Source organism: Paramormyrops kingsleyae, chromosome 24 (genome assembly GCF_048594095.1).
Source record: "Paramormyrops kingsleyae isolate MSU_618 chromosome 24, PKINGS_0.4, whole genome shotgun sequence".
NCBI lineage: Eukaryota > Metazoa > Chordata > Actinopteri > Osteoglossiformes > Mormyridae > Paramormyrops > Paramormyrops kingsleyae.
This window is the reverse complement of record NC_132820.1, coordinates 27,518,330-27,586,015: the sequence shown is the minus strand read 5'-3', so window position 1 is coordinate 27,586,015 and position 67,686 is coordinate 27,518,330. Positions and strand designations below refer to the sequence as shown.

The 67,686-nt window shown below is 48.7% G+C and overlaps 3 protein-coding genes and 2 long non-coding RNA genes across 5 annotated transcripts; 2 read left to right on the top strand and 3 right to left on the bottom strand.

The window, feature by feature from the left end:
* Positions 1 to 35,603: 35,603 nt before the first annotated feature.
* LOC140582336 (uncharacterized) lies at positions 35,604 to 36,883 on the top strand. Its single transcript, XR_011985268.1, has 3 exons — positions 35,604 to 35,739; positions 36,115 to 36,186; positions 36,320 to 36,883. It is a non-coding gene; the product is annotated as an uncharacterized lncRNA (long non-coding RNA).
* Positions 36,884 to 38,365: 1,482 nt separating this feature from the next.
* LOC140582419 (nicotinamide/nicotinic acid mononucleotide adenylyltransferase 1-like) lies at positions 38,366 to 40,143 on the bottom strand. The gene has a single exon (XM_072706775.1). The coding sequence runs from the start codon at positions 40,141 to 40,143 to the stop codon at positions 39,592 to 39,594; it is 552 nt and encodes a 183-aa protein (XP_072562876.1). The 3' UTR covers positions 38,366 to 39,591.
* A 29-nt stretch (positions 40,144 to 40,172) lies between these two features.
* On the bottom strand, positions 40,173 to 45,912 carry LOC140582418 (uncharacterized). Its single transcript, XM_072706770.1, has 4 exons — positions 44,541 to 45,912; positions 42,072 to 42,180; positions 41,633 to 41,816; positions 40,173 to 41,522 (listed from the first exon to the last, which is right to left on the bottom strand). The coding sequence occupies exons 2-4, from the start codon at positions 42,118 to 42,120 to the stop codon at positions 40,790 to 40,792; spliced, it is 966 nt and encodes a 321-aa protein (XP_072562871.1). The 5' UTR covers positions 42,121 to 42,180; positions 44,541 to 45,912; the 3' UTR covers positions 40,173 to 40,789.
* LOC111842334 (uncharacterized) lies at positions 44,738 to 52,146 on the top strand. The gene is made up of 6 exons (XM_072706469.1): positions 44,738 to 44,759; positions 47,011 to 47,234; positions 48,397 to 48,505; positions 48,761 to 48,944; positions 49,055 to 49,778; positions 50,368 to 52,146. The coding sequence occupies exons 1-6, from the start codon at positions 44,738 to 44,740 to the stop codon at positions 50,983 to 50,985; spliced, it is 1,881 nt and encodes a 626-aa protein (XP_072562570.1). The 3' UTR covers positions 50,986 to 52,146.
* Positions 52,147 to 53,690: 1,544 nt separating this feature from the next.
* On the bottom strand, positions 53,691 to 54,970 carry LOC140582427 (uncharacterized). Its single transcript, XR_011985396.1, has 3 exons — positions 54,835 to 54,970; positions 54,388 to 54,459; positions 53,691 to 54,254 (listed from the first exon to the last, which is right to left on the bottom strand). It is a non-coding gene; the product is annotated as an uncharacterized lncRNA (long non-coding RNA).
* Positions 54,971 to 67,686: the final 12,716 nt, after the last annotated feature.

The following is a 67,686-nucleotide window of genomic DNA, read 5'->3' as shown; positions in this document are numbered from 1 at the left end:
TGCTATCTCCTGCTGAAGGTGCCTGTCTGCTTTCTCCTGCTGAAGGTGCCTGTCTGCTTCCTCCTGCTGAAGGTGCCTGTCTGCTTTCTCCTGCTGAAGGCGCCTGTCTGCTTCCTGCTGCTGAAGGTGCCTTTCTGCTTCCTGCTGAAGGTGCCTGTCTGCTTTCTCCTGTTGAAGGTGCCTGTCTGCTTTCTCCTGCTGAAGGTGCCTGTCTGCTTCCTGCAGAAGGTGCCTGTCTGCTTTCTCCTGCTGAAGGCGCCTGTCTGCTTTCTCCTGCTGAAGGTGCCTGTCTGCTTCCTGCAGAAGGTGCCTGTCTGATTTCTCCTGCAGAAGGTGCCTGTCTGATTTCTCCTGCTGAAGGTGCCTGTCTGCTTCCTCCTGCTGAAGGTGCCTGTCTGCTTCCTGCTGAAGGTGCCTGTCTGATTTCTCCTGCTGAAGGTGCCTGTCTGATTTCTCCTGCTGAAGGTGCCTGTCTGCTTTCTCCTGCTGAAGGTGCCAGTCTGCTTCCTCCTGCTGAAGGTGCCTGTCTGCTTCCTGCTGAAGGCGCCTGTCTGCTTTCTCCTGCTGAAGGCGCCTGTCTGCTTCCTGCTGCTGAAGGTGCATGTCTGCTTCCTGCTGAAGGTGCCTGTCTGCTTTCTCCTGCTGAAGGTGCCTGTCTGCTTCCTGCTGAAGGTGCCTGTCTGCTTTCTCCTGCTGAAGGTGCATGTCTGCTTCCTGCTGAAGGTGCCTGACTGCTTTCTCCTGCTGAAGGTGCCTGTCTGCTTCCTGCTGAAGGTGCCTGTCTGCTTTCTCGTGCTGAAGGCGCCTGTCTGCTTTCTCCTGCTGAAGGTGCCTGTCTGCTTCCTGCTGCTGAAGGTGCCTGTCTGCTTCCTGCTGAAGGTGCCTGTCTGCTTCCTGCTGAAGGTGCCTGTCTGCTTTCTCCTGCTGAAGGTGTCTGTCTGCTTTCTCCTGCTGAAGGTGCCTGTCTGCTTCCTGCTGAAGGTGCCTGTCTGCTTTCTCCTGCTGAACGTGTCTGTCTGCTTTCTCCTGCTGAAGGTTTCTGTCTGCTTTCTCCTGCAGAAGGTGCCTGTCTGCTTCCTGCTGAAGGCGCCTGTCTGCTTTCTCCTGCTGAAGGCGCCTGTCTGCTTTCTCCTGCTGAAGGCGCCTGTCTGCTTTCTCCTGCTGAAGGTGCCTGTCTGCTTTCTCCTGCTGAAGGCGCCTGTCTGCTTTCTCCTGCTGAAGGTGCCTGTCTGCTATCTCCTGCTGAAGGCGCCTGTCTGCTTTCTCCTGCTGAAGGTGCCTGTCTGCTTTCTCCTGCTGTAGGCGCCTGTCTCCTTTCTCCTGCTGAAGGCGCCTGTCTGCTTTCTCCTGCTGAAGGCGCCTGTCTGCTTTCTCCTGCTGAAGGTGCCTGTCTGCTTCCTGCAGAAGGTGCCTGTCTGCTTTCTCCTGCTGAAGGCGCCTGTCTGCTTTCTCCTGCTGAAGGCGCCTGTCTGCTTCCTGCTGCTGAAGGTGCCTTTCTGCTTCCTGCTGAAGGTGTCTGTCTGCTATCTCCTGCTGAAGGTGCCTGTCTGCTTTCTCCTGCTGAAGGTGCCTGTCTGCTTCCTCCTGCTGAAGGTGCCTGTCTGCTTTCTCCTGCTGAAGGCGCCTGTCTGCTTCCTGCTGCTGAAGGTGCCTTTCTGCTTCCTGCTGAAGGTGCCTGTCTGCTTTCTCCTGTTGAAGGTGCCTGTCTGCTTTCTCCTGCTGAAGGTGCCTGTCTGCTTCCTGCAGAAGGTGCCTGTCTGCTTTCTCCTGCTGAAGGCGCCTGTCTGCTTTCTCCTGCTGAAGGTGCCTGTCTGCTTCCTGCAGAAGGTGCCTGTCTGATTTCTCCTGCAGAAGGTGCCTGTCTGATTTCTCCTGCTGAAGGTGCCTGTCTGCTTCCTCCTGCTGAAGGTGCCTGTCTGCTTCCTGCTGAAGGTGCCTGTCTGATTTCTCCTGCTGAAGGCGCCTGTCTGCTTCCTGCAGAAGGTGCCTGTCTGATTTCTCCTGCAGAAGGTGCCTGTCTGATTTCTCCTGCTGAAGGTGCCTGTCTGCTTCCTCCTGCTGAAGGTGCCTGTCTGCTTCCTGCTGAAGGTGCCTGTCTGATTTCTCCTGCTGAAGGCGCCTGTCTGCTTCCTGCTGAAGGCGCCTGTCTGCTTTCTCCTGCTGAAGGCGCCTGTCTGCTTTCTCCTGCTGAAGGTGCCTGTCTGCTATCTCCTGCTGAAGGCGCCTGTCTGCTTTCTCCTGCTGAAGGTGCCTGTCTGCTTTCTCCTGCTGTAGGCGCCTGTCTCCTTTCTCCTGCTGAAGGCGCCTGTCTGCTTTCTCCTGCTGAAGGCGCCTGTCTGCTTTCTCCTGCTGAAGGTGCCTGTCTGCTTCCTGCAGAAAGTGCCTGTCTGCTTTCTCCTGCTGAAGGCGCCTGTCTGCTTTCTCCTGCTGAAGGCGCCTGTCTGCTTCCTGCTGCTGAAGGTGCCTTTCTGCTTCCTGCTGAAGGTGTCTGTCTGCTATCTCCTGCTGAAGGTGCCTGTCTGCTTTCTCCTGCTGAAGGTGCCTGTCTGCTTCCTCCTGCTGAAGGCGCCTGTCTGCTTTCTCCTGCTGAAGGCGCCTGTCTGCTTCCTGCTGCTGAAGGTGCCTTTCTGCTTCCTGCTGAAGGTGCCTGTCTGCTTTCTCCTGTTGAAGGTGCCTGTCTGCTTTCTCCTGCTGAAGGTGCCTGTCTGCTTCCTGCAGAAGGTGCCTGTCTGCTTTCTCCTGCTGAAGGCGCCTGTCTGCTTTCTCCTGCTGAAGGTGCCTGTCTGCTTCCTGCAGAAGGTGCCTGTCTGATTTCTCCTGCAGAAGGTGCCTGTCTGATTTCTCCTGCTGAAGGTGCCTGTCTGCTTCCTCCTGCTGAAGGTGCCTGTCTGCTTCCTGCTGAAGGTGCCTGTCTGATTTCTCCTGCTGAAGGTGCCTGTCTGATTTCTCCTGCTGAAGGTGCCTGTCTGCTTTCTCCTGCTGAAGGTGCCAGTCTGCTTCCTCCTGCTGAAGGTGCCTGTCTGCTTCCTGCTGAAGGCGCCTGTCTGCTTTCTCCTGCTGAAGGCGCCTGTCTGCTTCCTGCTGCTGAAGGTGCATGTCTGCTTCCTGCTGAAGGTGCCTGTCTGCTTTCTCCTGCTGAAGGTGCCTGTCTGCTTCCTGCTGAAGGTGCCTGTCTGCTTTCTCCTGCTGAAGGTGCATGTCTGCTTCCTGCTGAAGGTGCCTGACTGCTTTCTCCTGCTGAAGGTGCCTGTCTGCTTCCTGCTGAAGGTGCCTGTCTGCTTTCTCCTGCTGAAGGTGCCTGTCTGCTTTCTCGTGCTGAAGGCGCCTGTCTGCTTTCTCCTGCTGAAGGTGCCTGTCTGCTTCCTGCTGCTGAAGGTGCCTGTCTGCTTCCTGCTGAAGGTGCCTGTCTGCTTTCTCCTGCTGAAGGTGTCTGTCTGCTTTCTCCTGCTGAAGGTGTCTGTCTGCTTTCTCCTGCTGAAGGTGCCTGTCTGCTTCCTGCTGAAGGTGCCTGTCTGCTTTCTCCTGCTGAACGTGTCTGTCTGCTTTCTCCTGCTGAAGGTGTCTGTCTGCTTTCTCCTGCAGAAGGCGCCTGTCTGCTTTCTCCTGCTGAAGGTGCCTGTCTGCTATCTCCTGCTGAAGGCGCCTGTCTGCTTTCTCCTGCTGAAGGTGCCTGTCTGCTTTCTCCTGCTGTAGGCGCCTGTCTCCTTTCTCCTGCTGAAGGCGCCTGTCTGCTTTCTCCTGCTGAAGGCGCCTGTCTGCTTTCTCCTGCTGAAGGTGCCTGTCTGCTTCCTGCAGAAGGTGCCTGTCTGCTTTCTCCTGCTGAAGGCGCCTGTCTGCTTCCTGCTGAAGGCGCCTGTCTGCTTTCTCCTGCTGAAGGCGCCTGTCTGCTTTCTCCTGCTGAAGGCGCCTGTCTGCTTTCTCCTGCTGAAGGTGCCTGTCTGCTATCTCCTGCTGAAGGCGCCTGTCTGCTTTCTCCTGCTGAAGGTGCCTGTCTGCTTTCTCCTGCTGTAGGCGCCTGTCTCCTTTCTCCTGCTGAAGGCGCCTGTCTGCTTTCTCCTGCTGAAGGCGCCTGTCTGCTTTCTCCTGCTGAAGGTGCCTGTCTGCTTCCTGCAGAAGGTGCCTGTCTGCTTTCTCCTGCTGAAGGCGCCTGTCTGCTTTCTCCTGCTGAAGGCGCCTGTCTGCTTCCTGCTGCTGAAGGTGCCTTTCTGCTTCCTGCTGAAGGTGTCTGTCTGCTATCTCCTGCTGAAGGTGCCTGTCTGCTTTCTCCTGCTGAAGGTGCCTGTCTGCTTCCTCCTGCTGAAGGTGCCTGTCTGCTTTCTCCTGCTGAAGGCGCCTGTCTGCTTCCTGCTGCTGAAGGTGCCTTTCTGCTTCCTGCTGAAGGTGCCTGTCTGCTTTCTCCTGTTGAAGGTGCCTGTCTGCTTTCTCCTGCTGAAGGTGCCTGTCTGCTTCCTGCAGAAGGTGCCTGTCTGCTTTCTCCTGCTGAAGGCGCCTGTCTGCTTTCTCCTGCTGAAGGTGCCTGTCTGCTTCCTGCAGAAGGTGCCTGTCTGATTTCTCCTGCAGAAGGTGCCTGTCTGATTTCTCCTGCTGAAGGTGCCTGTCTGCTTCCTCCTGCTGAAGGTGCCTGTCTGCTTCCTGCTGAAGGTGCCTGTCTGATTTCTCCTGCTGAAGGTGCCTGTCTGATTTCTCCTGCTGAAGGTGCCTGTCTGCTTTCTCCTGCTGAAGGTGCCAGTCTGCTTCCTCCTGCTGAAGGTGCCTGTCTGCTTCCTGCTGAAGGCGCCTGTCTGCTTTCTCCTGCTGAAGGCGCCTGTCTGCTTCCTGCTGCTGAAGGTGCATGTCTGCTTCCTGCTGAAGGTGCCTGTCTGCTTTCTCCTGCTGAAGGTGCCTGTCTGCTTCCTGCTGAAGGTGCCTGTCTGCTTTCTCCTGCTGAAGGTGCATGTCTGCTTCCTGCTGAAGGTGCCTGACTGCTTTCTCCTGCTGAAGGTGCCTGTCTGCTTCCTGCTGAAGGTGCCTGTCTGCTTTCTCCTGCTGAAGGTGCCTGTCTGCTTTCTCGTGCTGAAGGCGCCTGTCTGCTTTCTCCTGCTGAAGGTGCCTGTCTGCTTCCTGCTGCTGAAGGTGCCTGTCTGCTTCCTGCTGAAGGTGCCTGTCTGCTTTCTCCTGCTGAAGGTGTCTGTCTGCTTTCTCCTGCTGAAGGTGTCTGTCTGCTTTCTCCTGCTGAAGGTGCCTGTCTGCTTCCTGCTGAAGGTGCCTGTCTGCTTTCTCCTGCTGAACGTGTCTGTCTGCTTTCTCCTGCTGAAGGTGTCTGTCTGCTTTCTCCTGCAGAAGGTGCCTGTCTGCTTCCTGCTGAAGGCGCCTGTCTGCTTTCTCCTGCTGAAGGCGCCTGTCTGCTTTCTCCTGCTGAAGGCGCCTGTCTGCTTTCTCCTGCTGAAGGTGCCTGTCTGCTTTCTCCTGCTGAAGGCGCCTGTCTGCTTCCTGCTGAAGGCGCCTGTCTGCTTTCTCCTGCTGAAGGCGCCTGTCTGCTTTCTCCTGCTGAAGGCGCCTGTCTGCTTTCTCCTGCTGAAGGTGCCTGTCTGCTATCTCCTGCTGAAGGCGCCTGTCTGCTTCCTGCTGCTGAAGGTGCCTGTCTGCCTTCTGCTGAAGGTGCCTGTCTGCTTTCTCCTGCTGAAGGTGCCTGTCTGCCTTCTGCTGCTGAAGGTGCCTGTCTGCTTTCTGCCGCTGAAGGTGCCTGTCTGCTTTCTCCTGCTGAAGGCTCCTGTCTGCTTCCTCCTGCTGAAGGCTCCTGTCTGCTTTCTGCCGCTGAAGGTGCCTGTCTGCTTTCTCCTGCTGAAGGCTCCTGTCTGCTTTCTCCTGTTGAAGGCACCTGTCTGCTTTCTCCTGCTGAAGGTACCTGTCTGCTTCCTCCTGCTGAAGGCTCCTGTCTGCTTTCTGCCGCTGAAGGTGCCTGTCTGCTTTCTCCTGCTGAAGGCTCCTGTCTGCTTTCTGCCGCTGAAGGTGTCTGTCTGCTTTCTCCTGCTGAAGGCTCCTGTCTGCTTTCTCCTGTTGAAGGCGCCTGTCTGCTTTCTCCTGCTGAAGGTGCCTGTCTGCTTTCTCCTGCTGAAGGTGCCTGTCTGCCTTCTGCTGCTGAAGGTGCCTGTCTGCTTCCTGCTGAAGGTGCCTGTCTGCTTTCTCCTGCTGAAGGCGCCTGTCTGCTTCCTGCTGCTGAAGGTGCCTGTCTGCTTCCTGCTGAAGGTGCCTGTCTGCTTCCTGCTGCTGAAGGTGCATGTCTGCTTCCTGCTGACGGTGCCTGTCTGCTTCCTCCTGCTGAAGGTGCCTGTCTGCTTCCTGCTGAAGGTGCCTGTCTGCTTTCTCCTGCTGAAGGTGCCTGTCTGCTTCCTGCTGAAGGTGCCTGTCTGCTTTCTCCTGCTGAAGGCGCCTGTCTGCTTCCTGCTGCTGAAGGTGCATGTCTGCTTCCTGCTGAAGGTGCCTGTCTGCTTTCTCCTGCTGAAGGTGCCTGTCTGCTTCCTGCTGAAGGCGCCTGTCTGCTTTCTCCTGCTGAAGGTGCCTGTCTGCTTTCTCCTGCTGAAGGTGCCTGTCTGCCTTCTGCTGCTGAAGGTGCCTGTCTGCTTCCTGCTGAAGGTGCCTGTCTGCTTTCTCCTGCTGAAGGCGCCTGTCTGCTTCCTGCTGCTGAAGGTGCCTGTCTGCTTCCTGCTGAAGGTGCCTGTCTGCTTCCTGCTGCTGAAGGTGCATGTCTGCTTCCTGCTGAAGGTGCCTGTCTGCTTCCTCCTGCTGAAGGTGCCTGTCTGCTTCCTGCTGAAGGTGCCTGTCTGCTTTCTCCTGCTGAAGGTGCCTGTCTGCTTCCTGCTGAAGGTGCCTGTCTGCTTTCTCCTGCTGAAGGTGCCTGTCTGCTTCCTGCTGAAGGTGCCTGTCTGCTATCTCCTGCTGAAGGCGCCTGTCTGCTATCTCCTGCTGAAGGCGCCTGTCTGCTTTCTCCTGCTGAAGGTGCCTGTCTGCTTCCTGCTGCTGAAGGTGCCTGTCTGCTTTCTCCTGTTGAAGGCGCCTGTCTGCTTTCTCCTGCTGAAGGTGCCTGTCTGCTTCCTGCTGAAGGTGCCTGTCTGCTTTCTCCTGCTGAAGGTGCCTGTCTGCTTTCTCCTGCTGAAGGCGCCTGTCTGCTTTCTCCTGCTGAAGGTGCCTGTCTGCCTTCTGCTGAAGGTGCCTGTCTGCTTTCTCCTGCTGAAGGTGCCTGTCTGCCTTCTGCTGAAGGCGCCTGTCTGCTTTCTCCTGCTGAAGGCGCCTGTCTGCTTTCTCCTGCTGAAGGCTCCTGTCTGCCTCCTCCTGCTGAAGGTGCCTGTCTGCTTTCTGCCGCTGAAGGTGCCTGTCTGCTTTCTCCTGCTGAAGGCTCCTGTCTGCTTCCTCCTGCTGAAGGCTCCTGTCTGCTTTCTGCCGCTGAAGGTGCCTGTCTGCTTTCTCCTGCTGAAGGTACCTGTCTGCTTCCTCCTGCTGAAGGCTCCTGTCTGCTTTCTGCCGCTGAAGGTGCCTGTCTGCTTTCTCCTGCTGAAGGCTCCTGTCTGCTTCCTCCTGCTGAAGGCGCCTGTCTGCTTTCTCCTGCTGAAGGTGCCTGTCTGCTTCCTCCTGCTGAAGGTGCCTGTCTGCTTTCTCCTGTTGAAGGCGCCTGTCTGCTTTCTCCTGCTGAAGGCGCCTGTCTGCTTTCTCCTGTTGAAGGCGCCTGTCTGCTTTCTCCTGCTGAAGGCGCCTGTCTGCTTTCTCCTGTTGAAGGCGCCTGTCTGCTTCCTGCAGAAGGTGCCTGTCTGATTTCTCCTGCTGAAGGTGCCTGTCTGCCTTCTCCTGTTGAAGGTGTCTGTCTGCTATCTCCTGCTGAAGGTGCCTGTCTGCCTTCTCCTGTTGAAGGTGTCTGTCTGCTATCTCCTGCTGAAGGTGCCTGTCTGCCTTCTGCTGCTGAAGGTGCCTGTCTGCTTCCTGCAGAAGGTGCCTGTCTGATTTCTCCTGCTGAAGGTGCCTGTCTGCTTTCTCCTGTTGAAGGTGTCTGTCTGCTATCTCCTGCTGAAGGTGCCTGTCTGCTTTCTCCTGCTGAAGGTGCCTGTCTGCTTCCTGCTGCTGAAGGTGCCTGTCTGCTTTCTGCAGAAGGTGCCTGTCTGATTTCTCCTGCTGAAGGTGGCTGTCTGCTTCCTGCTGCTGAAGGTGCCTGTCTGCTTTCCCCTGCTGAAGGTGCCTGTCTGCTTCCTGCAGAAGGTGCCTGTCTGCTTTCTCCTGCTGAAGGCGCCTGTCTGCTTTCTCCTGCTGAAGGCGCCTGTCTGCTTCCTGCTGCTGAAGGTGCCTTTCTGCTTCCTGCTGAAGGTGTCTGTCTGCTATCTCCTGCTGAAGGTGCCTGTCTGCTTTCTCCTGCTGAAGGTGCCTGTCTGCTTCCTCCTGCTGAAGGTGCCTGTCTGCTTTCTCCTGCTGAAGGCGCCTGTCTGCTTCCTGCTGCTGAAGGTGCCTTTCTGCTTCCTGCTGAAGGTGCCTGTCTGCTTTCTCCTGTTGAAGGTGCCTGTCTGCTTTCTCCTGCTGAAGGTGCCTGTCTGCTTCCTGCAGAAGGTGCCTGTCTGCTTTCTCCTGCTGAAGGCGCCTGTCTGCTTTCTCCTGCTGAAGGTGCCTGTCTGCTTCCTGCAGAAGGTGCCTGTCTGATTTCTCCTGCAGAAGGTGCCTGTCTGATTTCTCCTGCTGAAGGTGCCTGTCTGCTTCCTCCTGCTGAAGGTGCCTGTCTGCTTCCTGCTGAAGGTGCCTGTCTGATTTCTCCTGCTGAAGGTGCCTGTCTGATTTCTCCTGCTGAAGGTGCCTGTCTGCTTTCTCCTGCTGAAGGTGCCAGTCTGCTTCCTCCTGCTGAAGGTGCCTGTCTGCTTCCTGCTGAAGGCGCCTGTCTGCTTTCTCCTGCTGAAGGCGCCTGTCTGCTTCCTGCTGCTGAAGGTGCATGTCTGCTTCCTGCTGAAGGTGCCTGTCTGCTTTCTCCTGCTGAAGGTGCCTGTCTGCTTCCTGCTGAAGGTGCCTGTCTGCTTTCTCCTGCTGAAGGTGCATGTCTGCTTCCTGCTGAAGGTGCCTGACTGCTTTCTCCTGCTGAAGGTGCCTGTCTGCTTCCTGCTGAAGGTGCCTGTCTGCTTTCTCGTGCTGAAGGCGCCTGTCTGCTTTCTCCTGCTGAAGGTGCCTGTCTGCTTCCTGCTGCTGAAGGTGCCTGTCTGCTTCCTGCTGAAGGTGCCTGTCTGCTTCCTGCTGAAGGTGCCTGTCTGCTTTCTCCTGCTGAAGGTGTCTGTCTGCTTTCTCCTGCTGAAGGTGCCTGTCTGCTTCCTGCTGAAGGTGCCTGTCTGCTTTCTCCTGCTGAACGTGTCTGTCTGCTTTCTCCTGCTGAAGGTTTCTGTCTGCTTTCTCCTGCAGAAGGTGCCTGTCTGCTTCCTGCTGAAGGCGCCTGTCTGCTTTCTCCTGCTGAAGGCGCCTGTCTGCTTTCTCCTGCTGAAGGCGCCTGTCTGCTTTCTCCTGCTGAAGGTGCCTGTCTGCTTTCTCCTGCTGAAGGCGCCTGTCTGCTTTCTCCTGCTGAAGGTGCCTGTCTGCTATCTCCTGCTGAAGGCGCCTGTCTGCTTTCTCCTGCTGAAGGTGCCTGTCTGCTTTCTCCTGCTGTAGGCGCCTGTCTCCTTTCTCCTGCTGAAGGCGCCTGTCTGCTTTCTCCTGCTGAAGGCGCCTGTCTGCTTTCTCCTGCTGAAGGTGCCTGTCTGCTTCCTGCAGAAGGTGCCTGTCTGCTTTCTCCTGCTGAAGGCGCCTGTCTGCTTTCTCCTGCTGAAGGCGCCTGTCTGCTTCCTGCTGCTGAAGGTGCCTTTCTGCTTCCTGCTGAAGGTGTCTGTCTGCTATCTCCTGCTGAAGGTGCCTGTCTGCTTTCTCCTGCTGAAGGTGCCTGTCTGCTTCCTCCTGCTGAAGGTGCCTGTCTGCTTTCTCCTGCTGAAGGCGCCTGTCTGCTTCCTGCTGCTGAAGGTGCCTTTCTGCTTCCTGCTGAAGGTGCCTGTCTGCTTTCTCCTGTTGAAGGTGCCTGTCTGCTTTCTCCTGCTGAAGGTGCCTGTCTGCTTCCTGCAGAAGGTGCCTGTCTGCTTTCTCCTGCTGAAGGCGCCTGTCTGCTTTCTCCTGCTGAAGGTGCCTGTCTGCTTCCTGCAGAAGGTGCCTGTCTGATTTCTCCTGCAGAAGGTGCCTGTCTGATTTCTCCTGCTGAAGGTGCCTGTCTGCTTCCTCCTGCTGAAGGTGCCTGTCTGCTTCCTGCTGAAGGTGCCTGTCTGATTTCTCCTGCTGAAGGCGCCTGTCTGCTTCCTGCAGAAGGTGCCTGTCTGATTTCTCCTGCAGAAGGTGCCTGTCTGATTTCTCCTGCTGAAGGTGCCTGTCTGCTTCCTCCTGCTGAAGGTGCCTGTCTGCTTCCTGCTGAAGGTGCCTGTCTGATTTCTCCTGCTGAAGGCGCCTGTCTGCTTCCTGCTGAAGGCGCCTGTCTGCTTTCTCCTGCTGAAGGCGCCTGTCTGCTTTCTCCTGCTGAAGGTGCCTGTCTGCTATCTCCTGCTGAAGGCGCCTGTCTGCTTTCTCCTGCTGAAGGTGCCTGTCTGCTTTCTCCTGCTGTAGGCGCCTGTCTCCTTTCTCCTGCTGAAGGCGCCTGTCTGCTTTCTCCTGCTGAAGGCGCCTGTCTGCTTTCTCCTGCTGAAGGTGCCTGTCTGCTTCCTGCAGAAAGTGCCTGTCTGCTTTCTCCTGCTGAAGGCGCCTGTCTGCTTTCTCCTGCTGAAGGCGCCTGTCTGCTTCCTGCTGCTGAAGGTGCCTTTCTGCTTCCTGCTGAAGGTGTCTGTCTGCTATCTCCTGCTGAAGGTGCCTGTCTGCTTTCTCCTGCTGAAGGTGCCTGTCTGCTTCCTCCTGCTGAAGGCGCCTGTCTGCTTTCTCCTGCTGAAGGCGCCTGTCTGCTTCCTGCTGCTGAAGGTGCCTTTCTGCTTCCTGCTGAAGGTGCCTGTCTGCTTTCTCCTGTTGAAGGTGCCTGTCTGCTTTCTCCTGCTGAAGGTGCCTGTCTGCTTCCTGCAGAAGGTGCCTGTCTGCTTTCTCCTGCTGAAGGCGCCTGTCTGCTTTCTCCTGCTGAAGGTGCCTGTCTGCTTCCTGCAGAAGGTGCCTGTCTGATTTCTCCTGCAGAAGGTGCCTGTCTGATTTCTCCTGCTGAAGGTGCCTGTCTGCTTCCTCCTGCTGAAGGTGCCTGTCTGCTTCCTGCTGAAGGTGCCTGTCTGATTTCTCCTGCTGAAGGTGCCTGTCTGATTTCTCCTGCTGAAGGTGCCTGTCTGCTTTCTCCTGCTGAAGGTGCCAGTCTGCTTCCTCCTGCTGAAGGTGCCTGTCTGCTTCCTGCTGAAGGCGCCTGTCTGCTTTCTCCTGCTGAAGGCGCCTGTCTGCTTCCTGCTGCTGAAGGTGCATGTCTGCTTCCTGCTGAAGGTGCCTGTCTGCTTTCTCCTGCTGAAGGTGCCTGTCTGCTTCCTGCTGAAGGTGCCTGTCTGCTTTCTCCTGCTGAAGGTGCATGTCTGCTTCCTGCTGAAGGTGCCTGACTGCTTTCTCCTGCTGAAGGTGCCTGTCTGCTTCCTGCTGAAGGTGCCTGTCTGCTTTCTCCTGCTGAAGGTGCCTGTCTGCTTTCTCGTGCTGAAGGCGCCTGTCTGCTTTCTCCTGCTGAAGGTGCCTGTCTGCTTCCTGCTGCTGAAGGTGCCTGTCTGCTTCCTGCTGAAGGTGCCTGTCTGCTTTCTCCTGCTGAAGGTGTCTGTCTGCTTTCTCCTGCTGAAGGTGTCTGTCTGCTTTCTCCTGCTGAAGGTGCCTGTCTGCTTCCTGCTGAAGGTGCCTGTCTGCTTTCTCCTGCTGAACGTGTCTGTCTGCTTTCTCCTGCTGAAGGTGTCTGTCTGCTTTCTCCTGCAGAAGGCGCCTGTCTGCTTTCTCCTGCTGAAGGTGCCTGTCTGCTATCTCCTGCTGAAGGCGCCTGTCTGCTTTCTCCTGCTGAAGGTGCCTGTCTGCTTTCTCCTGCTGTAGGCGCCTGTCTCCTTTCTCCTGCTGAAGGCGCCTGTCTGCTTTCTCCTGCTGAAGGCGCCTGTCTGCTTTCTCCTGCTGAAGGTGCCTGTCTGCTTCCTGCAGAAGGTGCCTGTCTGCTTTCTCCTGCTGAAGGCGCCTGTCTGCTTCCTGCTGAAGGCGCCTGTCTGCTTTCTCCTGCTGAAGGCGCCTGTCTGCTTTCTCCTGCTGAAGGCGCCTGTCTGCTTTCTCCTGCTGAAGGTGCCTGTCTGCTATCTCCTGCTGAAGGCGCCTGTCTGCTTTCTCCTGCTGAAGGTGCCTGTCTGCTTTCTCCTGCTGTAGGCGCCTGTCTCCTTTCTCCTGCTGAAGGCGCCTGTCTGCTTTCTCCTGCTGAAGGCGCCTGTCTGCTTTCTCCTGCTGAAGGTGCCTGTCTGCTTCCTGCAGAAGGTGCCTGTCTGCTTTCTCCTGCTGAAGGCGCCTGTCTGCTTTCTCCTGCTGAAGGCGCCTGTCTGCTTCCTGCTGCTGAAGGTGCCTTTCTGCTTCCTGCTGAAGGTGTCTGTCTGCTATCTCCTGCTGAAGGTGCCTGTCTGCTTTCTCCTGCTGAAGGTGCCTGTCTGCTTCCTCCTGCTGAAGGTGCCTGTCTGCTTTCTCCTGCTGAAGGCGCCTGTCTGCTTCCTGCTGCTGAAGGTGCCTTTCTGCTTCCTGCTGAAGGTGCCTGTCTGCTTTCTCCTGTTGAAGGTGCCTGTCTGCTTTCTCCTGCTGAAGGTGCCTGTCTGCTTCCTGCAGAAGGTGCCTGTCTGCTTTCTCCTGCTGAAGGCGCCTGTCTGCTTTCTCCTGCTGAAGGTGCCTGTCTGCTTCCTGCAGAAGGTGCCTGTCTGATTTCTCCTGCAGAAGGTGCCTGTCTGATTTCTCCTGCTGAAGGTGCCTGTCTGCTTCCTCCTGCTGAAGGTGCCTGTCTGCTTCCTGCTGAAGGTGCCTGTCTGATTTCTCCTGCTGAAGGTGCCTGTCTGATTTCTCCTGCTGAAGGTGCCTGTCTGCTTTCTCCTGCTGAAGGTGCCAGTCTGCTTCCTCCTGCTGAAGGTGCCTGTCTGCTTCCTGCTGAAGGCGCCTGTCTGCTTTCTCCTGCTGAAGGCGCCTGTCTGCTTCCTGCTGCTGAAGGTGCATGTCTGCTTCCTGCTGAAGGTGCCTGTCTGCTTTCTCCTGCTGAAGGTGCCTGTCTGCTTCCTGCTGAAGGTGCCTGTCTGCTTTCTCCTGCTGAAGGTGCATGTCTGCTTCCTGCTGAAGGTGCCTGACTGCTTTCTCCTGCTGAAGGTGCCTGTCTGCTTCCTGCTGAAGGTGCCTGTCTGCTTTCTCCTGCTGAAGGTGCCTGTCTGCTTTCTCGTGCTGAAGGCGCCTGTCTGCTTTCTCCTGCTGAAGGTGCCTGTCTGCTTCCTGCTGCTGAAGGTGCCTGTCTGCTTCCTGCTGAAGGTGCCTGTCTGCTTTCTCCTGCTGAAGGTGTCTGTCTGCTTTCTCCTGCTGAAGGTGTCTGTCTGCTTTCTCCTGCTGAAGGTGCCTGTCTGCTTCCTGCTGAAGGTGCCTGTCTGCTTTCTCCTGCTGAACGTGTCTGTCTGCTTTCTCCTGCTGAAGGTGTCTGTCTGCTTTCTCCTGCAGAAGGTGCCTGTCTGCTTCCTGCTGAAGGCGCCTGTCTGCTTTCTCCTGCTGAAGGCGCCTGTCTGCTTTCTCCTGCTGAAGGCGCCTGTCTGCTTTCTCCTGCTGAAGGTGCCTGTCTGCTTTCTCCTGCTGAAGGCGCCTGTCTGCTTCCTGCTGAAGGCGCCTGTCTGCTTTCTCCTGCTGAAGGCGCCTGTCTGCTTTCTCCTGCTGAAGGCGCCTGTCTGCTTTCTCCTGCTGAAGGTGCCTGTCTGCTATCTCCTGCTGAAGGCGCCTGTCTGCTTTCTCCTGCTGAAGGTGCCTGTCTGCTTTCTCCTGCTGTAGGCGCCTGTCTCCTTTCTCCTGCTGAAGGCGCCTGTCTGCTTTCTCCTGCTGAAGGCGCCTGTCTGCTTTCTCCTGCTGAAGGCGCCTGTCTGCTTCCTGCTGCTGAAGGTGCCTGTCTGCCTTCTGCTGAAGGTGCCTGTCTGCTTTCTCCTGCTGAAGGCGCCTGTCTGCTTCCTGCTGCTGAAGGTGCCTGTCTGCCTTCTGCTGAAGGTGCCTGTCTGCTTTCTCCTGCTGAAGGCGCCTGTCTGCTTCCTGCTGCTGACGGTGCCTGTCTGCCTTCTGCTGAAGGTGCCTGTCTGCTTTCTGCCGCTGAAGGTACCTGTCTGCTTCCTCCTGCTGAAGGTACCTGTCTGCTTCCTCCTGCTGAAGGTGCCTGTCTGCTTTCTCCTGCTGAAGGCTCCTGTCTGCTTTCTGCCGCTGAAGGTGCCTGTCTGCTTCCTCCTGCTGAAGGTACCTGTCTGCTTCCTCCTGCTGAAGGTGTCTGTCTGCTTTCTGCCGCTGAAGGTGCCTGTCTGCTTTCTCCTGCTGAAGGCTCCTGTCTGCTTCCTGCTGCTGAAGGTGCCTGTCTGCTTCCTGCTGCTGAAGGTGCCTGTCTGCTTTCTCCTGCTGAAGGCTCCTGTCTGCTTTCTGCCGCTGAAGGTGCCTGTCTGCTTTCTCCTGCTGAAGGCTCCTGTCTGCTTTCTCCTGTTGAAGGCGCCTGTCTGCTTTCTCCTGCTGAAGGTGCCTGTCTGCTTTCTCCTGCTGAAGGTGCCTGTCTGCCTTCTGCTGCTGAAGGCTCCTGTCTGCTTCCTCCTGCTGAAGGCTCCTGTCTGCTTTCTGCCGCTGAAGGTGCCTGTCTGCTTTCTCCTGCTGAAGGCTCCTGTCTGCTTTCTCCTGTTGAAGGCGCCTGTCTGCTTTCTCCTGCTGAAGGCGCCTGTCTGCTTTCTCCTGTTGAAGGCGCCTGTCTGCTTTCTCCTGCTGAAGGCGCCTGTCTGCTTTCTCCTGTTGAAGGCGCCTGTCTGCTATCTCCTGCTGAAGGTGCCTGTCTGCTTTCTGCTGCTGAAGGTACCTGTCTGCTTTCTCCTGCTGAAGGTGCCTGTCTGCTTCCTGCAGAAGGTGCCTGTCTGCTTTCTCCTGCTGAAGGCACCTGTCTGCTTCCTCCTGCTGAAGGTGCCTGTCTGCTTTCTCCTGCTGAAGGTGCCTGTCTGCTTTCTCCTGTTGAAGGCGCCTGTCTGCTTTCTCCTGTTGAAGGTGTCTGTCTGCTATCTCCTGCTGAAGGTGCCTGTCTGCTTTCTCCTGTTGAAGGTGTCTGTCTGCTATCTCCTGCTGAAGGTGCCTGTCTGCTTTCTCCTGCTGAAGGTGCCCGTCTGCTTCCTCCTGCTGAAGGTGCCTGTCTGCTTTCTCCTGCTGAAGGCGCCTGTCTGCTTCCTGCTAAAGGTGCCTGTCTGCTTTCTCCTGCTGAAGGCACCTGTCTGCTTCCTGCTAAAGGCGCCTGTCTGCTTCCTGCTAAAGGCGCCTGTCTGCTTCCTCCTGCTGAAGGTGCCTGTCTGCTTTCTCCTGCTGAAGGCGCCTGTCTGCTTCCTGCTGAAGGTGCCTGTCTGCTATCTCCTGCTGAAGGTGCCTGTCTGCTTTCTCCTGCTGAAGGCGCCTGTCTGCTTCCTGCTAAAGGTGCCTGTCTGCTTTCTCCTGCTGAAGGCACCTGTCTGCTTCCTGCTGCTGAAGGCGCCTGTCTGCTTCCTCCTGCTGAAGGTGCCTGTCTGCTTCCTGCTGCTGAAGGTGCCTGTCTGCCTTCTGCTGCTGAAGGTGCCTGTCTGCTTTCTGCCGCTGAAGGTACCTGTCTGCTTCCTCCTGCTGAAGGTGCCTGTCTGCTTTCTCCTGCTGAAGGCGCCTGTCTGCCTTCTGCCGCTGAAGGTGCCTGTCTGCTTTCTGCCGCTGAAGGTACCTGTCTGCTTCCTCCTGCTGAAGGTACCTGTCTGCTTCCTGCTGCTGAAGGTGCCTGTCTGCTTTCTGCCGCTGAAGGTACCTGTCTGCTTCCTCCTGCTGAAGGTACCTGTCTGCTTCCTCCTGCTGAAGGCGCCTGTCTGCTTTCTCCTGTTGAAGGCGCCTGTCTGCTTTCTCCTGCTGAAGGTGCCTGTCTGCTTTCTGCCGCTGAAGGTACCTGTCTGCTTCCTCCTGCTGAAGGTACCTGTCTGCTTCCTCCTGCTGAAGGCGCCTGTCTGCTTTCTCCTGCTGAAGGCGCCTGTCTGCTTTCTCCTGTTGAAGGCGCCTGTCTGCTTTCTCCTGCTGAAGGCTCCTGTCTGCTTTCTGCCGCTGAAGGTGCCTGTCTGCTTCCTGCTGCTGAAGGTGCCTGTCTGCTTTCTCCTGCTGAAGGCTCCTGTCTGCTTTCTGCCGCTGAAGGTGCCTGTCTGCTTTCTCCTGCTGAAGGCTCCTGTCTGCTTCCTGCTAAAGGTGCCTGTCTGCTTTCTCCTGCTGAAGGCACCTGTCTGCTTCCTGCTAAAGGCGCCTGTCTGCTTCCTGCTAAAGGCGCCTGTCTGCTTCCTCCTGCTGAAGGTGCCTGTCTGCTTTCTCCTGCTGAAGGCGCCTGTCTGCTTCCTGCTAAAGGTGCCTGTCTGCTATCTCCTGCTGAAGGTGCCTGTCTGCTTTCTCCTGCTGAAGGCGCCTGTCTGCTTCCTGCTAAAGGTGCCTGTCTGCTTTCTCCTGCTGAAGGCACCTGTCTGCTTCCTGCTGCTGAAGGCGCCTGTCTGCTTCCTCCTGCTGAAGGTGCCTGTCTGCTTCCTGCTGCTGAAGGCGCCTGTCTGCTTCCTCCTGCTGAAGGTGCCTGTCTGCTTCCTGCTGCTGAAGGTGCCTGTCTGCTTCCTCCTGCTGAAGGTGCCTGTCTGCTTCCTGCCGCTGAAGGCTCCTGTCTGCTTTCTGCCGCTGAAGGTGCCTGTCTGCTTCCTGCTGCTGAAGGTGCCTGTCTGCTTTCTCCTGCTGAAGGTGCCTGTCTGCTTCCTGCTGCTGAAGGTGCCTGTCTGCTTCCTGCAGAAGGTGCCTGTCTGCTTTCTCCTGCTGAAGGCACCTGTCTGCTTCCTCCTGCTGAAGGTGCCTGTCTGCTTTCTCCTGCTGAAGGTGCCTGTCTGCTTTCTCCTGTTGAAGGCGCCTGTCTGCTTTCTCCTGTTGAAGGTGTCTGTCTGCTATCTCCTGCTGAAGGTGCCTGTCTGCTTTCTCCTGTTGAAGGTGTCTGTCTGCTATCTCCTGCTGAAGGTGCCTGTCTGCTTCCTGCAGAAGGTGCCTGTCTGCTTTCTCCTGCTGAAGGCACCTGTCTGCTTCCTCCTGCTGAAGGTGCCTGTCTGCTTTCTCCTGCTGAAGGTGCCTGTCTGCTTTCTCCTGTTGAAGGCGCCTGTCTGCTTTCTCCTGTTGAAGGTGTCTGTCTGCTATCTCCTGCTGAAGGTGCCTGTCTGCTTTCTCCTGTTGAAGGTGTCTGTCTGCTATCTCCTGCTGAAGGTGCCTGTCTGCTTTCTCCTGCTGAAGGTGCCCGTCTGCTTCCTCCTGCTGAAGGTGCCTGTCTGCTTTCTCCTGCTGAAGGCGCCTGTCTGCTTCCTGCTAAAGGTGCCTGTCTGCTTTCTCCTGCTGAAGGCACCTGTCTGCTTCCTGCTAAAGGCGCCTGTCTGCTTCCTCCTGCTGAAGGTGCCTGTCTGCTTTCTCCTGCTGAAGGCGCCTGTCTGCTTCCTGCTAAAGGTGCCTGTCTGCTATCTCCTGCTGAAGGTGCCTGTCTGCTTTCTCCTGCTGAAGGCGCCTGTCTGCTTCCTGCTAAAGGTGCCTGTCTGCTTTCTCCTGCTGAAGGTGCCTGTCTGCTTCCTGCTGCTGAAGGTGCCTGTCTGCTTTCTCCTGCTGAAGGTGCCTGTCTGCTTTCTCCTGCTGAAGGCGCCTGTCTGCTTCCTGCTAAAGGTGCCTGTCTGCTATCTCCTGCTGAAGGTGCCTGTCTGCTTTCTCCTGCTGAAGGCGCCTGTCTGCTTCCTGCTAAAGGTGCCTGTCTGCTTTCTCCTGCTGAAGGCACCTGTCTGCTTCCTGCTGCTGAAGGCGCCTTTCTGCTTCCTCCTGCTGAAGGTGCCTGTCTGCTTCCTGCTGCTGAAGGTGCCTGTCTGCTTTCTCCTGCTGAAGGCGCCTGTCTGCTTCCTCCTGCTGAAGGTGCCTGTCTGCTTTCTCCTGCTGAAGGCTCCTGTCTGCTTTCTCCTGTTGAAGGCGCCTGTCTGCTTTCTCCTGCTGAAGGTGCCTGTCTGCTTTCTCCTGCTGAAGGCTCCTGTCTGCTTTCTGCCGCTGAAGGTGCCTGTCTGCTTCCTGCTGCTGAAGGTGCCTGTCTGCTTTCTCCTGCTGAAGGCTCCTGTCTGCTTTCTGCCGCTGAAGGTGCCTGTCTGCTTTCTCCTGCTGAAGGCTCCTGTCTGCTTTCTCCTGTTGAAGGCGCCTGTCTGCTTTCTCCTGCTGAAGGTGCCTGTCTGCTTTCTCCTGCTGAAGGTGCCTGTCTGCCTTCTGCTGCTGAAGGCTCCTGTCTGCTTCCTCCTGCTGAAGGCTCCTGTCTGCTTTCTGCCGCTGAAGGTGCCTGTCTGCTTTCTCCTGCTGAAGGCTCCTGTCTGCTTTCTCCTGTTGAAGGCGCCTGTCTGCTTTCTCCTGCTGAAGGCGCCTGTCTGCTTTCTCCTGTTGAAGGCGCCTGTCTGCTTTCTCCTGCTGAAGGCGCCTGTCTGCTTTCTCCTGTTGAAGGCGCCTGTCTGCTATCTCCTGCTGTAGGTGCCTGTCTGCTTTCTGCTGCTGAAGGTACCTGTCTGCTTTCTCCTGCTGAAGGTGCCTGTCTGCTTTCTCCTGCTGAAGGTGCCTGTCTGCTTTCTCCTGTTGAAGGCGCCTGTCTGCTTTCTCCTGTTGAAGGTGTCTGTCTGCTATCTCCTGCTGAAGGTGCCTGTCTGCTTTCTCCTGTTGAAGGTGTCTGTCTGCTATCTCCTGCTGAAGGTGCCTGTCTGCTTTCTCCTGCTGAAGGTGCCCGTCTGCTTCCTCCTGCTGAAGGTGCCTGTCTGCTTTCTCCTGCTGAAGGCGCCTGTCTGCTTCCTGCTAAAGGTGCCTGTCTGCTTTCTCCTGCTGAAGGCACCTGTCTGCTTCCTGCTAAAGGCGCCTGTCTGCTTCCTCCTGCTGAAGGTGCCTGTCTGCTTTCTCCTGCTGAAGGCGCCTGTCTGCTTCCTGCTAAAGGTGCCTGTCTGCTATCTCCTGCTGAAGGTGCCTGTCTGCTTTCTCCTGCTGAAGGCGCCTGTCTGCTTCCTGCTAAAGGTGCCTGTCTGCTTTCTCCTGCTGAAGGTGCCTGTCTGCTTCCTGCTGCTGAAGGTGCCTGTCTGCTTTCTCCTGCTGAAGGTGCCTGTCTGCTTTCTCCTGCTGAAGGCGCCTGTCTGCTTCCTGCTAAAGGTGCCTGTCTGCTATCTCCTGCTGAAGGTGCCTGTCTGCTTTCTCCTGCTGAAGGCGCCTGTCTGCTTCCTGCTAAAGGTGCCTGTCTGCTTTCTCCTGCTGAAGGCACCTGTCTGCTTCCTGCTGCTGAAGGCGCCTTTCTGCTTCCTCCTGCTGAAGGTGCCTGTCTGCTTCCTGCTGCTGAAGGTGCCTGTCTGCTTTCTCCTGCTGAAGGCGCCTGTCTGCTTCCTCCTGCTGAAGGTGCCTGTCTGCTTTCTCCTGCTGAAGGCTCCTGTCTGCTTTCTCCTGTTGAAGGCGCCTGTCTGCTTTCTCCTGCTGAAGGTGCCTGTCTGCTTTCTCCTGCTGAAGGCTCCTGTCTGCTTTCTGCCGCTGAAGGTGCCTGTCTGCTTCCTGCTGCTGAAGGTGCCTGTCTGCTTTCTCCTGCTGAAGGCTCCTGTCTGCTTTCTGCCGCTGAAGGTGCCTGTCTGCTTTCTCCTGCTGAAGGCTCCTGTCTGCTTTCTCCTGTTGAAGGCGCCTGTCTGCTTTCTCCTGCTGAAGGTGCCTGTCTGCTTTCTCCTGCTGAAGGTGCCTGTCTGCCTTCTGCTGCTGAAGGCTCCTGTCTGCTTCCTCCTGCTGAAGGCTCCTGTCTGCTTTCTGCCGCTGAAGGTGCCTGTCTGCTTTCTCCTGCTGAAGGCTCCTGTCTGCTTTCTCCTGTTGAAGGCGCCTGTCTGCTTTCTCCTGCTGAAGGCGCCTGTCTGCTTTCTCCTGTTGAAGGCGCCTGTCTGCTTTCTCCTGCTGAAGGCGCCTGTCTGCTTTCTCCTGTTGAAGGCGCCTGTCTGCTATCTCCTGCTGTAGGTGCCTGTCTGCTTTCTGCTGCTGAAGGTACCTGTCTGCTTTCTCCTGCTGAAGGTGCCTGTCTGCTTCCTGCAGAAGGTGCCTGTCTGCTTTCTCCTGCTGAAGGCACCTGTCTGCTTCCTCCTGCTGAAGGTGCCTGTCTGCTTTCTCCTGCTGAAGGTGCCTGTCTGCTTTCTCCTGTTGAAGGCGCCTGTCTGCTTTCTCCTGTTGAAGGTGCCTGTCTGCTATCTCCTGCTGAAGGTGCCTGTCTGCTTTCTCCTGCTGAAGGTGCCTGTCTGCCTTCTGCTGCTGAAGGTGCCTGTCTGCTTCCTGCAGAAGGTGCCTGTCTGCTTACTCCTGTTGAAGGTGTCTGTCTGCTATCTCCTGCTGAAGGTGCCTGTCTGCTTTCTCCTGTTGAAGGTGTCTGTCTGCTATCTCCTGCTGAAGGTGCCTGTCTGCTTTCTCCTGCTGAAGGTGCCTGTCTGCTTCCTCCTGCTGAAGGTGCCTGTCTGCTTTCTCCTGCTGAAGGCGCCTGTCTGCTTCCTGCTAAAGGTGCCTGTCTGCTTTCTCCTGCTGAAGGCACCTGTCTGCTTCCTGCTAAAGGCGCCTGTCTGCTTCCTGCTAAAGGCGCCTGTCTGCTTCCTCCTGCTGAAGGTGCCTGTCTGCTTTCTCCTGCTGAAGGCGCCTGTCTGCTTCCTGCTAAAGGTGCCTGTCTGCTATCTCCTGCTGAAGGTGCCTGTCTGCTTTCTCCTGCTGAAGGCGCCTGTCTGCTTCCTGCTGCTGAAGGCGCCTGTCTGCTTCCTCCTGCTGAAGGTGCCTGTCTGCTTCCTGCTGCTGAAGGTGCCTGTCTGCTTCCTCCTGCTGAAGGTGCCTGTCTGCTTTCTGCCGCTGAAGGTGCCTGTCTGCTTCCTGCTGCTGAAGGTGCCTGTCTGCTTTCTCCTGCTGAAGGCTCCTGTCTGCTTTCTGCCGCTGAAGGTGCCTGTCTGCTTTCTCCTGCTGAAGGCTCCTGTCTGCTTTCTCCTGTTGAAGGCGCCTGTCTGCTTTCTCCTGCTGAAGGTGCCTGTCTGCTTTCTCCTGCTGAAGGTGCCTGTCTGCCTTCTGCTGCTGAAGGCTCCTGTCTGCTTCCTCCTGCTGAAGGCTCCTGTCTGCTTTCTGCCGCTGAAGGTGCCTGTCTGCTTTCTCCTGCTGAAGGCTCCTGTCTGCTTTCTCCTGTTGAAGGCGCCTGTCTGCTTTCTCCTGCTGAAGGCGCCTGTCTGCTTTCTCCTGTTGAAGGCGCCTGTCTGCTTTCTCCTGCTGAAGGCGCCTGTCTGCTTTCTCCTGTTGAAGGCGCCTGTCTGCTATCTCCTGCTGTAGGTGCCTGTCTGCTTTCTGCTGCTGAAGGTACCTGTCTGCTTTCTCCTGCTGAAGGTGCCTGTCTGCTTTCTCCTGCTGAAGGTGCCTGTCTGCTTTCTCCTGTTGAAGGCGCCTGTCTGCTTTCTCCTGTTGAAGGTGTCTGTCTGCTATCTCCTGCTGAAGGTGCCTGTCTGCTTTCTCCTGTTGAAGGTGTCTGTCTGCTATCTCCTGCTGAAGGTGCCTGTCTGCTTTCTCCTGCTGAAGGTGCCCGTCTGCTTCCTCCTGCTGAAGGTGCCTGTCTGCTTTCTCCTGCTGAAGGCGCCTGTCTGCTTCCTGCTAAAGGTGCCTGTCTGCTTTCTCCTGCTGAAGGCACCTGTCTGCTTCCTGCTAAAGGCGCCCGTCTGCTTCCTCCTGCTGAAGGTGCCTGTCTGCTTTCTCCTGCTGAAGGCGCCTGTCTGCTTCCTGCTAAAGGTGCCTGTCTGCTATCTCCTGCTGAAGGTGCCTGTCTGCTTTCTCCTGCTGAAGGCGCCTGTCTGCTTCCTGCTAAAGGTGCCTGTCTGCTTTCTCCTGCTGAAGGTGCCTGTCTGCTTCCTGCTGCTGAAGGTGCCTGTCTGCTTTCTCCTGCTGAAGGTGCCTGTCTGCTTTCTCCTGCTGAAGGCGCCTGTCTGCTTCCTGCTAAAGGTGCCTGTCTGCTATCTCCTGCTGAAGGTGCCTGTCTGCTTTCTCCTGCTGAAGGCGCCTGTCTGCTTCCTGCTAAAGGTGCCTGTCTGCTTTCTCCTGCTGAAGGCACCTGTCTGCTTCCTGCTGCTGAAGGCGCCTTTCTGCTTCCTCCTGCTGAAGGTGCCTGTCTGCTTCCTGCTGCTGAAGGTGCCTGTCTGCTTTCTCCTGCTGAAGGCGCCTGTCTGCTTCCTCCTGCTGAAGGTGCCTGTCTGCTTTCTCCTGCTGAAGGCTCCTGTCTGCTTTCTCCTGTTGAAGGCGCCTGTCTGCTTTCTCCTGCTGAAGGTGCCTGTCTGCTTTCTCCTGCTGAAGGCTCCTGTCTGCTTTCTGCCGCTGAAGGTGCCTGTCTGCTTCCTGCTGCTGAAGGTGCCTGTCTGCTTTCTCCTGCTGAAGGCTCCTGTCTGCTTTCTGCCGCTGAAGGTGCCTGTCTGCTTTCTCCTGCTGAAGGCTCCTGTCTGCTTTCTCCTGTTGAAGGCGCCTGTCTGCTTTCTCCTGCTGAAGGTGCCTGTCTGCTTTCTCCTGCTGAAGGTGCCTGTCTGCCTTCTGCTGCTGAAGGCTCCTGTCTGCTTCCTCCTGCTGAAGGCTCCTGTCTGCTTTCTGCCGCTGAAGGTGCCTGTCTGCTTTCTCCTGCTGAAGGCTCCTGTCTGCTTTCTCCTGTTGAAGGCGCCTGTCTGCTTTCTCCTGCTGAAGGCGCCTGTCTGCTTTCTCCTGTTGAAGGCGCCTGTCTGCTTTCTCCTGCTGAAGGCGCCTGTCTGCTTTCTCCTGTTGAAGGCGCCTGTCTGCTATCTCCTGCTGTAGGTGCCTGTCTGCTTTCTGCTGCTGAAGGTACCTGTCTGCTTTCTCCTGCTGAAGGTGCCTGTCTGCTTCCTGCAGAAGGCGCCTGTCTGCTTTCTCCTGCTGAAGGCACCTGTCTGCTTCCTCCTGCTGAAGGTGCCTGTCTGCTTTCTCCTGCTGAAGGTGCCTGTCTGCTTTCTCCTGTTGAAGGCGCCTGTCTGCTTTCTCCTGTTGAAGGTGCCTGTCTGCTATCTCCTGCTGAAGGTGCCTGTCTGCTTTCTCCTGCTGAAGGTGCCTGTCTGCCTTCTGCTGCTGAAGGTGCCTGTCTGCTTCCTGCAGAAGGTGCCTGTCTGCTTACTCCTGTTGAAGGTGTCTGTCTGCTATCTCCTGCTGAAGGTGCCTGTCTGCTTTCTCCTGTTGAAGGTGTCTGTCTGCTATCTCCTGCTGAAGGTGCCTGTCTGCTTTCTCCTGCTGAAGGTGCCTGTCTGCTTCCTCCTGCTGAAGGTGCCTGTCTGCTTTCTCCTGCTGAAGGCGCCTGTCTGCTTCCTGCTAAAGGTGCCTGTCTGCTTTCTCCTGCTGAAGGCACCTGTCTGCTTCCTGCTAAAGGCGCCTGTCTGCTTCCTGCTAAAGGCGCCTGTCTGCTTCCTCCTGCTGAAGGTGCCTGTCTGCTTTCTCCTGCTGAAGGCGCCTGTCTGCTTCCTGCTAAAGGTGCCTGTCTGCTATCTCCTGCTGAAGGTGCCTGTCTGCTTTCTCCTGCTGAAGGCGCCTGTCTGCTTCCTGCTAAAGGTGCCTGTCTGCTTTCTCCTGCTGAAGGCACCTGTCTGCTTCCTGCTGCTGAAGGCGCCTGTCTGCTTCCTCCTGCTGAAGGTGCCTGTCTGCTTCCTGCTGCTGAAGGTGCCTGTCTGCTTCCTCCTGCTGAAGGTGCCTGTCTGCTTCCTGCTGCTGAAGGCTCCTGTCTACTTTCTGCCGCTGAAGGTGCCTGTCTGCTTCCTGCTGCTGAAGGTGCCTGTCTGCTTTCTCCTGCTGAAGGTGCCTGTCTGCTTCCTGCTGCTGAAGGTGCCTGTCTGCTTTCTGCCGCTGAAGGTGCCTGTCTGCTTTCTCCTGCTGAAGGTGCCTGTCTGCTTTCTGCCGCTGAAGGTGCCTGTCTGCTTCCTCCTGCTGAAGGCGCCTGTCTGCTTTCTCCTGCTGAAGGTGCCTGTGTGCTTTCTGCCGCTGAAGGTGCCTGTCTGCTTCCTCCTGCTGAAGGCGCCTGTCTGCTTTCTCCTGCTGAAGGTGCCTGTCTGCTTTCTGCTGCTGAAGGTGCCTGTCTGCTTTCTCCTGCTGAAGGTGCCTGTCTGCTTTCTGCCGCTGAAGGTGCCTGTCTGCTTTCTCCTGCTGAAGGTGCCTGTCTGCTTCCTGCTGCTGAAGGTGCCTGTCTGCTTTCTCCTGCTGAAGGTGCCTGTCTGCTTTCTGGCGCTGAAGGTGCCTGTCTGCTTTCTCCTGCTGAAGGTGCCTGTCTGCTTCCTGCTGCTGAAGGTGCCTGTCTGCTTTCTGCCGCTGAAGGTGCCTGTCTGCTTTCTCCTGCTGAAGGTGCCTGTCTGCTTCCTGCTGCTGAAGGCTCCTGTCTGCTTTCTGCCGCTGAAGGTGCCTGTCTGCTTCCTGCTGCTGAAGGTACCTGTCTGCTTCCTGCTGCTGAAGGTGCCTGTCTGCTTTCTCCTGCTGAAGGTACCTGTCTGATTTCTGCTGCTGAAGGTGCCTGTCTGCTTTCTCCTGTTGAAGGTACCTGTCTGCTTCCTGCTGCTGAAGGTGCCTGTCTGCTTTCTCCTGCTGAAGGTGCCTGTCTGCTTTCTGCTGCTGAAGGTGCCTGTCTGCTTCCTGCTGAAGGTGCCTGTCTGCTTTCTCCTGCTGAAGGTGCCTGTCTGCTTCCTGCTGCTGAAGGTGTCTGTCTGCTTTCTGCCGCTGAAGGTGCCTGTCTGCTATCTCCTGCTGAAGGTGCCTGTCTGCTTCCTGCTGCTGAAGGCGCCTGTCTGCTTCCTACTGCTGAAGGTGCCTGTCTGCTTTCTCCTGCTGAAGGCACCTGTCTGCTTCCTGCTGCTGAAGGCGCCTGTCTCCTTCCTACTGCTGAAGGTGCCTGTCTGCTTCCTGCTGCTGAAGGCGCCTGTCTGCCTTCTGCTGCTGAAGGCGCCTGTCTGCTTCCTACTGCTGAAGGTGCCTGTCTGCTTCCTGCTGCTGAAGGTGCCTGTCTGCTTCCTGCTGCTGAAGGTGCCTGTCTGCTTCCTCCTGCTGTAGGTGCCTGTCTGCTTCCTCCTGCTGAAGGCGCCTGTCTGCTTCCTCCTGCTGTAGGTGCCTGTCTGCTTTCTCCTGCTGAAGGCGCCTGTCTGCTTCCTCCTGCTGTAGGTGCCTGTCTGCTTCCTCCTGCTGTAGGTGCCTGTCTGCTTTCTCCTGCTGAAGGTGCCTGTCTGCTTTCTCCTGCTGAAGGTGCCTGTCTGCTTTCTCCTGCTGAAGGTGCCTGTCTGCTTCCTGCTGCTGAAGGCGCCTGTCTGCTTTCTCCTGCTGAAGGCGCCTGTCTGCTTTCTCCTGCTGAAGGTGCCTGTCTGCTTTCTCCTGCTGAAGGCGCCTGTCTGCTTCCTGCAGCTGAAGGCGCCTGTCTGCTTTCTCCTGCTGAAGGCTCCTGTCTGCTTTCTGCCGCTGAAGGCGCCTGTCTGCTTTCTCCTGCTGAAGGTGCCTGTCTGCTTTCTCCTGCTGAAGGCGCCTGTCTGCTTTCTCCTGCTGAAGGTGCCTGTCTGCTTCCTGCTGCTGAAGGTGCCTGTCTGCTTTCTCCTGCTGAAGGTGCCTGTCTGCTTTCTCCTGTTGAAGACACCTGTCTGCTTTCTCCTGCTGAAGGCGCCTGTTTGCTTCCTGCTGCTGAAGGTGCCTGTCTGCTTCCTGCTGAAGGTGCCTGTCTGCTTTCTCCTGCTGAAGGTACCTGTCTGCTTTCTCCTGCTGAAGGTGCCTGTCTGCTTTCTCCTGCTGAAGGTACCTGTCTGCTTTCTCCTGCTGAAGGTGCCTGTCTGCTTTCTCCTGCTGAAGGTACCTGTCTGCTTCCTGCTGCTGAAGGTGCCTGTCTGCTTTCTCCTGCTGAAGGTGCCTGTCTGCTTTCTCCTGCTGAAGGTGCCTGTCTGCTTTCTCCTGCTGAAGGTGTCTGTCTGCTATCTCCTGCTGAAGGTGCCTGTCTGCTTCCTGCTGAAGGTGCCTGTCTGCTTTCTCCTGCTGAAGGTGCCTGTCTGCTTTCTCCTGCTGAAGGTGCCTGTCTGCTTTCTCCTGCTGAAGGCGCCTGTCTGCTTCCTGCTGCTGAAGGTGCCTGTCTGCTTCCTGCAGAAGGTGCCTGTCTGCTTTCTCCTGCTGAAGGTGCCTGTCTGCTTTCTCCTGCTGAAGGTGTCTGTCTGCTATCTCCTGCTGAAGGTGCCTGTCTGCTTTCTCCTGCTGAAGGTGCCTGTCTGCTTTCTCCTGCTGAAGGTGCCTGTCTGCTTTCTCCTGCTGAAGGCGCCTGTCTGCTTCCTGCTGCTGAAGGCGCCTGTCTGCTTCCTGCAGAAGGTGCCTGTCTGCTTCCTGCAGAAGGTGCCTGTCTGCTTTCTCCTGCTGAAGGTGCCTGTCTGCTATCTCCTGCTGAAGGCGCCTGTCTGCTTTCTCCTGCTCAAGGTGCATGTCTGCTTCGTGCTGCATCTGCTTGTGCTGCATCTCCTTCACGCACACTTTCAGCATGCCCCAAGTCTTCTGTGGCACCTCGGACATGACCAGTAACCATAACTTTGAGGGCTACATGAAAGGAGAGTCTATATTAGGGCTGGGCGATATGACTGAAAACTGTATCACGATATGAGTGTTTCATATCGGTCGATATCGATAATTATTGACATTTTTTATGACCCATTTAAAATAAAGACCAGGAGAAAAATATATTACATTTAAACATTTTTATTTTAAACATGTCAACAACCATGGAAAATAAAGTGTTTTTAAAATATGTGCAGTGTTTTGTAAACATAAATAAAACTGACGTAGACTGAGATACAGTACATCTGTAATATAAAAAAACAAACCTGATACAGTACAGTAACATTGTTTGAAATATAAAACCTGCAGAAATATGAAAAAGTAACTCTTCAAGTTATTCTTACTCTAATCATACTTGAAGTTGAACTATTCAAGTATATTTTCAGTCCAGGTTTTGTGCTAGGAAAAGACACACATGCAAACACTAACGAGGAAGACGCGATACGTAGGGAGCCGGAACCCGGAAGTGCGCCGTAAACACAGAGAGGAAAGAGAGAAGGGGAAACAAAAGACACGGCAGACTCGAAACGAAACACGGGATACGCGAAAAACCGGACAACATGACACATACAAACCGAAAGGAACAGACCTATAACTTAATATTCAGGAGACGGGGGGCGAGCGGCGTTAGGGAAGGGCGAGGCGACCGTCACAGTGATTCACAAAAAACCGGCAGAACTTCCATAAAGCAGTTGTTTTGCTGTGCTACGACCATTTATGACAGCTGCGTTTCCGGTGTTCCGGGCAATTCAGTTTCCCTATGTTTCCCCTGTCGCGCGCTGATTTGTACACGGTTTCGCTGTTGTTTTCATGTCTTTTTACGAAGCTCTTGAGGTAAACAAGCCACATATTTTAAAACATCACATGTTTTTTGTTTTTACTGATAATAAATGAAAGTATTTAATTCGCTGGATAGAGATATTTCTTGATGAAAACGGTATAGTATTTCTTATAAGACTATATTATGCGTGACGAACTACTGTATTCGCATGTAATACTGTACCTGAGTGATTTTCAGACATCCCACATACATATTTGCCTAAATATTAGGAGAAACATTATTTCCTGACATCCAGGATATTTGGTTCCCCCCTGTTAAAACAGGTATACAGCAACTCTGGGCCTCGGTACTAATAACAATACAGTATTCACATGTAATAATGTACTTGAGTGATTTTCAGACATTTCACATACCTCTTTGATTTAATATTAGGGGAAACATTATTTCCCGATAGACAGGGGAAACATAGGGAAACCGAATTGCCCGGAACACCTGTTCGGATCCAAACTAGCTTCGCAACCTCTGTTTTCTTCCGACGAAGAATAAAAAATATCGAACGTTTTATCGAACACATTTTTTATTGATATCGATCACGTGTCTATCGCGATACATATCGTAATCGTTTTATCGCCCAGCCCTAGTCTATATAACAATTTTCTTTGCCAGTTTAATCCCATCTGTTTAAAATTATGATTTCTGCAGTTTCTTTGTTTTATTATGGGTTGGATGGTAGTCTCAACGTACCCATGATACATTGTTTTTATGGGCAGCAAAATTAAAATGTTTATAAGACTTCCGGTCGATAGGGGGATGTGAAAGGAACAAGGTAGAGGAGCTCCCGCTAACTTTTTCAAAATCCCCACTCCTCAATCTTTCAATCCATAACTAAAGTGTTATATTTTGCTCGGTTTAATTTTTTTCTTCTTTTATTCTCGGTTTTTGTTTTTTAATTGCGCTTAAATGACCTCAAAACGCGTCAAAGCGGGGGAAAAGGAGAACGCGACACCTGGCTTAAATATGGCGGCCATCACCTTGCTTTTAGAGGAGCACAGAGAAACACTAGCGACCGAGTTCAGAACGTCTTTTAGTTCAATGGAAACTGAACTCGACGAAGTTCGGTCTGCAGTGCAAGACCATGGGCAACGGCTCGGGTCTCTCGAGCTTGTCTCGGAGGATCTAAGCCAGCGTGTTAAAGAACTAGAGAATGTTTGCTCCGGCCTCAGCGACAGCAATACTAAACTACTGGCCAAAGTTACCGATTTGGAGAGCCGAAGCAGACGACAAAACTTGCGCATCTTGGGGCTGGCGGAATCTGAAGGTGGCGTCCTACAGAGTTTTTTGCGGGTCTACTGTGCGACGTTTTTGGAAATGGTACGCTACCCACCCCGCCGGAGATTGATAGAGCCCATCGGTCACCTGTAGCAAAGCCGGATCCAGGACGGAGACCACCGCCTGTTATCATCCGCCTCCATCGCTATCAGACAAAGGATACTCTGATCCGAGAAGCCCGACGGAGGGGGAAGCTCGAGTACCATGGTCAGCAGATCCGCATCGTGGAGGACTATTGCCCGGAGGTTTTGGGTCAACGCGTAGAATACAGAGAAGTGATGGCCGAGTTGTATAAACGCGGACTCAAACCTGCCTTGTTGTACCCTGCACAACTCCGCATCACCCTTCTCAACGGTGACAGGAAGTGGCTACGCTCGGTCGCCGAGGCGAGGAAATTTGTGGATGGCCTACCTACTACGTTGGAATCTTCGTGAACGTCTGCTTGGATCGTATTAAACTGAATATTACTGCCTTCTTCGTGTTTGCCTTTATGGTACAGAATTTGGATGTCTATGGCGGACTCGCTCAGATTGCTGTGGTGGCTACCACGTTTATCCGCATGGTAGTTACGTGAGCACTTCACTCTGCCTGAATTTATTTACTTTTTTTTTCTTTCTCTCCCTGTTGTTTTCGGATTGTGCAAAGATGCTTATAGGCAGTCTTGAACCTAATGGTTTGTATTTCTGTTATTTTGGTACATTGTTAATATACTTTGCCAATTTTCAGCAGTATGTAAACTTGGTAATATATTTTGCGTTGGTTTTGTTATGGATATGTTTTTTCAAGAAGTTCATAGTTAACCTTGGAGTGTATTTGAGTACCCAAAATTTATTTGGGAGCTGGAGATTTTTTGAGCGAGACAGGAAGAGTTTCTTTGTGAGGGTACACAATAGGTGTCTTGGTGAACTTGCTGCTAGTTTTTTTGGCAGCCTTCCTGTTGATGGGTAGGGGGGTGGGTAGTGGGTGCGGGGGGGGGGGGGGGGGGGGACATCCTCTAGTGCCAGTCAAATCTCAGGAGATCGTTTTGGTTATGTCAGGACTATTTTGTTATCCATATCTGGAACCTTGTCTTTCAATGTACATGTTAACCTGCTTTTTTAAGATGAAGAATGGGTAGTCATTTAAACTTGGTGAGTTGGAATGTCAAGGGTTTAAACCACCCCGTTAAAAGAAGGAAGGTGTTCTCACACCTCAAACACTATATAACACCAAAGTAATACTGGCCAATGTATATGCCCCCAATGCTGATAATGTAGATTTTTTTGAGCGTGTTTTCTCTCTACTACCGGATCTGAGCTCATACTCTCTCATACTTGGTGGTGATTTTAACTGTTGGCTGGATCCTGTGCTAGATCGATCTTCTGCTAACCCTGTTACAATTAGTAAATCTGCTTCATTTATTCAGTCCTTTTTATCTAATTATGGTGTCTCTGATGTATGGCGTTTTCTCCATCCTAATGATAGAGGGTACTCGTTCTTCTCACAGGTCCACCATACTTATTCTAGGATTGATTATTTCCTAATTGATAGTCAGTTGATCTCACTAGTTCTCTCTTGTGATTACCGGGGCATAGTAATATCTGATCATGCCCCTGTTGTGTTATCCATGACCTTTCCCGATGTCTCCCGATACAAGAGACATCTCAACTCTCCTGACAGATAAGAACTTTTTGAAATTCATGGCAGAGCAAATAATATTCTTTTACCAAACAAATTCTACACCTGGGATCTCCACCCTGGTAATATGGGATACATTAAAAGCCTACCTTAGGGGACAAATTATTTCTTATACCGTTAACCTGAAGAAAAAGGCACATGCAGAGCGGCTTGAGTTGGCCAGTCAAATTAAAGAAATAGATCAGCTTTATGCTAAGTTCAAAAATCCTGAGCTGTATGATAAACGAGTGGAGCTCCAGGCTAAATTTGACCTCCTCTCGACATATTCAATTGAACGCCAGCTTTTGAGGAGTAAGAGTTTGTTTTATATTCATAGTGATAAATCGGGCAAGATGCTAGCCAACCAGCTGAAAGGTGTCCAGGCAAAACGGCATATCACAAAAATTCGATTGGATAATGGTAACATCACTTCTGACTATTCTAAAATTAATGATACTTTCCGGACTTTCTACTCTCAACTCTATACTTCTGAAGCTCCACAAGATAGTACTCTGATGGAGAATTTTTTAAACTCTTTGAATATTCCTATGCTTTCCTCTGACAATAGGATGAGATTAGATGAACCTATTTCACAGGAGGAAATAGAGGCAGCCATTTCTTCTCTGCAGTCTGGTAAATCCCCAGGATCTGACGGTTTTCCTGTTGAATTTTTTAAAGCATTTTCATCGCTGCTATCACCTCAATTATGTTTAGTTTTGACTGATTCCCTTATGTGTGGTAAACTGCCTTCATCTTTTAATGAGGCATGCATCACCCTTGTCCCAAAAAAAGGTAAAGATCCTGTTGAATGTTCGTCATATAGGCCAATTTCCTTGTTAAATGTTGACGTTAAAATTTTAGCCAAAGTTTTAGCCCGTAGGCTGGAAAATATTATACCCTCAATTATATCTGAGGATCAAACCAGCTTTATAAAAAATCGTTATTCCTATTTTAATATGCGTCGTTTATTTGATATATTATATTCCCCTTCCGGTCAGACTCCTGAATGTATCCTCTGTCTAGATGCAGAAAAGGCATTTGATCGTGTGGAATGGGAATATTTATTTGCAACTTTAGAAAAATTCAATTTCGGATCTAAATTTATCTCATGGATAAAGCTATTATATCTGTGCCCGTATGCTTCTGTTCTTACTAATTCACAACAGTCACAACCCTTTAATCTTCAACGGGGAACACGTCAAGGGTGCCCCTTAAGTCCATTGCTTTTTGATCTGGCTATAGAGCCACTTGCTATTGCACTTCGAAGCTGTGGGGATGTTTCAGGTATCTGGAGGAGAGGAGTTGAGCATAAAGTATCCCTGTACGCAGACGACTTGTTGATTTATGTGTCAAACCCGAGAATATCTCTGCCTTCCATGATTTCAATATTTACTCAATTTGGTAGTTTTTCAGGATATAAATTGAACTTGCACAAAAGTGAGTTGTTCCCTGTGGATGGAGCACCAATTTCTGAATATTCTAATTTCCCATTTAAAATGGCACAGGACCAATTTACTTACCTGGGTATAACAGTTACAAGGAAGCACAAATGGCTCTTTAAAGAAAATTTTCTTACGCTATTGAATCATACAAAACAGTCCTTGACACAATGGTCCCCTCTTTCTGTATCTTTAGTGGGGAGAATTAATTCCGTTAAAATGAACGTGCTACCTAAATTTTTGTATCTGTTCCAGTCAATACCTACCTTTATTCCTAAATCTTTTTTTGTTTCTTTAGGTTTCTTTAGGGCAGCGTGTGGCAGCGTGTGGCTCAGTGGGCTAAGCCTGTGTGCCTGTAATCACAAGGTCACCGGTTCAAACCCAGCCTCAGCACATCTGTGGGTCCTTGAGCAAGGCCCTTAACCCCCAGCTCCCTGGGGCGCCCCAACAGGTGGCTGCCCTTCACAGACAACTTACTCTATGAAAAAGAGCAAGTTGAGGGAGGCGTAAAAACAATTTCCCCATGGGGATCAATAAAGTATCAATTATTATTATTATTCAGATATATCCTCTTATATATGGAGAGGAAGGCATCCCCGTTTGAATAAAGCTCATCTCCAGAAATCTAGGCGTTATGCAGGCCTGGCTTTGCCTAATTTCCATTATTACTATTGGGCAGCTACAGTAATATACGCTGTATTGCGTTTTGCTTCTATTCCCAAAACAGATAATTCTCCATCCTGGGTGTCATTGGAATTGAATTCAGCTAAAGAATCTTCTGTTTTGGCACTTCTTGGATCCTCACTTCCTTTAGCCCGAAACAAGTCAATTGATAATCCGGTTGTCTGGCATACTGTGAGAGTATGGGCTCAGATGAGAAAACACTTCAATTTAACTGGTTTTTCTCTTTTGAGTCCAATTTTATCAAATCATCTTTTTCAGCCCTCCTTATCCGACCCTGTATTTTATGATTGGCATAGAAAGGGAATTGTGTGTTTTAATGATTTGTTTTTCAACAATAGCTTCGCATCTTTTACTCAACTTTCTGATAGATTTGATCTCCCAAATACTCATTTTTTTAGATATCTGCAGATTAGACACTTTCTCAAATCTCTAATTCGGACTTTCCCTGAGTCACCAGTTATGAATGCAGCTGATATGTTTCTTACTTTGCAACCAACGCGCAAAGGGTTAATATCCGTTATTTATGACAAACTGGCTGGTATGAAATGTCCCTCTATTAATAGAATCAAAACTGCTTGGGAACAGGATTTTAACGTGTCATTGAGTGAGGACACTTGGGACTCAATATTTAAGTTGGTTAATTCAACATCTTTATGTGCCCGCCATTGTCTTTTACAGTTTAAAGTTGTGCACAGAGTTCAAATGTCCAAAGTCAAACTATCGCGTATTTACCCGAATGTGGATCCCCGCTGTGACAAGTGTGGAAATGAGGATGCTTCGCTTATTCACATGTACTGGTCGTGTCCTAGTCTTGAAGAATACTGGAGGGGGATATTTCAAACCCTGTCCTTAGTCCTCAAACAGCCTATACACCCCGACCCTTTGATCGCGCTCTTTGGCCTCAGTGATGCTGATACATGTCTGACCCCGGTGAAACGCCGGACACTATCCTTTGCTTCCCTTCTAGCCAGACGTGCAGTCTTACTCAGATGGAAAGGTGCTGCTCCACCCACCCATGCTCAATGGATGAGGGACCTTATGTCCTGTTTAAGCCTCGAAAAGATACGCTACTCGATTAGTGATACCAGTAAAGAATGTCAGAAGGTATGGGGGCCCTTCCTGGAGTATTTTTCAAGTCTTCGGTCTCAGACTCCGTCAATTAGTAATACCCAGTAAGGTTCCAGAAACAATATTGTCGTCGTGTTCTTTTTAATTAGTCAATCTGGCAAGAGGATGGGGTTATTATGTGGTAAGGTTTTTGGGTTTAGAGTTGCACACCTTGTTATCATTACTGTTTTTTGAATATGTCTAAATTATCTTTTTTTTCTATAATACTCTACTGCAATGTTATCTGGTTTCTTCATGCAACCCTTTCAGAATTGACTTATTTAGTGAGGTCATATTTAGTGAGGTCAAATTTAGTGAGGTCATATTTAGTCTTTTGAAATAACGTGTGTGCTTTTTGTTTTGTTGCTGGTGTCTTTCTCAGGTTTAAAATCAATAAAAATATCTTTGAGAAAAAAAAAATGTTTATAATTCATTGCTAAATATGGTAAGCAGAACAATCTTTCCACAGAATAAAAAACAATGTATCAACTTGCATACAGTTTTTTAAATTTTTACTTACATAGTATTACATAGCATAGTAATGTAGTAGATTTCCAACCATTAGGAATACTGGGGATGGAGAATATAATGAAAGTATTTCTGAGTGTTTACTTATGAATTGTAACTTTTTTATTACTATAGCTACATGGGTTAGCTATAGTAATATTTCATGGGAGATCTGAAAATGTGTTATTAAACTGTGCCGTTACTCAATAAGAAATGCTTCCAGTTACTTGATATGAAAATAAATGACAAAGGCAAACCTGTCTGGATGTAGGAAAAATGAAGTTACTCATTAGACCATATTACTTTTTTCCGTTGCTCAGGGATCCAGGTTTTGTGCTCCGGGCAGCAGCTGATGCATCTAGCACTTTTAAAATTATTACAGCTCTTCAGCAGAGATTGTTATTCCAAATGACCTGCTCTTCACCCTTTTGTGCAGATGAATGAGTCTTGAGAAAAGGCCTTTAATCACAGGTTCATCACTGTCGTGTTTTCTGCATCTAAGGAGTCGGGGAGGAAGCGTTGCTGAGATCCACAGGCAGCCACACTGTGGGGGATTAATGTGCTTCACCACTTCTGCTCCTTCAGATATCAGGGCAGTGCTGCGTAAGGTAGCCCTCAAAGCTCAAAGTGAAGCACAGGAAGGTGGCGGAGCAGCACGGGGACGTCTATGTGGTGAAGACCCTCAGCCACCTGAGGGACTATTCCTTCTGCTTCAGGCTGAATGAGGTGTTTGAGGAGTTCACCAAGGGACTGGATGAAAGGCATTGCAAGGTATGGGAGAGAGCAGCCAACAGACACGATTTATTTCAGAATTGTTTGTACTGTAATGCTATCCACACCTTCTGATTAACAGCTAAAGCCATGAAAGTGAATGCGAAAGTTCAAACAAGGAGACCTAATGAACGCCAGCGTGTCCAATCACAGCGGTCCAGGTTTTATATAAAGAGTAAATCTAACCCACTTCTTTAACTCCTTTACAGCTATTCGTTCTCCCGCCTCCTCCCCTCCACCTCCTTCGCCTCCTGCCTGGTCGCCTGGCCAGATCTGTCAGCTTCTGAGTCGATGGAACCAACGATCAAGAGACGGGCTTCGCCAAATCACTGTTCACATGCTCATTTAAATTTGTTCAACAAATAAACACTTGTCAACTATCTATTGAGGTCTCCTTGGTTGAAATCACAGGTGCCTTAGATATGCTGTTTGCTGCTTCTTGCCTAAACGGTAACTAATAGCTTTGCTCGGGCTTCATCCGGCACTCATCAATGCAGTCGCCATGATGCAGGCAAAGCACATGATCATTTGCTGACCTGTTCCTGTCCATCCTCGCAGTCAGTGGTAAGATGGGAGAGTAACACGCTGGTTTGCATACAAACGGGTGAGAAGATGAACCGTGGCTGGGCCCACTGGATCCAGGATGATAGACTTCACCTGGTAACAGCAACAGTCTTTGTAATGCCATTAGTAATGCAATAAAGCAATACTGAAAGCAGCATTTCTGCTAATTTAAATGTATCAGATTTAACCAACAAGCACACAATTACTATTGCAGAGATATTTTTTTAAAACATTATTCAGTGGATAGCACTGTCGTTTCACACCTTCAGGAACAGTTTGAATCTTGGCTCCACAACATGTGTGTAGAGTTTCCCCATCACAACCCTGTCCAGAATGAGTGATTGAAAATGGATAGGTGATTTACAAATGTATTCCCCTGTATTACACTGTAGGTTGGCCATGAATGCAGGTGAAGAATATTTGTTTGCTGGGTTTAAGTACTGACTCAGATATATTATGATGTTTTTTCAGTGATGAAGGGAACATTAATGTAGGCATGGCCTTCAGAGCCACATGTGTTGTATTTTTACTAGACAGCAACAGGTATGTATATCATATTTCAAATGAATTGAATATAACTTTTAGTAGTTTTCTCTTATTTTTTTTTCCTGAAACTCAGATTAACACTTCGAACAGCTGTGTCACATATGAATAGATCTGTCTTTTTCCTTTCCAGGAACTGTTCTGTGAAGATCAAGTCTGCAAACAAGTTTTCAGAAAGAATGCTTCATCATGCACTGAAATGTATGAGGCATTTTTTAAAGCACCATAGAAAATAGAAAAAGAAAATAGTCATCATTATATAGAATTTGTTTAAAGAGTATTTTTTCCTGTCCATTCCTCAAATTGTCAGCTAAAAGTCTTGTTTGGTTAATATAAGCATTATTGTGTTTCCAGTCTTTGGATTATTTCAGTACATTCGGCGTCTGACCACCTTGTGTTTCCCATTTGCGTTTCTGCTTTAGTGCTCCTTGGGTGTCTGTTATAGACCGTCTCAGGACGGGCAATAAAGTGCGTGTCTTCTCTGGCAAGCAAGTCTCAGTGTCTCTGCTCCATCGGTGCCTCGATCCGCCCAGCACCGAAATGTGTTTTCATCTCGCCGTCAGTGTGCCTCTTTTGCTCAGAATCAGCATCGCAGTTGAGTGTCACGCATCCACTTTGTTTTATGGTCCAAAAAGACCACCTATTCTACAGTTAATGCTTTAAACAGATTCTTTGAGTAGGGTGAACTATGCAAAAGTGGGACACTTTTCGGCAAATGATTTAGAAAAATGTCTTGAAAACCATTTGTGTGGACATTTAGACAATCTATAATCAATATTTAAGAGTTAAATGGGATAAAACATAAAGGGGCGCTTCCCATTTCTTGATGAGCTTGTTTAGGTAAAGTGGGACAGTGGTGTTTTTATATAGAGGCAACATATTCTTTAATTGCACAAAGCAATATTGACCAAACCATAAATAAAATCATTGTCTTTAAATCCCCTTGAAACATTGCTTGGTATATTTTGCCGACAAAAATTAATATATATTTTTTTGAAGAATGTGCTTTATTTTTTAAAGACTATTTCCAGCTGTCTTTTACTAAAAACCAACATCTTAAACAATATAACCCATTATATGCTTCTAGAGCCTTATCTTTCGAAAGAGTTATTTTGTTTGTCGGTCCACTTGCCGTGCGGTCGCGCTACACATTGAAATTCTGAGAACATCCATCATAAACATCTCACACAAATGAAGACAGTTGGTGAAGACCAAGCCCCATTGTAGCATCATACACTGTTTGTTTTCTTAAGTTGTTGATTTCTTTAAAGTAGCATAGGGCAAAGCTTAAATGTCCCACTTTACCTGATGTCCCACTTTTGCTTAACTCACCCTATTATTATACAGACGTACAGGTAAAATGCATGCAACCTATTTTGAGACTATTTGACTTGGTTTATTAATTACTAGTAGGCTAATTAAGTAGCAATTATAATTAAGTAGTAGTGCACGAAAGCTCACAATTAAGTTGTAATGGAACTACTTCGAAGTTCACCTGTTGTCCATAAAAAAAAAAAAGTCGACTGCGACCTCGTTTGACCCTATTTTAAATGTTTTTGTATGTGAGATTCGTAATATCGTTTTCACCGAGGTGATCTGAGTAAGTTTGTGTGGGTAATTCAGCAACCAGCAATATCCATCAATATGTCCGTTAACATCAGTGGTACCTGGGACATGGTCATTAATGTTAATTTTGATGCCTATATGGTTTCACTCGGTGAGTATGACGAGTTGAACTACTTTTCCCTGAAATGTAATTTTCTGACTTCGGGTTCCAGAATGGAGTCTTCTTGCACATTTAGCTGTCGCCTGGCTGTTTCTGTGTAGCTGCAGTGTTTAATAGACCTAATATTGGATGTCACTAGTAACCAGGTCTTATGGAATATAACCCTAAATGTGTCGCCACTAAGTGGGTCACGTAACAAGGGATCCACACCAGTCCTACTGATTTGTGGCCATTTTTGTGCTTCACAAGAAAAAAAAATGGCAGCCACTCTGTACACACCGGTCCACTCATACACGCAAACATACACACAGTCTGAAAACACATTGTCCGAGGGGGCGAGCAAAAGAGTAATCCAGTAAACAGGCAGGAGATCAAAAACCAGAAATACAATCAAACCAAAGCAAAAGTACAAAAGGGCAAAAGCAAAAATCAGAAAAGCAATAACCAAAACTGTCAAAGTCAAACTGAACTTTATTGTCATCTTTCCGTATACAAGTATACGGAATATATACAGTAGAGATTCTGTGCAAGACAAGAAGAGTGCAAATGAACTGAGAAGCATTTTAAGTAAAGTGCAGTAAACGCTAACAGCTTTCTGGCGCAGAAGCAAAGTGCAAAGTAAGATTGTTTGTGCAAAATGATTTTTTGTGCAAGTACGGTATGAATAAAATATATCTATGTGCAAATACAGTATAAATACAGTACGATACATGTGAAAATACAGTATAACAACGTATAAGTATAATATCAGAGGGCATATATGTAGCAGCAGGGTCAGTTTAAAATGTAAATTTTTTTTAAAAAAAATAGGAAAACAGTGTAGGTCAGGTGGGTTACGAGAGGGTTGAGGTAGATTGGAGGACCCTGGGGGGTAGCATGGTGTTGAGAAGCCTGACAGCCTGAGGATAAAAACTGTCGTGCAGCCTGGCTGTGATGCTGCAGATTCTCCTCCTGGATGGCAGCAGGGTAAACGGTTCATGTGAGGGTGTGAGGAGTCCTGCACAATGCTGCAGGCTTTTCGAACTGTCCTTGTGGTGAATGTGTCTTGTAGTGAGGGCAGTGGCACCCCGATGATATTCTCAGCTCTTCTAACTATCCTCTGCAGGTACTTGCGATCGGAAACGTTGCCGTTTCTGTATCAGACGGTGATGCAGCTGGTTAGAACGCTCTCAATGGTGCTTCTATAGAACGTAGTGAGGATGGGAGGGGAAGGCTCGCTCATTTCAGCCGCCGCAGGAAGTGTTGTCTCTGCTAGGCTTTCTTGGTGAGGGAGGTGCTGTTGGTCGTCCATGCAAGTTCCTCGGTGATGTGCACCCCAAGGAACTTGGTGCTCTCCACAATCTCCACAGCTGAGCCACTGACGTTAAGTGGAGAATGTGCAGGACGTGTCTGTCATACACCATAATCAAACCAATAAGGTAAACCAATAATAATCAAGCAATGAGCAGAGCTCTCGAATTGTCTTCGGCTTTTCAGGTCAAGGAGCCGGAAATGACGGAGGGTGCATTGGTAAGTCCTGGGCGGAGCAAAGGCCAAACGGAGGGCGTGCTGCAGACGAGACCTGTGGGCGGAGCCAAGCTTGCAGCGGCGCGTAACAGGAGATCCCAAACAAATGGGAAGGTAGAAATGGCAAGATGACGAGGCTACAGACGGGCAGAGTGGCAGTGGGGGGGCTGGCCTCAGTCATACTTCCCTGCATGTTTCTGCAGAGGAGCCGACATAACATCTGCGTTCCTCTGCTCATTCTCAGCGGTGTAGAGGCGCCGCTGCCGGATGTAGCTGAGGACCGGTTGAGGCAGCAGGTTCTGCACAGTCTGACCACACTGCAGCATGCGGGGGATGTCTGCGCTCGACTCCTTGACCGTCGACTCGCACACCATGTGGATGTTGTGGAAATGTGGCCAGAGGTCGTCGGAGCCCTGAATAATGGCCTCCAGGTCGGATCCATCGTCGGTGATGCACACCAGTCCAAAGTTTTTGATGATCTCCTCGATGTGCTCGAGCTTCCACAGCCCCGGCACCACAAAGGAGTTCAGCATGTCAGCACCACAGAGAAGCATCAACCGTGGCCCGTCACGAAGACAGGAAGCATCGACAGACATACACATGGATAATTCACTTGGCAGTGGATAACTGAAACTAAATTCCACCAGCTTGTGATCTGAGATTCCAACGAATGAACCAGATGTACCGTCATGGTTCTGGACGGCACGGGAACGGGAACGAGGCATGGTGCACAAAGAAGGGGCGGACGACCCACTTGCGGCTCCAGCAAACAAAACAGGGTTTATTAAACAAAACTGAAAACACTATAAACACAACTAAACCAAAAAGACCACAAGGGGTCAAAAACAAAAAGGGGAATAAACAAGACTAAATAACAAAAACCAAATACACGCAGAACACTGAAAATATCAAAACCATCAACCAACGATAATCATACACATAGACACGACGCGACGAACCAGCGGGGAACAGAACAAAAGGCAGGAACTAATATACTACAAGGGTAACGAGACTAACACAGGACAGGTGAGGCTAATTAACAAAACCAAGGAAACAGGGCACAGGTGAAACCAATAAACTCAAAAGGAACTGAAAACAGGGAAACTAGGAACTGACCAAGGAAACGGAAACTAAACACTGGAATTAAACATGTAAAGACACAATCAGGGGCACAAGGAACATAACCAAAACCAACTACAAAATCAGACATAAGAACTAAAGGAACTCAAATGAAACACTAGGGAGCCAAAATACCAAAATAGGAGGTGGGATTCAAACACACGACAGAAGGATACTCAGAACAGAAGGGTATACAGACAACCACATGCTCAACACATTGAGCCACAAGACCAGACAGGTAACAGGGGAAACTCAAAGACAAAACATGAAGGACGGGATGACCAGCAATGCCTGCTGGTCAAACGGGGAAGGGACACGGAAGGAGCACAGCAGGGGCCGACCCTGACATGTACATACATTCTGTACACCGGTGGAACAAACAAGATCCAAGGTATGACCCTTATCATGCGTTGGAAAATCAATATGCTGCACAAAACTGAAAGAATTCAGTACTGAACACAGCTCACTAGCCGATGGACAGTCAGTATCCACATGAATATTAAAATCACCAAGCAAAATCACAGCGGTAGACATGCCACAAACAAGACTAAGCATCTCATTGAGATCAAGGAAAAAATTAGGGTGAGGCTTCGGAGGTCTGTAGATTAATATGACGTGCAACGGAGCCTTTCCAGCAATTTTACAAGCCAGATATTCAAAGGATGTAATCCCATGAAACTCAACAATTGCGGTTTTAACACAGTCACGGTGTATCACGGCTAGACCACCACCCCTGCCCGTCAGACGGGGTTTACAAAGAAAACTATAACCCAGAGGTGTAAGTCGATTTAGGTGCAAGTTATCTTCTGGTTTCTGCCATGTTTCCACAAGCAGCAACATGTCCAGATTTTTAGCAACAGTCAGGTCGTTGAGGAAAGCAGTCTTATCAGTCAGCGACCTACAGTTCAGGAGCGCACAGTGGAGAGTGTGTAGTCCTTCGTTATGCCAGTCTAGTTCCTGGGAGAGCAGTTCCTGCCGGTGATGCCTGGGAGCAGATGTTAAAGATCAGTTCAGCCAACAGGGGGTGTAATAGTCAAAGGAAAGGACTCATAGTTGAAAGATGGGGCCCTTCTTTCACCCTTAGGGCGAGCTCACCTTAGCACTTTGACTGTCTCCAGCCATTCGGCCTGCCTGCTCTCCCAGCTGTCCACCTCAATCCAGCTGTGGTTCTCTACCGCCAGCTTGGCCATTTCCACCCGATGGCTGGCCTCGATCAGGCCCTTCTCGTTGTAGCCATCGCCCACTGGTGATATGATCCCCTTCACAACTTCATAATGTCCTGGGGAAGCCAAGCACAGCACAGGTGTCCTATGTTGAGTATGGTTCATACTTTTTAACAAAGTAAGTTTCACATTTAAACTCTGTGGAGCTAAAAGTTAACACGCTATGAACCAGCAAAGAGGCTGGGTATGTCATACTTAATGTTCCCAAAAAATTACAACTTTTTATATAAAAAATCAAGTTGGCATAAGCATTTTGTTAGTAGCTTATGACAGGCCAGTGCGCCGTGTATGAAGGCTAGCAGGCGGAGTACCTTTGATCTGCAGGTGCTCACATGCCAGTTCAAACATGCGCAAGTGCATGTTTGTGACTGGGTTGTAGGAGCCACAAGACAGCAGCACCACATTGGTTTTCTTTGGTACCTGCAGAAAATGCATTGGGAAACATTACAAAATTACACTACATGTAGTCACATGCAGTTTTCTGAATGGGCAGAAGGACAGGGTCCAGTGACAGCACCAGTCTGCTAGTGACCTTCCAACTATCAGCCTAAGGTCTTAACCCAGTGAGTGATACACCAAAACAAGCCAGATGCTTCAGCTTCTTACTCCAACTTCTTAGTTTTATAATAATATTTCAGTACTTAATCCAACAATAATCCGTAATACTCCATTGAATATTTCCCTCAACAGAATTCTGAAAGTGATTTCCATAACAGAAATCTGTTTATAGATAAGGATATAATGCACCACACTACTGAGCAACCTTAAATTATGCATTTCAGTTGCGATCCAAATTACAGCACAAGTGACACTTTTTGTGATTTTCAAAGTGGCCCAGAGGAAAAGAAAATTAGAAAAGAGCTCTCAAATATATTTCCTTTATTTCTCCTAGACAAGTATGAAGTCTGTGAGAAACCATAACGAGACTATGGCTTATTTCTCCTGTTTCTCATTTTATTCTAAAAGATGCACAAAATCTCAAATTAGACTCCTTTTAAGTTTCAAATGAGATTTCATCAAGGTCTAAAATAATTCTCATATTTTCTCAGCTTTTGTGTCTCTTTTTGATCTCAGGCAGAGAAAACCAAGAGTGCTCCCTATGAACTTATTCCATTCTCATCCCAACTTCTTTCCTATGTCTCGATCATACTAATTTCTCTGCCTTTAATGCATATATAATAATATCTTAAGTTGATCTCATTATCCTCCACACAATTTGTTTATAATTTTTAATATTCTGTTATAGGCTGAATGAATTCAAAATGACTTTATATGCTGCAAAGCTGGTATTGGTATAGTTATTGGTAATAACTATATTTTCTGTAAGTATCCCATGAGACATAATTCAGTTATGTTTCATGGACCACCTCATAAAACAGAGTTTAAGGCTACATTCACACTGCCAGCCACATTGTTCAATTCCGATTTTTTGCTCAGATCGGATTTGTCTATCTTGACGGTTCACATTCATAAGTACATGTGAACTGTATCATGAACGCATCAGTCCTCCGAAACGTCACGCATGCGCACATTGATACGTTTTTACACGACTTTTTACACGGGTAAAAAGCTGGTCGTAAAATTGGCACGTTGTGCGGCCGTGACCGCTGAGCTAATTCGAGTCTTTTGCCTCTTTAAACTTTGACTTCAGGCTCTTTATTTTTCTTTGGCATTGTAGCCACGTGGCAATTATTTCAAATACTACTATATTACGATAGGTTCCTTCCATTTTAGTTTGAACAGATTCATTTCCCCAAATAGTTTCATTTGCGTGTCCACACAGCCCTGAAAAGATCAGGGGTGAGTTTCCCGAAGCGTTCTTAACGCTACGTCGTTCTTAAGTTCTGTGTTAAAAGATATAACTAACGAACGACGTACTGTAGTGTTAAGAAGGCTTCGGGAAACTCACCCCAGATCTGTGTCACATTAAGGCAAAAAATCCGATTTGAGTTACTTCAGCATGGCAGTGTGAACGTAGCCTTAGACTCATTTGTCAGTGCGATATAATTACTATTTCAACGCAGTGCAATTTCAAAATAAAATCCGTTCTTATATATTTTTTTACCTCCTGGTTGGCTCTCACTTAAAGTTTTCTATATGAAAATGTCTTCCATTTTGCCACCTTGAATCCTCACACAACATAGGCCTGTTACGCAATCATTAACAACAATAATAATTTGTAAGAAGATATGTTTAGTGTTCAAATGGCCTTACTTTTTGAGAGGAGGGGTGGATTGTGTTCGGAGAGGGGAGAGGGGCAGGCACAGTTTTGCAAGAGACGGACAGGGTGAGGAGAAACAGGCGGATTAGCGGCTCTACGAGTATAATTTTAAAGCAACTTTAACTATATCGATATAAATGATATTGTCTCATCATATATCCCGTATGAAAACATATCGACATATCGTAAAAAGTCGATATATTGCCCAGCCTTAGTCTATACAGTATATGTGTTTTAAAAAAAGACTTATCCCACTACCATTGAAATTCAATATTTGTCCCTGAAATCTAGTCGAATTAGATGTGCCATGAAATAAAAATACTGAACTAAAGTACAAGTATCTTAGAATTGTACTTAAGTACAGTACTTGAGTAAATGTACTTAAAATTAGCCTACTTATATGTACATACCATCTTCCCACTGATTCACCAGTCGCAGATACTTTTTCCTACCTCTGAGTACAATCGAATTCAACATACCTACACTTGCGTACTACTACAAAAATTTAATTATTCATTCTTGGGTAAAAGTAATATTTAATGGCTTTATATCCACTTACCGCTTTCTGAAGTTGTACAAACTTGGCGCAAAAAGCTCTGAACTGTGAACCTTCTGGCTGATGTACTGTATAGGCACAATGTCAGAATTAGAAAATGTCATTGGTGAAGAGCGCTATCTATTACACATGGTGCATCGTGATTGGTTAATTTACAAATTAGGCTGACTTAAGCTGTGACCGTTAAGTGAGCGCGAAAGATGCGAGGGACGAAGGAGAGAGGTACTGCCTCGTAAAAGAAAGAAAGATAATTTTTTGTTGAATATAATTTGAGTGAAGTTTTGTATTTATGTTGGTTACAATACTTTTTGAAATCTGGTCGGCATGTGCGGCAAATAGTAATTACTGCAGGCTGTCTTCTGAAAACTGCGGGAAGCCGACGACTTCGGCCGAAATACTCTATTTTAATGGAGGTTGTAGCTTTTCAGTTATAGCTGTAACTTAATCATTAGAATCCGACATATGCAAGATGCGTTGATTTTCGCACCCATTAATCACAGGTTTGTAACTTTGGATAGGTGTACAGTACGTACGCCTAGCTCTCAGTTGGTCGCGAGCCCTGCTGAGATAAATAGGGTCGCTGGCTTATTCGCGTATTAATCCGTTAATGACGTTAAAACTACGGTAGAAATTTTAAGAAGCGTCAAGATTTTATTGTTAAATAGATGAGAAATTAGTTTTTGTCTTGTTTCAAAACTGGAATTACAATTGCGTATTAAGACTAACGAATTAATTTAGCCATCAATGTAGGGCTGCACATATTGAAAAATTACATCGCAGTATTTCATAATGTGATTAGGCCTGCAATTAAATGCTAATTGGAAAAGTAAAATCCTTAATACTGTAGATTTATCAAGGTAATAATTATGAAAATCGAGCCGGCCCAGCAAATATGTTGTTATAGAGCTAAATAGAGTTAGAATCAATAAAACATAATCGCCATTTGAGCTAAAAATGTGACTTTGTCGAGGTAAAATAATAAAGGTTAAGAGAACGTCACTATCTATCTGAATATGCATTTCTAATCTAACATGTTTGTTATATGTAAACGATTTTTGTTAATTAAAAATCTTTTTAAAAAATTCGTAGACGTATTTTGTATAAGTAATAATATTAGGTATGTTACAATCCCCGCGATCGGCGGCGGCCTTTTTCTCCAGCTGCACCTGCTGGGCGCTTGATACGTTGCTCATGGGCTTCCCCCAAAAACTCGGCTGTGGATTGACTGTTTTTGGGTATTCCATGGTGATTCCCTCTTATGGTGTAGAGGAGAAACCCCTTTCCTGGCTCGTTTTCGAATTTGTAATTTATGTTGAGATTTTCGTGCTTTCCCGTCGTTTCAAAAAATTTGGTCCACTTTGACGTGCTACAACTACTCATCGGATGAATGGACACTGATATAATGTCAATGTCTTTTCTGTTATAATATGGTTAAATTCAGTTCCAAAACTGTAGCAAATGGTATCAACCAAAAATTGCTGCAACAACTTATGAGATGTACTTTTAATATTAAATTAAAAAAATTGAAGCTGAATTAACATAAGAACCACTTTAAAATTGAAATACTGTACTGTTATTCACAGATTGGAATGCCTGCCAGGGGAAAAAGATTTGCCCAAAAGAGCATGCTACCCACCAAAGAAGATGAGACTTTATGAACAAAATCCTGGCTCATCCAAAGATGACCAAGATGGTAATTGAATTATTCTTACATTACTGCACAACTCTTTTATACTATTTCTTAAAATCTTTTTATTTTAACTTTTAATTTTGGTGATATGGCAACCAAAATCTTAGATGATACCTAGTATCTAGGGTGGGGGCCACAGTGGACTGAGTGCACTCTACCTGGTAGCATACATGAATTATAAATAAACATAAGAAGCTGTTTCATTTGCAGCATATTAAATCATTGTAACATTATATACTGAAATAACAGACCCAAAGCCAACTAACATGGACATGCCCATATTCATATGATTTGGGCTATGATAAAACACTGTTTCATACAACATTGTCTGACAACAGGCACAGAAATATGCTAATGGGACCAACTATATTGTGAATTTGGCTGCAACAAAACCATAAAAGTAATGATGGAGAGCAGGAGGTTGAATGCTGAGTAATAGGCTCTGGCTGCAGTGAATTGGGTCTGTATCGCACAGGAAAGACGGCAGCTTTCTGTCGATTTTAACTTTTATTGTGAACACTGGTTTTCCTCAGTACTCTGTATACTACCTATCTCCCCATACTCTGAGATGATGCCATCGTTCATCACGTTGTTTCATTTTGAACATTGTGATATGACAGTTCATTAGGCATCACCCTACCCTGTTTTGAGTAGTTTATAAATTAAGATGTAGTAAAATCTCCATTATTCACTCTGTCTTCATTTTAAGGTCTTTTTGTGTTTTTGACATTTGAGGATGGATACACTACAAAAAATTTTAAGGCTTTTTAAGAATTTTTTAAGGTGATATATTACAGAAAGATGATAAACCCATTGCTTGCTTCAGAGATCTGAAGCCAGGAGATGTAGTACTGGCAAGATGGTCTGACAACAAGTTCTACAGTGCCACAGTGGACTATATTGGAACAGCTGACAAGACGGTGGATGCTAAGAAGGGCACAAGGAAGGACATAAAAACAAAAGATGCTGCTGCTGAGAGATTCTACAACCTCCCATCACTGCCTCAGGTAGTTCAATCCACCTCTGCACAGCAATACCCAATTTCTGTGGCGTGCAGTGTCAACCAGCCTCCACCTATTCAGTCACCTCTGCCTTATAAGCTACAGTCCCAGCCTCCACCTGCTCAGTCATCTCCTTCTACCCACCCACAGTATCAGCCTCAACCTACACGGTCATTGCCTGTTACTCAGCCATTGTACCAGCCTCAATGTTCTCAGGCAATACCAATGACCCACACACAATACCAGTGGGTGGGTTCTGTATTTGGTAGGATTTGGAGCGTTTGCATTGTAGTGATGGACACTAAATTTGTGGTAATATGCTATTCATCTGTTAAAAATTAATGTGCCAATGTGCAAAGTGTTGTAAACTTGGCTGTTTTAATAAAGGCCTTAATTGTTTCAGCATTTATAAAAGTGTCCATTACTGTAATATTGATTTTGTGTGTATGTGTGGGTGTGGGGATTTGTTTCTCCGTAGTGGCTCTAGTACTGCTCATTTTCTTTTACTAAGGAGAAAAAATGAGCCATTAATAAGACTGAGTTGAGTTTAGTGAGCCATCTCCCTTAAGTCTCAAGTATGACTCCTGTTGCTAGTTGTCCTGTCTCATCTATTTCTCCTAGTGAATTTTAGGAGAAACATATCAGAAACAAACCACACAAAATGGAAACTAAAATGAGGCTGAAATCAGAATCTCAATTTTGTTTCCTGAGCTGTAGAAGAGCAAGCTTTGAGCAGCAAATTTTTGCTCTGGGGATCACTTTGAAAATCACAAAAAGTGTCACTTGTGCTGTAATTTGGATCGCAACTGAAATGCATAATTTAAGGTTGCTCAGTAGTGTGGTGCATTATATCCTTATCTATAAACAGATTTCTGTTATGGAAATCACTTTCAGAATTCTGTTGAGGGAAATATTCAATGGAGTATTACGGATTATTGTTGGATTAAGTACTGAAATATTATTATAAAACTAAGAAGTTGGAGTAAGAAGCTGAAGCATCTGGCTTGTTTTGGTGTATCACTCACTGGGTTAAGACCTTAGGCTGATAGTTGGAAGGTCACTAGCAGACTGGTGCTGTCACTGGACCCTGTCCTTCTGCCCATTCAGAAAACTGCATGTGACTACATGTAGTGTAATTTTGTAATGTTTCCCAATGCATTTTCTGCAGGTACCAAAGAAAACCAATGTGGTGCTGCTGTCTTGTGGCTCCTACAACCCAGTCACAAACATGCACTTGCGCATGTTTGAACTGACACGTGAGCACCTGCAGATCAAAGGTACTCCGCCTGCTAGCCTTCATACACGGCGCACTGGCCTGTCATAAGCTACTAACAAAATGCTTATGCCAACTTGATTTTTTATATAAAAAGTTGTAATTTTTTGGGAACATTAAGTATGACATACCCAGCCTCTTTGCTGGTTCATAGCGTGTTAACTTTTAGCTCCACAGAGTTTAAATGTGAAACTTACTTTGTTAAAAAGTATGAACCATACTCAACATAGGACACCTGTGCTGTGCTTGGCTTCCCCAGGACATTATGAAGTTGTGAAGGGGATCATATCACCAGTGGGCGATGGCTACAACGAGAAGGGCCTGATCGAGGCCAGCCATCGGGTGGAAATGGCCAAGCTGGCGGTAGAGAACCACAGCTGGATTGAGGTGGACAGCTGGGAGAGCAGGCAGGCCGAATGGCTGGAGACAGTCAAAGTGCTAAGGTGAGCTCGCCCTAAGGGTGAAAGAAGGGCCCCATCTTTCAACTATGAGTCCTTTCCTTTGACTATTACACCCCCTGTTGGCTGAACTGATCTTTAACATCTGCTCCCAGGCATCACCGGCAGGAACTGCTCTCCCAGGAACTAGACTGGCATAACGAAGGACTACACACTCTCCACTGTGCGCTCCTGAACTGTAGGTCGCTGACGGATAAGACTGCTTTCCTCAACGACCTGACTGTTGCTAAAAATCTGGACATGTTGCTGCTTGTGGAAACATGGCAGAAACCAGAAGATAACTTGCACCTAAATCGACTTACACCTCTGGGTTATAGTTTTCTTTGTAAACCCCGTCTGACGGGCAGGGGTGGTGGTCTAGCCGTGATACACCGTGACTGTGTTAAAACCGCAATTGTTGAGTTTCATGGGATTACATCCTTTGAATATCTGGCTTGTAAAATTGCTGGAAAGGCTCCGTTGCACGTCATATTAATCTACAGACCTCCGAAGCCTCACCCTAATTTTTTCCTTGATCTCAATGAGATGCTTAGTCTTGTTTGTGGCATGTCTACCGCTGTGATTTTGCTTGGTGATTTTAATATTCATGTGGATACTGACTGTCCATCGGCTAGTGAGCTGTGTTCAGTACTGAATTCTTTCAGTTTTGTGCAGCATATTGATTTTCCAACGCATGATAAGGGTCATACCTTGGATCTTGTTTGTTCCACCGGTGTACAGAATGTATGTACATGTCAGGGTCGGCCCCTGCTGTGCTCCTTCCGTGTCCCTTCCCCGTTTGACCAGCAGGCATTGCTGGTCATCCCGTCCTTCATGTTTTGTCTTTGAGTTTCCCCTGTTACCTGTCTGGTCTTGTGGCTCAATGTGTTGAGCATGTGGTTGTCTGTATACCCTTCTGTTCTGAGTATCCTTCTGTCGTGTGTTTGAATCCCACCTCCTATTTTGGTATTTTGGCTCCCTAGTGTTTCATTTGAGTTCCTTTAGTTCTTATGTCTGATTTTGTAGTTGGTTTTGGTTATGTTCCTTGTGCCCCTGATTGTGTCTTTACATGTTTAATTCCAGTGTTTAGTTTCCGTTTCCTTGGTCAGTTCCTAGTTTCCCTGTTTTCAGTTCCTTTTGAGTTTATTGGTTTCACCTGTGCCCTGTTTCCTTGGTTTTGTTAATTAGCCTCACCTGTCCTGTGTTAGTCTCGTTACCCTTGTAGTATATTAGTTCCTGCCTTTTGTTCTGTTCCCCGCTGGTTCGTCGCGTCGTGTCTATGTGTATGATTATCGTTGGTTGATGGTTTTGATATTTTCAGTGTTCTGCGTGTATTTGGTTTTTGTTATTTAGTCTTGTTTATTCCCCTTTTTGTTTTTGACCCCTTGTGGTCTTTTTGGTTTAGTTGTGTTTATAGTGTTTTCAGTTTTGTTTAATAAACCCTGTTTTGTTTGCTGGAGCCGCAAGTGGGTCGTCCGCCCCTTCTTTGTGCACCATGCCTCGTTCCCGTTCCCGTGCCGTCCAGAACCATGACGGTACATCTGGTTCATTCGTTGGAATCTCAGATCACAAGCTGGTGGAATTTAGTTTCAGTTATCCACTGCCAAGTGAATTATCCATGTGTATGTCTGTCGATGCTTCCTGTCTTCGTGACGGGCCACGGTTGATGCTTCTCTGTGGTGCTGACATGCTGAACTCCTTTGTGGTGCCGGGGCTGTGGAAGCTCGAGCACATCGAGGAGATCATCAAAAACTTTGGACTGGTGTGCATCACCGACGATGGATCCGACCTGGAGGCCATTATTCAGGGCTCCGACGACCTCCGGCCACATTTCCACAACATCCACATGGTGTGCGAGTCGACGGTCAAGGAGTCGAGCGCAGACATCCCCCGCATGCTGCAGTGTGGTCAGACTGTGCAGAACCTGCTGCCTCAACCGGTCCTCAGCTACATCCGGCAGCGGCGCCTCTACACCGCTGAGAATGAGCAGAGGAACGCAGATGTTATGTCGGCTCCTCTGCAGAAACATGCAGGGAAGTATGACTGAGGCCAGCCCCCCCACTGCCACTCTGCCCGTCTGTAGCCTCGTCATCTTGCCATTTCTACCTTCCCATTTGTTTGGGATCTCCTGTTACGCGCCGCTGCAAGCTTGGCTCCGCCCACAGGTCTCGTCTGCAGCACGCCCTCCGTTTGGCCTTTGCTCCGCCCAGGACTTACCAATGCACCCTCCGTCATTTCCGGCTCCTTGACCTGAAAAGCCGAAGACAATTCGAGAGCTCTGCTCATTGCTTGATTATTATTGGTTTACCTTATTGGTTTGATTATGGTGTATGACAGACACGTCCTGCACATTCTCCACTTAACGTCAGTGGCTCAGCTGTGGAGATTGTGGAGAGCACCAAGTTCCTTGGGGTGCACATCACCGAGGAACTTGCATGGATGACCAACAGCACCTCCCTCACCAAGAAAGCCTAGCAGAGACAACACTTCCTGCGGCGGCTGAAATGAGCGAGCCTTCCCCTCCCATCCTCACTACGTTCTATAGAAGCACCATTGAGAGCGTTCTAACCAGCTGCATCACCGTCTGATACAGAAACGGCAACGTTTCCGATCGCAAGTACCTGCAGAGGATAGTTAGAAGAGCTGAGAATATCATCGGGGTGCCACTGCCCTCACTACAAGACACATTCACCACAAGGACAGTTCGAAAAGCCTGCAGCATTGTGCAGGACTCCTCACACCCTCACATGAACCGTTTACCCTGCTGCCATCCAGGAGGAGAATCTGCAGCATCACAGCCAGGCTGCACGACAGTTTTTATCCTCAGGCTGTCAGGCTTCTCAACACCATGCTACCCCCCAGGGTCCTCCAATCTACCTCAACCCTCTCGTAACCCACCTGACCTACACTGTTTTCCTATTTTTTTTAAAAAAAATTTACATTTTAAACTGACCCTGCTGCTACATATATGCCCTCTGATATTATACTTATACGTTGTTATACTGTATTTTCACATGTATCGTACTGTATTTATACTGTATTTGCACATAGATATATTTTATTCATACCGTACTTGCACAAAAAATCATTTTGCACAAACAATCTTACTTTGCACTTTGCTTCTGCGCCAGAAAGCTGTTAGCGTTTACTGCACTTTACTTAAAATGCTTCTCAGTTCATTTGCACTCTTCTTGTCTTGCACAGAATCTCTACTGTATATATTCCGTATACTTGTATACGGAAAGATGACAAAGTTCAGTTTGACTTTGACAGTTTTGGTTATTGCTTTTCTGATTTTTGCTTTTGCCCTTTTGTACTTTTGCTTTGGTTTGATTGTATTTCTGGTTTTTGATCTCCTGCCTGTTTACTGGATTACTCTTTTGCTCGCCCCCTCGGACAATGTGTTTTCAGACTGTGTGTATGTTTGCGTGTATGAGTGGACCGGTGTGTACAGAGTGGCTGCCATTTTTTTTTCTTGTGAAGCACAAAAATGGCCACAAATCAGTAGGACTGGTGTGGATCCCTTGTTACGTGACCCACTTAGTGGCGACACATTTAGGGTTATATTCCATAAGACCTGGTTACTAGTGACATCCAATATTAGGTCTATTAAACACTGCAGCTACACAGAAACAGCCAGGCGACAGCTAAATGTGCAAGAAGACTCCATTCTGGAACCCGAAGTCAGAAAATTACATTTCAGGGAAAAGTAGTTCAACTCGTCATACTCACCGAGTGAAACCATATAGGCATCAAAATTAACATTAATGACCATGTCCCAGGTACCACTGATGTTAACGGACATATTGATGGATATTGCTGGTTGCTGAATTACCCACACAAACTTACTCAGATCACCTCGGTGAAAACGATATTACGAATCTCACATACAAAAACATTTAAAATAGGGTCAAACGAGGTCGCAGTCGACTTTTTTTTTTTTATGGACAACAGGTGAACTTCGAAGTAGTTCCATTACAACTTAATTGTGAGCTTTCGTGCACTACTACTTAATTATAATTGCTACTTAATTAGCCTACTAGTAATTAATAAACCAAGTCAAATAGTCTCAAAATAGGTTGCATGCATTTTACCTGTACGTCTGTATAATAATAGGGTGAGTTAAGCAAAAGTGGGACATCAGGTAAAGTGGGACATTTAAGCTTTGCCCTATGCTACTTTAAAGAAATCAACAACTTAAGAAAACAAACAGTGTATGATGCTACAATGGGGCTTGGTCTTCACCAACTGTCTTCATTTGTGTGAGATGTTTATGATGGATGTTCTCAGAATTTCAATGTGTAGCGCGACCGCACGGCAAGTGGACCGACAAACAAAATAACTCTTTCGAAAGATAAGGCTCTAGAAGCATATAATGGGTTATATTGTTTAAGATGTTGGTTTTTAGTAAAAGACAGCTGGAAATAGTCTTTAAAAAATAAAGCACATTCTTCAAAAAAATATATATTAATTTTTGTCGGCAAAATATACCAAGCAATGTTTCAAGGGGATTTAAAGACAATGATTTTATTTATGGTTTGGTCAATATTGCTTTGTGCAATTAAAGAATATGTTGCCTCTATATAAAAACACCACTGTCCCACTTTACCTAAACAAGCTCATCAAGAAATGGGAAGCGCCCCTTTATGTTTTATCCCATTTAACTCTTAAATATTGATTATAGATTGTCTAAATGTCCACACAAATGGTTTTCAAGACATTTTTCTAAATCATTTGCCGAAAAGTGTCCCACTTTTGCATAGTTCACCCTACTCAAAGAATCTGTTTAAAGCATTAACTGTAGAATAGGTGGTCTTTTTGGACCATAAAACAAAGTGGATGCGTGACACTCAACTGCGATGCTGATTCTGAGCAAAAGAGGCACACTGACGGCGAGATGAAAACACATTTCGGTGCTGGGCGGATCGAGGCACCGATGGAGCAGAGACACTGAGACTTGCTTGCCAGAGAAGACACGCACTTTATTGCCCGTCCTGAGACGGTCTATAACAGACACCCAAGGAGCACTAAAGCAGAAACGCAAATGGGAAACACAAGGTGGTCAGACGCCGAATGTACTGAAATAATCCAAAGACTGGAAACACAATAATGCTTATATTAACCAAACAAGACTTTTAGCTGACAATTTGAGGAATGGACAGGAAAAAATACTCTTTAAACAAATTCTATATAATGATGACTATTTTCTTTTTCTATTTTCTATGGTGCTTTAAAAAATGCCTCATACATTTCAGTGCATGATGAAGCATTCTTTCTGAAAACTTGTTTGCAGACTTGATCTTCACAGAACAGTTCCTGGAAAGGAAAAAGACAGATCTATTCATATGTGACACAGCTGTTCGAAGTGTTAATCTGAGTTTCAGGAAAAAAAAATAAGAGAAAACTACTAAAAGTTATATTCAATTCATTTGAAATATGATATACATACCTGTTGCTGTCTAGTAAAAATACAACACATGTGGCTCTGAAGGCCATGCCTACATTAATGTTCCCTTCATCACTGAAAAAACATCATAATATATCTGAGTCAGTACTTAAACCCAGCAAACAAATATTCTTCACCTGCATTCATGGCCAACCTACAGTGTAATACAGGGGAATACATTTGTAAATCACCTATCCATTTTCAATCACTCATTCTGGACAGGGTTGTGATGGGGAAACTCTACACACATGTTGTGGAGCCAAGATTCAAACTGTTCCTGAAGGTGTGAAACGACAGTGCTATCCACTGAATAATGTTTTAAAAAAATATCTCTGCAATAGTAATTGTGTGCTTGTTGGTTAAATCTGATACATTTAAATTAGCAGAAATGCTGCTTTCAGTATTGCTTTATTGCATTACTAATGGCATTACAAAGACTGTTGCTGTTACCAGGTGAAGTCTATCATCCTGGATCCAGTGGGCCCAGCCACGGTTCATCTTCTCACCCGTTTGTATGCAAACCAGCGTGTTACTCTCCCATCTTACCACTGACTGCGAGGATGGACAGGAACAGGTCAGCAAATGATCATGTGCTTTGCCTGCATCATGGCGACTGCATTGATGAGTGCCGGATGAAGCCCGAGCAAAGCTATTAGTTACCGTTTAGGCAAGAAGCAGCAAACAGCATATCTAAGGCACCTGTGATTTCAACCAAGGAGACCTCAATAGATAGTTGACAAGTGTTTATTTGTTGAACAAATTTAAATGAGCATGTGAACAGTGATTTGGCGAAGCCCGTCTCTTGATCGTTGGTTCCATCGACTCAGAAGCTGACAGATCTGGCCAGGCGACCAGGCAGGAGGCGAAGGAGGTGGAGGGGAGGAGGCGGGAGAACGAATAGCTGTAAAGGAGTTAAAGAAGTGGGTTAGATTTACTCTTTATATAAAACCTGGACCGCTGTGATTGGACACGCTGGCGTTCATTAGGTCTCCTTGTTTGAACTTTCGCATTCACTTTCATGGCTTTAGCTGTTAATCAGAAGGTGTGGATAGCATTACAGTACAAACAATTCTGAAATAAATCGTGTCTGTTGGCTGCTCTCTCCCATACCTTGCAATGCCTTTCATCCAGTCCCTTGGTGAACTCCTCAAACACCTCATTCAGCCTGAAGCAGAAGGAATAGTCCCTCAGGTGGCTGAGGGTCTTCACCACATAGACGTCCCCGTGCTGCTCCGCCACCTTCCTGTGCTTCACTTTGAGCTTTGAGGGCTACCTTACGCAGCACTGCCCTGATATCTGAAGGAGCAGAAGTGGTGAAGCACATTAATCCCCCACAGTGTGGCTGCCTGTGGATCTCAGCAACGCTTCCTCCCCGACTCCTTAGATGCAGAAAACACGACAGTGATGAACCTGTGATTAAAGGCCTTTTCTCAAGACTCATTCATCTGCACAAAAGGGTGAAGAGCAGGTCATTTGGAATAACAATCTCTGCTGAAGAGCTGTAATAATTTTAAAAGTGCTAGATGCATCAGCTGCTGCCCGGAGCACAAAACCTGGATCCCTGAGCAACGGAAAAAAGTAATATGGTCTAATGAGTAACTTCATTTTTCCTACATCCAGACAGGTTTGCCTTTGTCATTTATTTTCATATCAAGTAACTGGAAGCATTTCTTATTGAGTAACGGCACAGTTTAATAACACATTTTCAGATCTCCCATGAAATATTACTATAGCTAACCCATGTAGCTATAGTAATAAAAAAGTTACAATTCATAAGTAAACACTCAGAAATACTTTCATTATATTCTCCATCCCCAGTATTCCTAATGGTTGGAAATCTACTACATTACTATGCTATGTAATACTATGTAAGTAAAAATTTAAAAAACTGTATGCAAGTTGATACATTGTTTTTTATTCTGTGGAAAGATTGTTCTGCTTACCATATTTAGCAATGAATTATAAACATTTTTTTTTTCTCAAAGATATTTTTATTGATTTTAAACCTGAGAAAGACACCAGCAACAAAACAAAAAGCACACACGTTATTTCAAAAGACTAAATATGACCTCACTAAATTTGACCTCACTAAATATGACCTCACTAAATAAGTCAATTCTGAAAGGGTTGCATGAAGAAACCAGATAACATTGCAGTAGAGTATTATAGAAAAAAAAGATAATTTAGACATATTCAAAAAACAGTAATGATAACAAGGTGTGCAACTCTAAACCCAAAAACCTTACCACATAATAACCCCATCCTCTTGCCAGATTGACTAATTAAAAAGAACACGACGACAATATTGTTTCTGGAACCTTACTGGGTATTACTAATTGACGGAGTCTGAGACCGAAGACTTGAAAAATACTCCAGGAAGGGCCCCCATACCTTCTGACATTCTTTACTGGTATCACTAATCGAGTAGCGTATCTTTTCGAGGCTTAAACAGGACATAAGGTCCCTCATCCATTGAGCATGGGTGGGTGGAGCAGCACCTTTCCATCTGAGTAAGACTGCACGTCTGGCTAGAAGGGAAGCAAAGGATAGTGTCCGGCGTTTCACCGGGGTCAGACATGTATCAGCATCACTGAGGCCAAAGAGCGCGATCAAAGGGTCGGGGTGTATAGGCTGTTTGAGGACTAAGGACAGGGTTTGAAATATCCCCCTCCAGTATTCTTCAAGACTAGGACACGACCAGTACATGTGAATAAGCGAAGCATCCTCATTTCCACACTTGTCACAGCGGGGATCCACATTCGGGTAAATACGCGATAGTTTGACTTTGGACATTTGAACTCTGTGCACAACTTTAAACTGTAAAAGACAATGGCGGGCACATAAAGATGTTGAATTAACCAACTTAAATATTGAGTCCCAAGTGTCCTCACTCAATGACACGTTAAAATCCTGTTCCCAAGCAGTTTTGATTCTATTAATAGAGGGACATTTCATACCAGCCAGTTTGTCATAAATAACGGATATTAACCCTTTGCGCGTTGGTTGCAAAGTAAGAAACATATCAGCTGCATTCATAACTGGTGACTCAGGGAAAGTCCGAATTAGAGATTTGAGAAAGTGTCTAATCTGCAGATATCTAAAAAAATGAGTATTTGGGAGATCAAATCTATCAGAAAGTTGAGTAAAAGATGCGAAGCTATTGTTGAAAAACAAATCATTAAAACACACAATTCCCTTTCTATGCCAATCATAAAATACAGGGTCGGATAAGGAGGGCTGAAAAAGATGATTTGATAAAATTGGACTCAAAAGAGAAAAACCAGTTAAATTGAAGTGTTTTCTCATCTGAGCCCATACTCTCACAGTATGCCAGACAACCGGATTATCAATTGACTTGTTTCGGGCTAAAGGAAGTGAGGATCCAAGAAGTGCCAAAACAGAAGATTCTTTAGCTGAATTCAATTCCAATGACACCCAGGATGGAGAATTATCTGTTTTGGGAATAGAAGCAAAACGCAATACAGCGTATATTACTGTAGCTGCCCAATAGTAATAATGGAAATTAGGCAAAGCCAGGCCTGCATAACGCCTAGATTTCTGGAGATGAGCTTTATTCAAACGGGGATGCCTTCCTCTCCATATATAAGAGGATATATCTGAATAATAATAATAATTGATACTTTATTGATCCCCATGGGGAAATTGTTTTTACGCCTCCCTCAACTTGCTCTTTTTCATAGAGTAAGTTGTCTGTGAAGGGCAGCCACCTGTTGGGGCGCCCCAGGGAGCTGGGGGTTAAGGGCCTTGCTCAAGGACCCACAGATGTGCTGAGGCTGGGTTTGAACCGGTGACCTTGTGATTACAGGCACACAGGCTTAGCCCACTGAGCCACACGCTGCCACACGCTGCCCTAAAGAAACCTAAAGAAACAAAAAAAGATTTAGGAATAAAGGTAGGTATTGACTGGAACAGATACAAAAATTTAGGTAGCACGTTCATTTTAACGGAATTAATTCTCCCCACTAAAGATACAGAAAGAGGGGACCATTGTGTCAAGGACTGTTTTGTATGATTCAATAGCGTAAGAAAATTTTCTTTAAAGAGCCATTTGTGCTTCCTTGTAACTGTTATACCCAGGTAAGTAAATTGGTCCTGTGCCATTTTAAATGGGAAATTAGAATATTCAGAAATTGGTGCTCCATCCACAGGGAACAACTCACTTTTGTGCAAGTTCAATTTATATCCTGAAAAACTACCAAATTGAGTAAATATTGAAATCATGGAAGGCAGAGATATTCTCGGGTTTGACACATAAATCAACAAGTCGTCTGCGTACAGGGATACTTTATGCTCAACTCCTCTCCTCCAGATACCTGAAACATCCCCACAGCTTCGAAGTGCAATAGCAAGTGGCTCTATAGCCAGATCAAAAAGCAATGGACTTAAGGGGCACCCTTGACGTGTTCCCCGTTGAAGATTAAAGGGTTGTGACTGTTGTGAATTAGTAAGAACAGAAGCATACGGGCACAGATATAATAGCTTTATCCATGAGATAAATTTAGATCCGAAATTGAATTTTTCTAAAGTTGCAAATAAATATTCCCATTCCACACGATCAAATGCCTTTTCTGCATCTAGACAGAGGATACATTCAGGAGTCTGACCGGAAGGGGAATATAATATATCAAATAAACGACGCATATTAAAATAGGAATAACGATTTTTTATAAAGCTGGTTTGATCCTCAGATATAATTGAGGGTATAATATTTTCCAGCCTACGGGCTAAAACTTTGGCTAAAATTTTAACGTCAACATTTAACAAGGAAATTGGCCTATATGACGAACATTCAACAGGATCTTTACCTTTTTTTGGGACAAGGGTGATGCATGCCTCATTAAAAGATGAAGGCAGTTTACCACACATAAGGGAATCAGTCAAAACTAAACATAATTGAGGTGATAGCAGCGATGAAAATGCTTTAAAAAATTCAACAGGAAAACCGTCAGATCCTGGGGATTTACCAGACTGCAGAGAAGAAATGGCTGCCTCTATTTCCTCCTGTGAAATAGGTTCATCTAATCTCATCCTATTGTCAGAGGAAAGCATAGGAATATTCAAAGAGTTTAAAAAATTCTCCATCAGAGTACTATCTTGTGGAGCTTCAGAAGTATAGAGTTGAGAGTAGAAAGTCCGGAAAGTATCATTAATTTTAGAATAGTCAGAAGTGATGTTACCATTATCCAATCGAATTTTTGTGATATGCCGTTTTGCCTGGACACCTTTCAGCTGGTTGGCTAGCATCTTGCCCGATTTATCACTATGAATATAAAACAAACTCTTACTCCTCAAAAGCTGGCGTTCAATTGAATATGTCGAGAGGAGGTCAAATTTAGCCTGGAGCTCCACTCGTTTATCATACAGCTCAGGATTTTTGAACTTAGCATAAAGCTGATCTATTTCTTTAATTTGACTGGCCAACTCAAGCCGCTCTGCATGTGCCTTTTTCTTCAGGTTAACGGTATAAGAAATAATTTGTCCCCTAAGGTAGGCTTTTAATGTATCCCATATTACCAGGGTGGAGATCCCAGGTGTAGAATTTGTTTGGTAAAAGAATATTATTTGCTCTGCCATGAATTTCAAAAAGTTCTTATCTGTCAGGAGAGTTGAGATGTCTCTTGTATCGGGAGACATCGGGAAAGGTCATGGATAACACAACAGGGGCATGATCAGATATTACTATGCCCCGGTAATCACAAGAGAGAACTAGTGAGATCAACTGACTATCAATTAGGAAATAATCAATCCTAGAATAAGTATGGTGGACCTGTGAGAAGAACGAGTACCCTCTATCATTAGGATGGAGAAAACGCCATACATCAGAGACACCATAATTAGATAAAAAGGACTGAATAAATGAAGCAGATTTACTAATTGTAACAGGGTTAGCAGAAGATCGATCTAGCACAGGATCCAGCCAACAGTTAAAATCACCACCAAGTATGAGAGAGTATGAGCTCAGATCCGGTAGTAGAGAGAAAACACGCTCAAAAAAATCTACATTATCAGCATTGGGGGCATATACATTGGCCAGTATTACTTTGGTGTTATATAGTGTTTGAGGTGTGAGAACACCTTCCTTCTTTTAACGGGGTGGTTTAAACCCTTGACATTCCAACTCACCAAGTTTAAATGACTACCCATTCTTCATCTTAAAAAAGCAGGTTAACATGTACATTGAAAGACAAGGTTCCAGATATGGATAACAAAATAGTCCTGACATAACCAAAACGATCTCCTGAGATTTGACTGGCACTAGAGGATGTCCCCCCCCCCCGCACCCACTACCCACCCCCCTACCCATCAACAGGAAGGCTGTCAAAAAAACTAGCAGCAAGTTCACCAAGACACCTATTGTGTACCCTCACAAAGAAACTCTTCCTGTCTCGCTCAAAAAATCTCCAGCTCCCAAATAAATTTTGGGTACTCAAATACACTCCAAGGTTAACTATGAACTTCTTGAAAAAACATATCCATAACAAAACCAACGCAAAATATATTACCAAGTTTACATACTGCTGAAAATTGGCAAAGTATATTAACAATGTACCAAAATAACAGAAATACAAACCATTAGGTTCAAGACTGCCTATAAGCATCTTTGCACAATCCGAAAACAACAGGGAGAGAAAGAAAAAAAAAGTAAATAAATTCAGGCAGAGTGAAGTGCTCACGTAACTACCATGCGGATAAACGTGGTAGCCACCACAGCAATCTGAGCGAGTCCGCCATAGACATCCAAATTCTGTACCATAAAGGCAAACACGAAGAAGGCAGTAATATTCAGTTTAATACGATCCAAGCAGACGTTCACGAAGATTCCAACGTAGTAGGTAGGCCATCCACAAATTTCCTCGCCTCGGCGACCGAGCGTAGCCACTTCCTGTCACCGTTGAGAAGGGTGATGCGGAGTTGTACAACAAGGCAGGTTTGAGTCCGCGTTTATACAACTCGGCCATCACTTCTCTGTATTCTACGCGTTGACCCAAAACCTCCGGGCAATAGTCCTCCACGATGCGGATCTGCTGACCATGGTACTCGAGCTTCCCCCTCCGTCGGGCTTCTCGGATCAGAGTATCCTTTGTCTGATAGCGATGGAGGCGGATGATAACAGGCGGTGGTCTCCGTCCTGGATCCGGCTTTGCTACAGGTGACCGATGGGCTCTATCAATCTCCGGCGGGGTGGGTAGCGTACCATTTCCAAAAACGTCGCACAGTAGACCCACAAAAAACTCTGTAGGACGCCACCTTCAGATTCCGCCAGCCCCAAGATGCGCAAGTTTTGTCGTCTGCTTCGGCTCTCCAAATCGGTAACTTTGGCCAGTAGTTTAGTATTGCTGTCGCTGAGGCCGGAGCAAACATTCTCTAGTTCTTTAACACGCTGGCTTAGATCCTCCGAGACAAGCTAGAGAGACCCGAGCCGTTGCCCATGGTCTTGCACTGCAGACCGAACTTCGTCGAGTTTAGTTTCCATTGAACTAAAAGACGTTCTGAACTCGGTCGCTAGTGTTTCTCTGTGCTCCTCTAAAAGCAAGGTGATGGCCGCCATATTTAAGCCAGGTGTCGCGTTCTCCTTTTCCCCCGCTTTGACGCGTTTTGAGGTCATTTAAGCGCAATTAAAAAACAAAAACCGAGAATAAAAGAAGAAAAAAATTAAACCGAGCAAAATATAACACTTTAGTTATGGATTGAAAGATTGAGGAGTGGGGATTTTGAAAAAGTTAGCGGGAGCTCCTCTACCTTGTTCCTTTCACATCCCCCTATCGACCAGAAGTCTTATAAACATTTTAATTTTGCTGCCCATAAAAACAATGCATCATGGGTACGTTGAGACTACCATCCAACCCATAATAAAACAAAGAAACTGCAGAAATCATAATTTTAAACAGATGGGATTAAACTGGCAAAGAAAATTGTTATATAGACTCTCCTTTCATGTAGCCCTCAAAGTTATGGTTACTGGTCATGTCCGAGGTGCCACAGAAGACTTGGGGCATGCTGAAAGTGTGCGTGAAGGAGATGCAGCACAAGCAGATGCAGCACGAAGCAGACATGCACCTTGAGCAGGAGAAAGCAGACAGGCACCTTCAGCAGGAGAAAGCAGACAGGCACCTTCTGCAGGAAGCAGACAGGCACCTTCAGCAGGAAGCAGACAGGTACCTTCAGCAGCAGGAAGCAGACAGGCACCTTCAGCAGGAGAAAGCAGACAGGCACCTTCAGCAGCAGGAAGCAGACAGGCACCTTCAACAGGAGAAAGCAGACAGGCACCTTCAGCAGGAGAAAGCAGACAGGAGCCTTCAGCGGCAGAAAGCAGACAGACACCTTCAGCAGGAGGAAGCAGACAGGCACCTTCAGCAGCAGGAAGCAGACAGGCACCTTCAGCGGCAGAAAGCAGACAGGCACCTTCAGCAGGAGGAAGCAGACAGGCACCTTCAGCAGGAGGAAGCAGACAGGCACCTTCAGCAGCAGGAAGCAGACAGGTACCTTCAGCAGGAGAAAGCAGACAGGCACCATCAGCAGCAGAAAGCAGACAGGCACCTTCTGCAGGAAGCAGACAGGCACCTTCAGCAGCAGGAAGCAGACAGGCACCTTCAGCAGGAGAAAGCAGACAGGGGCCTTCAGCAGCAGGAAGCAGACAGGCACCTTCAGCAGGAGAAAGCAGACAGGCACCTTCAGCAGGAGAAATCAGACAGGCACCTTCTGCAGGAAGCAGACAGGCACCTTTAGCAGGAAGCAGACAGGCACCTTCAGCAGGAGAAAGCAGACAGGCGCCTTCAGCAGGAGAAAGCAGACAGGCACCTTCAGCAGGAGAAAGCAGACAGGCACCTTCAGCAGGAGGAAGCAGACAGGCACCTTCAGCAGGAGAAAGCAGACAGGCACCTTCAGCAGCAGGAAGCAGACAGGCACCTTCAGCAGGAGAAAGCAGACAGGCACCTTCAGCAGGAGAAATCAGACAGGCACCTTCTGCAGGAAGCAGACAGGCACCTTTAGCAGGAAGCAGACAGGCACCTTCAGCAGGAGATAGCAGACAGGCGCCTTCAGCAGGAGAAAGCAGACAGGCGCCTTCAGCAGGAGAAAGCAGACAGGCACCTTCAGCAGCAGGAAGCAGACAGGCACCTTCAGCAGGAGGAAGCAGACAGGCACCTTCAGCAGCAGGAAGCAGACAGGCACCTTCAGCAGGAGAAAGCAGACAGGCACCTTCAGCAGGAGAAATCAGACAGGCACCTTCTGCAGGAAGCAGACAGGCACCTTTAGCAGGAAGCAGACAGGCACCTTCAGCAGGAGAAAGCAGACAGGCGCCTTCAGCAGGAGAAAGCAGACAGGCACCTTCAGCAGGAGAAAGCAGACAGGCACCTTCAGCAGGAGGAAGCAGACAGGCACCTTCAGCAGCAGGAAGCAGACAGGCACCTTCAGCAGGAGAAAGCAGACAGGCACCTTCAGCAGCAGGAAGCAGACAGGCACCTTCAGCAGGAGAAAGCAGACAGGCACCTTCAGCAGGAGAAATCAGACAGGCACCTTCTGCAGGAAGCAGACAGGCACCTTTAGCAGGAAGCAGACAGGCACCTTCAGCAGGAGAAAGCAGACAGGCGCCTTCAGCAGCAGGAAGCAGACAGGCGCCTTCAGCAGGAGAAAGCAGACAGGCACCTTCAGCAGGAGAAATCAGACAGGCACCTTCAGCAGCAGGAAGCAGACAGGCACCTTCAGCAGGAGGAAGCAGACAGGCACCTTCAGCAGCAGGAAGCAGACAGGCACCTTCAGCAGGAGAAATCAGACAGGCACCTTCAGCAGCAGGAAGCAGACAGGCACCTTCAGCAGGAGAAATCAGACAGGCACCTTCAGCAGCAGGAAGCAGACAGGCACCTTCAGCAGGAGGAAGCAGACAGGCACCTTCAGCAGCAGGAAGCAGACAGGCACCTTCAGCAGGAGAAAGCAGACAGGCACCTTCAGCAGCAGGAAGCAGACAGGCACCTTCAGCAGCAGAAAGCAGACAGGCACCTTCAGCGGCAGAAAGCAGACAGGAGCCTTCAGCAGCAGGAAGCACACAGGCACCTTCAGCAGCAGGAAGCAGACAGGCACCTTCAGCAGGAGAAAGCAGACAGGCACCTTCAGCGGCAGAAAGCAGACAGGCACCTTCAGCAGCAGGAAGCAGACAGGTACCTTCAGCAGGAGAAAGCAGACAGGCACCTTCAGCAGGAGAAAGCAGACAGGCACCTTCAGCAGCAGAAAGCAGACAGGCACCTTCAGCAGGAGATAGCAGACAGGCACCTTCAGCAGCAGGAAGCAGACAGGCACCTTCAGCAGGAGGAAGCAGACAGGCACCTTCAGCAGCAGGAAGCAGACAGGCACCTTCAGCGGCAGAAAGCAGACAGGAGCCTTCAGCAGGAGGAAGCAGACAGGAGCCTTCAGCAGCAGGAAGCAGACAGGCACCTTCAGCAGCAGGAAGCAGACAGGCACCTTCAGCGGCAGAAACAGACAGGCGCCTTCAGCAGGAGAAAGCAGACAGGGGCCTTCAGCAGCAGGAAGCAGACAGGCACCTTCAGCAGGAGAAAGTAGACAGGGGCCTTCAGCAGCAGGAAGCAGACAGGCGCCTTCAGCAGCAGGAAGCAGACAGGCACCTTCAGCAGGAGAAAGCAGACAGGGGCCTTCAGCAGCAGGAAGCAGACAGGCACCTTCAGCAGGAGAAAGCAGACAGGGGCCTTCAGCAGCAGGAAGCAGACAGGCGCCTTCAGCAGCAGGAAGCAGACAGGCGCCTTCAACAGTAGGAAGCAGACAGGTACCTTCAGCAGCAGGAAGCAGACAGGCACCTTCAGCGGCAGGAAGCAGACAGGCGCCTTCAGCAGCAGGAAGCAGACAGGCACCTTCAGCAGCAGGAAGCAGACAGGCACCTTCAGCAGGAGATAGCAGACAGGCACCTTCAGCAGGAGAAAGCAGACAGGGGCCTTCAGCAGCAGGAAGCAGACAGGCACCTTCAGCAGGAGAAAGCAGACAGGGGCCTTCAGCAGCAGGAAGCAGACAGGCGCCTTCAACAGCAGGAAGCAGACAGGTACCTTCAGCAGCAGGAAGCAGACAGGCACCTTCAGCGGCAGGAAGCAGACAGGCGCCTTCAGCAGCAGGAAGCAGACAGGCACCTTCAGCAGCAGGAAGCAGACAGGCACCTTCAGCAGGAGAAAGCAGACAGGCGCCTTCAGCAGGAGAAAGCAGACAGGCACCTTCAGCGGCAGGAAGCAGACAGGCACCTTCAGCGGCAGGAAGCAGACAGGCGCCTTCAGCAGCAGGAAGCAGACAGGCACCTTCAGCAGCAGGAAGCAGACAGGCACCTTCAGCAGGAGAAAGCAGACAGGCACCTTCAGCAGGAGATAGCAGACAGGCGCCTTCAGCAGGAGAAAGCAGACAGGCGCCTTCAGCAGGAGAAAGCAGACAGGCACCTTCAGCAGGAGAAATCAGACAGGCACCTTCAGCAGCAGGAAGCAGACAGGCACCTTCAGCAGGAGGAAGCAGACAGGCACCTTCAGCAGCAAGAAGCAGACAGGCACCTTCAGCAGCAAGAAGCAGACAGGCACCTTCAGCAGGAGAAAGCAGACAGGCACCTTCAGCAGGAGAAATCAGACAGGCACCTTCTGCAGGAAGCAGACAGGCACCTTTAGCAGGAAGCAGACAGGCACCTTCAGCAGGAGAAAGCAGACAGGCGCCTTCAGCAGGAGAAAGCAGACAGGCACCTTCAGCAGGAGAAAGCAGACAGGCACCTTCAGCAGCAGGAAGCAGACAGGCACCTTCAGCAGGAGAAAGCAGACAGGCACCTTCAGCAGCAGGAAGCAGACAGGCACCTTCAGCAGGAGAAAGCAGACAGGCACCTTCAGCAGGACAAATCAGACAGGCACCTTCTGCAGGAAGCAGACAGGCACCTTTAGCAGGAAGCAGACAGGCACCTTCAGCAGGAGAAAGCAGACAGGCGCCTTCAGCAGCAGGAAGCAGACAGGCGCCTTCAGCAGGAGAAAGCAGACAGGCACCTTCAGCAGGAGAAATCAGACAGGCACCTTCAGCAGCAGGAAGCAGACAGGCACCTTCAGCAGGAGGAAGCAGACAGGCACCTTCAGCAGGAGAAATCAGACAGGCACCTTCAGCAGCAGGAAGCAGACAGGCACCTTCAGCAGGAGAAAGCAGACAGGCACCTTCAGCAGGAGAAATCAGACAGGCACCTTCAGCGGCAGAAAGCAGACAGGAGCCTTCAGCAGCAGGAAGCAGACAGGCACTTTCAGCAGCAGGAAGCAGACAGGCACCTTCAGCAGGAGAAAGCAGACAGGCACCTTCAGCGGCAGAAAGCAGACAGGCACCTTCAGCAGCAGGAAGCAGACAGGTACCTTCAGCAGGAGAAAGCAGACAGGCACCTTCAGCAGGAGAAAGCAGACAGGCACCTTCAGCAGCAGAAAGCAGACAGGCACCTTCAGCAGCAGGAAGCAGACAGGCACCTTCAGCGGCAGGAAGCAGACAGGTACCTTCAGCAGGAGAAAGCAGACAGGCACCTTCAGCAGCAGGAAGCAGACAGGCACCTTCAGCGGCAGGAAGCAGACAGGTACCTTCAGCAGGAGAAAGCAGACAGGCACCTTCAGCAGCAGGAAGCAGACAGGCACCTTCAGCGGCAGAAAGCAGACAGGCACCTTCAGCGGCAGGAAGCAGACAGGCACCTTCAGCAGCAGGAAGCAGACAGGCACCTTCAGCAGGAGAAAGCAGACAGGCACCTTCAGCAGCAGAAAGCAGACAGGTACCTTCAGCAGCAGGAAGCAGACAGGCAACTTCAGCAGCAGGAAGCAGACAGGCACCTTCAGCAGGAGAAATCAGACAGGCACCTTCTGCAGGAAGCAGACAGGCACCTTTAGCAGGAAGCAGACAGGCACCTTCAGCAGGAGAAAGCAGACAGGCACCTTCAGCAGCAGAAAGCAGACAGGCACCTTCAGCAGGAGATAGCAGACAGGCACCTTCAGCAGCAGGAAGCAGACAGGCACCTTCAGCAGGAGGAAGCAGACAGGCACCTTCAGCAGCAGGAAGCAGACAGGCACCTTCAGCGGCAGAAAGCAGACAGGAGCCTTCAGCAGCAGGAAGCAGACAGGCACCTTCAGCGGCAGAAAGCAGACAGGAGCCTTCAGCAGCAGGAAGCAGACAGGCACCTTCAGCGGCAGAAAGCAGACAGGCACCTTCAGCAGCAGGAAGCAGACAGGCACCTTCAGCAGCAGGAAGCAGACAGGCACCTTCAGCGGCAGGAAGCAGACAGGTACCTTCAGCAGG

Bases quoted from the DNA above. Each gene is read 5' to 3' on its own strand.
- LOC140582419 (XM_072706775.1), bottom strand. From the start codon at position 40,143: ATGCCTCGTTCCCGTTCCCGTGCCGTCCAGAACCATGACGGTACATCT.
- LOC140582418 (XM_072706770.1), bottom strand. From the start codon at position 42,120: ATGCACTTGCGCATGTTTGAACTGGCATGTGAGCACCTGCAGATCAAA. The intron at 41,817-42,071 runs GTACTCCGCCTG...TGGCTTCCCCAG, and splicing joins TGAGCACCTGCAGATCAAAG to GACATTATGAAGTTGTGAAG. The intron at 41,523-41,632 runs GTGAGCTCGCCC...ATCTGCTCCCAG, and splicing joins GAGACAGTCAAAGTGCTAAG to GCATCACCGGCAGGAACTGC.
- LOC111842334 (XM_072706469.1), top strand. From the start codon at position 44,738: ATGCGAGGGACGAAGGAGAGAG. The intron at 48,506-48,760 runs GTACTCCGCCTG...TGGCTTCCCCAG, and splicing joins TGAGCACCTGCAGATCAAAG to GACATTATGAAGTTGTGAAG. The intron at 49,779-50,367 runs TGTCTTTGAGTT...TGTTTTCAGTTT, and splicing joins TCATCCCGTCCTTCATGTTT to TGTTTAATAAACCCTGTTTT.